The sequence below is a fragment of the Myodes glareolus genome, chromosome 8, assembly GCF_982192425.1.
Source record: "Myodes glareolus chromosome 8, mMyoGla1.1, whole genome shotgun sequence".
NCBI classification, from domain to species: domain Eukaryota; kingdom Metazoa; phylum Chordata; class Mammalia; order Rodentia; family Cricetidae; genus Myodes; species Myodes glareolus.
The window spans coordinates 108,098,373-108,166,153 of record NC_142033.1 but is presented as its reverse complement, the minus strand read 5'-3'; the positions used below and the strand labels follow the sequence as shown (position 1 = coordinate 108,166,153).

Here is a 67,781-nt window from a genome sequence, read left to right as displayed (position 1 = left end):
CCTAGGAACTGAATATCTACCTCCTGAAAAGGCAAATGCGGATGCCAAGATTCTGGAGTAATGATACTTACATCCGCACCTGTGTCCAGTAAGCCAGTAATAAATTTGCCATTTACACACACTCTTAGCTTTGGTCTTTGTTCATTTATAGAAGTCTGCCAGAATATTCGTTTACTTTGTCCTCTTATATTTCTTGATTCATTCACCACATTTAACTCATCCTTCAGGCCGTTATTGTTTTTAACAGCAGGCATGGGGCATTCTAATTTCCCTGAAGAGGCATGTTCTCTGCAGTGATCGGAAATGACTGGACCACATTTGCCATGGGGGCCTTCAAGAGGCCCCCTATTGAGTTTTCTGATGGCAACGGGTTGCCCTGTTTATCTCTTGTTGACCTACACTCATTCATCCAATGCCTGCCCTTTCCACATCTTCTACATAAACCTGAAGGCTGAGTCCTCCTATTCCTGTTATTCCTAGAAGAGGCATTATTCCTGGAATTCCATTGTCTGCAGTCCCTTTTCATGTGTCCCATTTTGCCACAATGAAAGCATTTTGTAATCTGATGTTTCCTTTTACCTTTGGAAATTGCTTTTTGCACCCATGTTTCATTGCCATAATCAAATGTATCAACATTCATTGTATGTAATACCCATTCATCCAAAGGTGCTGATCTGATCTTTAAAGGCCCCAGGATCCTTTTGCATTCTACGTTGGCATTCTCATAAGCCAAAGACTCAATTACTATATTTCTTGCTTCTGGATCAGGTATCCCTATTTGTACAGCCTTAGTTAGTCTTTGTAAAAAGTCACTAAAGGGTTCTCTCTGACCCTGTTTTACCCTGATATATGATTCTACTCTCTGACCTGAGTCTTGAACCCTGTCCCAGGCCCTTAGAGCTGCTGTGGCTCATATGGATAAAATGTTTTCATCGTAAAGAGCTTGTTCCTGAGGATCAGAGTAAAGTCCTTCCCCTAGAATTTGATCTAGAGAAACCTCAATTCCTTTCGCTGATTCTTGTTGTTGTAAAAGTCTGGCCTCTTGTTTGAATAGGCATTTGAAATGCCATAAAGGTCCGTTCTCAAGGACAGCTGACATGAGCTGGTTCCAATCTTGAGGGGTGGCCCTGCTGCTGAGAGCCCAGGATTTTAACATCTCTCTAACAAAGGATGAATGTAGTCCATAATTCACAATTGCTTGTTTAAATTCTTTCAGATCATTCATACGTATAGGCTCCCATGTATGTTCTTTAATGACCTTAGGGGTTTTGGAGCCAGTTATCTTTTCTGATGTTATTACTGGAAAGGCAGGTATAACTCTGTGTAGACTCAGAGTTTTTGGAGGTAAATATTGCCTTTCTACCTTTTGCTCCTGTTCATCAGAGTCTATGATTTACTCAATCTTGTTAAATCTGCTCACCACTGCCTTCTGTAAATCCTGAATCTCCTGTCCAGTATTATGCTCCAAAGCCTTCATTAACGATTCTAAGGCATGGAGCTTGTCCATCAGAGACACCATTTCCTCCCTGGACACTATCACCTTCATTGATAATTCTAAGGTGTGGAGCTTGTTCGTTAGAGATACCATATCCTCCTTGGACATAATCCTCATGGCATGTCCTGTGCCTTTTTGTATGGAAATCCTGTCAATTAATCTATCATACCCTTTTGATAAAGTCCAATTTTCACATTCAATGATTTTAATCCTCTCAGCTAATGTTTCAGCACTTACAGTCATGGACTGGAGGTTACGAGTCATTTTGGTTGTCCCCTCCTTGAGAGCTCCAAACTCTGATCTAGTCTCTTCCTTGAAAACTCCAAACTCTTTTTTGAGGAGGTTGGTGTCAGTCTGAATTGTCCTTAAGGTTTTAATCTCTGCCCTCAGCATAGTAGATTCAATCTGTAATGACTGAATCATCCTTATAAAATATCCAAACACCAGAAAAGCGACAAGTCCCAGAAGTAACCAAGTAAGAGGAATATCAGAAACCTCATGGAGGATATTCTCCATGGCGCAATTAAAAAGGCCATTGAATTTTTGGATAGTAATATTTTCTGACATGTTCAATCAAAAAAATTGTATTTATTTATTTGTTTTCAACTGAAAAGAAAAATCTTACCTATAATGACCCTTGCCTGCCAGTAAGTGGAGGGGGCACACCTAAATCCACATGGCAATGGCGCCGACCCGGAAAGATTCTGAAATATATATAAACTCAAATCCAAAGGTTACTTTCAGGCTAGCAGCGCAAGCCAAACTCAGCCGGGACTGCAGGGAATACACTGCCCAAGTGGGGGTAGAGCTGCCGCTTGCCCGAGTTCCGCAGCTTTTGCAGAAGCCGGAAAGTCCCCGGCCCGATTCTATTGAATGGAGCTGGATCCAGTGCAGGCTTTACTGTAAAGGCCGCCAGGTGCTGTGAATGCTCAGGCTGCTAGGCCCGCGCCATGAGGTGGGAAAAGGGCCCCACGTTGGGCGCCAAATGTAGCCGCAGGGCAATTGCTAATGAAAAGTTCCCAGACTATCTTGATACAAAATATACAGCTTTAATAAACAGAAGTAAGATTTACAACAGCTTACACCAGAATCCAAACGATCCATTCGGACACAGGAGCCAGGCAAAAAAGAGAGCTAGTGGAGCGCGCTTGCTAGGTTTATAGGCAGGCTTTTGCCTGAGGGCGGCATGTCCCAAAAACATAATGTGATTGGCTGAACTCCCGTATCAGCCCTTGCTACTGCTTCCTATATCTCTCTCTATATATATATATATATCCTGGGTCGTCAAAAACCTCTATTGATGTGGGAAGTCCTTCTGTATATGTGTTGCTTTTATTGGTTAATGAATAAAGAAACTGTTTTGGGCCTGGCAGGGCGGAATAGAGGTAGGTGGGGAAAACTAAACTGAATGCTGGGAGAAAGAAGGCAGAGTCGGAGATGCCATGTAGCCACCATTGGAAACAGGCATGCCGGAACCTTGCCAGTAAGCCACAGCCATGTGGCGATACACAGATTAATAGAACTGGGTTAAATTAAGATTTAAGAGTTAGTCAATAAGAAGCTAGAGCTAATAGGCCAAACAGTGATTTAAATAATATGGTTTCTGTGTGGTTATTTTGGGCCAAGCGACCAGGAACAAGTGAGCAGCTCCTAGAACACTCTGTGACTGATTCTGGTCAGCTTGTTGCTATCTCTGCCCTCTTGATTCAAGGTAAACTTTATTAACAATCTCAGGGTGGGACTGGAGAGAAGACTCGAGAGTTAAGAGAGCTAAGAGAAGTGGCTACTCTTCCAGAGCACCCAAGTTCAATTCCCAGCACCCGCATTGTGACTCACACCTGTCTGAAGCTCCAGTTCTGGGGAATCTGACACATTCACACCAGTGCACATAAAAGTAAAATAAATTATAAAAAAAATTCTCGGAGTATCAGAGTGAAAAAATGTCCCACAACATTTCTCTATTTTGACTAAAGTGTAAAGAAAGGTTTTAACTCTAAACATAATAAAAATATATACAATAAGAACAATTATCAGGTACAATTACATTCACAATGTCCAGTCCACTTGCGTTTGGCAATTTTGGAGAAAATACTCTGTCATCTATTCTGTCTTGGTGAAGTCAAAGCTTTATAACTAATTAACTTTTTATCATAACTTGCATTTCCAACCTAGACCTTAAAACATATTCTTTTATAAACAACTCTTATATCTCTTCTTATATGAAGCTCTTATATCTCTTCATCTTTATAAACTTTACATACCTTTTGTGGGTGTCTTTTCCAACTTTGGTAACAAGGAAAATTGTAACCATATCTATTCTTCAACCTCACCAAAGATCCCAGAAGGATATAACAAGTAAACAAGTAAATGAGTAAACAAGAAAATGCCGAACAAGTAATTTTCAAAACTATAGAAGTGACAGAGACAGCTACTTACCTGGACAGTTTCCCAAATTTCCTCTGCAATGTTGGAACATCCGTCTTCAACCTACAGGCCTAGAATATCTGACAGACTGTTCTGTGAAACAGGACTTTTTGAAGGACTGCCCACCTTCTTTTGGTAAAGTTTAGCAGCCTCTTTCCTTTGAGTCCTGCTTGTCCAGTCTGCACAGCAGGTTGCCAGCAGTCAGGGCGAGGGCACGTTCTAGCCCAGTAGCTAAGTTTTCCACAAATAAAAAAAAATCCCTAAGGACGCTCTTTAATGCCTAGCATCAGTTTGTGAAGTAAATTGTGCTGCCTGTCATGCAAAGCCTTGTGATATTAAAATAGTTTAAAGACCATGTTCTGTAGTCTCTGAAGTACTTGAAGGCCACCTAAAATATTCTACCTAAAATATTCTACCTAAAATATATGTTTGACCTTGAAAGCATACCTAACATGACTATAAATTTGATTGTTACAGGTGATTAACTACTAACCTGCATTCAATTATCTTAAATAATTTGTAATAATAGATTTCAAGTACTAGAACTTTAAATTACAGTTTTAAACAAGCTGCATAGTGTGCAATATTTTTTTTGATATTTAGTTTTTACAAGAGTAAAAACGTATATACAGTATATTGTAACAAAAAACCCTTAAATTTGTATCAATATATAAAAATTCATACCAACATAAAACATTTGAGATTAATAGTTGCTCTTTAGTTTAAAAGTAGATTCAATAATATACATTTTATCCAATCATTCCTATATCTCTCCCCCCTTTTAAATCTTCTTAGAGTGGCTGGAGAGATAACTCAGTGGTTAAGAGCATTGCCTGCTCTTCCAAAGGTCCTGAGTTCAATTCCCGGTAACCATATGGTGGCTCACAACCATCTGTAATGAGACCTGGTGCCCTCTTCTGGCCTGCAGACATACACACAGACAGAATATTATATTCATAATAAATAAATATTTAAAAATCTTCTTAGAAAGAGATTCTTCCTTTTTATTTAGTTTAAATCTATTTATTTATTTATTTATTTATTTATTTTTGGTTTTTCGAGACAGGATTTCTCTGTAGCTTTGGAGCCTGTCCTGGAACTCACTCTGTAGACCAGGCTGGCCTCGAACTCACAGAGATCCTCCTGCCTCTGCCTCCCGAATGCTGGGATGAAAGGCGTGTGCCACCACTGCCTGGTTTCATGTTTTTTAAAAAATCTAACCTCTTTTGTTTAGTTTTCTCCCTGACCATGAACAATAACAACTTTTAACCAACCCCCCAAATGATGTTAAACATCCACAATGCACCAACCAACCAAAACCCACCTGCACAACCTCTTGGGAATGTGAGCATTGTGCTCTTAAAATTACTTCCCACTGTCTGGAGGCAACAGCATCTATAGGGGACTCTGAGAAAATTGAGATAATATTTATTCCTTAAAATATAACCAAAGAACCATGAATTAGTAGCAACAGAATAGTTCCTTATTCTTGGTTTTTCTCCTGTCCCACACTAGGTAACTCTTCTGCCATGAGACGGAGACTGTGGATTTTCCTCTAACTCGCATGCTTGGGTTTAGCAAAGAATAGAACCATGCTCCAACTCCAAAGTCAGATTTAATTTTCAATTGAATTGGGACCACAAGAAGATCATTTGTCTTATATGTCTGTAGAGAACAGCAGAAACAAACAGTTGGAAAGATTTATGAAACTTTATCCTGTTGGAATTGTGAAATATCAATAGGTCAATTTAATCTTTGTCATGTACATTTTCTCTGGATGATTTGTCCTTTACCTTCCACTGTCTCATTTGTCCAGTTGTCTTCAGGTTCCTTAGTTGGATGCTTTTATTCTCCTGGAAAGACAAAAACAAAACTCTGCCCCAACCCTATGTAGTCTGAATTCTAACTGGTCTTAAAAATAAAACCCAGAGTCAGATATTGGGGGTGGAAGCTGAGAGATCAGAGAAGCAGAGCAGCCGGCCACCAGTTCTCACCTCTGTGACATCCTCAGATCGACAGGGTGTCCTGATTCTCCAAGTCCTCAGACTCTGAGCTCCTGTCTCTCCTTCCTTATGTTCCTCTCTCTGCCCAGCCATATTCCTTCCTGTTTCTACCTCCCTAGTGCTGGGAGTAAAAGCATGTGATCCCCCAGTGCTGGGATAAAAGATGTGAGCCACCACCACCAAGATGGTGCTCCTGCTTGTATGTTAACTGGATAAAATTGGTTTTCTGCCAGATGATGGTGGTGCATGCTTTAATCCCAGCACTTGAGAAGCAGAGGCAGGTGGATCTCTTTGAGTTTGAGGCCAGCCTGGTCTGCAGAGTGGATCCCAGGATGGCTAGGACTGTTACACAAAGAAATCATGTCTTGAAAAAAAAAAAGCAAACAAAAATAAATAAGTAAATAAAAATAAAGTTGGGAGCTGGGAGGTTGTGGCACACGGCTTTAATCCTTGCATTTGGGAGACTGAGGCAGGTGGATCTCTGTGAGTTCGAGGCCAGCCTGATCTACAAGAGCTAGTTCCAGGACAGGCTTCAAAGCTACAGAGAAACCTTGTCTAGGAAAAAAATATAGTTGGGTGCTGGAGAGATGGCTCAGGGGTTAGGAACACTGGCTGCTCTTCCAGGGAACCTGAGTTCACTTCCCAGCAACCACAGGGCAGCTCATAACTGTGACTCCAATTCCAGGAGGTCTGACACTTTAACACCAATGCAGATAAAATAAAATTAAATAAATTATAAAAAAGAAACGTTGGTTTTCTAATAATCTTGGATTGCTCCTCTCGTTTCCTCATGCAATGGTTCTGCTCTAGATCCTCTGTGTGTGAAAATCCTTCTTCGTTTCATCAGCAGTTCTTTCTCAGACAATTTTTCATACTTGGTGCAAATATCGAACTTTTTAAAAAAATGTATAAAGTATTCTGGCAAGTACACCTGCAGGCCAGAAGAGGGCACCAAATATCAATATAGATGTTTGTGAGCCACCATGTCATTGCTGGGAATTGAACACACACACACACACACACACACACACACACACACCCCAAAAACAAAAACAAAAACAAAAACAAAACAAAACAAAAACCAAAAACCAAAAAAATAAACCAGACGAACCTATTTCCCTCCTTAAGAATTCTCAGGTGTTGCTGGTGGTGACGGCACACGCCTTTAATCCCAGCACTCTGGAGGCAGAGGCAGGCGGATCTCTGTGAGTTCAAGGCCAGCCTGATCTACAAGAGCTAGTTCCAGGACAGGCTCCAAAAGCTACAGAGAAACCCAGTCTGGCGACAGCAGAGCTACGCAGGGGAATGGGAGGGATCGAGGCAGCAGCAGCAGTGGTAGCAGTTCTAGGTTGGGGGTGGGGGGCGGCGCAGGGAGGGCGGGATTGGGGGCGTGGTGCCCAGTCAGTCAGGCTAGCTTGGCAGGAACTGGGGTCGCAGCTCGCTGCCGCTGCACTGCACAGGCTTGGCCTAGGGCACCTGAGCAGCTTGCCCGCAGCCAGGGATTGAGGGTGTGTGGCCTCTGGGGCAGCAGTAGAAACCTGGCAGTTCAGGGAAAGCCTGCAACCCGCAGCGAGAGAGAACAAGCCGCCTGAAAAGCAGAGGGGGGCTGGGGAGAGGCGGGAGCAACCCACATGACGGGAGGGGAGGACATTGGTCCGGGGTCTAACTCCAGAGGCTACAAGCTGAAGGTGTGCAGCTGTCTTGTGATCTTCCTGCGTTGGGCACCAGATTATGAGTTTATCTAGATTTTTCGACCATTAATAAAAGCTTGGGGGCTGGAGAGATGGCTCAGTGGTTAAGAGCACTGACTGCTCTTCCAGAGGTCCTGAGTTCAATTCCCAGCAACCACATGGTGGCTCACAGCCATCTGTAATGAGATCTGGCACCCTCTTCTGGCAGGCGGGTATACATGGAGGCAGAATGTTGTATACATAATAAATAAATAAATCTTTAAAAATAAATAAATAAATAAAAATAAAATAAAAAAAATAAAAGCTTGGGAGTCAAATATTGGGGTAAGAACCTGCATGACCAGAGATGGTGCAGAGAAGCGACCAGAGACCTCCTGCTTCTCTCCTTCTCTGATTCCAAAGGGCCCAGGGATCTTCCTGTGTTTCTCTAGAAGTCCTGGGTCCTCCAAAACCTGTATGGAGAATTCTTACCCATAGGTGCTAACTCCGCCTCCTGATTCAAGGTAGACTTTATTAACAATCTCAGTGTCAGCACAAACAACATCCTGCCGCATATGTCCATGTGTTTGAAGAGAATTCTCAAATATAGCAGCAGTCACACTAACACCTCTACCCTGTCATGGTCTGCTGCCTACAGTCCTGCCAACACACGCACATGTGTGTACGTGTGGTGTGTGTGTGTGTGTGTGTGTGTGTGTGTGTGTGTGTGGTGTTTGCACCACCTGTATGCAGTATCTGCAGAGGCCAGAAGGGTGTGTCAGGTCCCCTGGAAGTGGAGTTACCCATGTTTATGCCTGTGTGGGTGCTGGGAACTGACCCCGTCCTGTGGGAGCTTAGTCAGAGCCTTAACCACTGCTCCTCTCTCCAGACCCTGCTTTTATTTCTATTTTTATTATCATTTTTTTCTTTTGATTTTTTTGAGACAGTTTCACTGTACCTTTAGAGGCTGTCCTGGAACTAGCTCTTGTAGACCAGGCTGGTCTTGAACTCACAGAGATCTGCCTGCCTCTACCTCCCGAGTGCTGGGATTAAAGGCGTGTGTCACCACTGCCTGGCTTTATTTCTATTTTTAAAATGTGTTGGTGTTTGACCCACACATGTGTCTGTGTGAGGTGTTCCATCCTAGGGAACTGGAGTTACAGGTAATTAATTGTGAGCTGCAACATTGGTGCTGGGAATCGAACCCAGGTCCCCTGTGGGAGTGGCCGGTGCTCTAGCCCCTGACCCATCTCTGTCCCTAACAGCTATGTTCTCCTTTCTCTCTCTCTCTCTCTCTCTCTCTCTCTCTCTTTTCTTTGTTTGTTTGTTTTGAGACAGGGTTTCTCTGTGTAACCCTGGCTGTTCTGGAACTCACTCTGTAGCCCAGGCTGATCTTGAACTCACAGATGTGCCTGTCTCCCAAGCACTGGGATTAAAGGCATGTACCACCATCGCCTGGCTATACACATTTTTAAATAAAATATTGTAAAGATAAAGACTATACTTTCAGGAATCATTTCTATAGTTTGTTAATTAAATACTTTTTTTTTTTTAAAGGAAGCAGTATCTCCTGGAAAAGAACTCCCACTCTAAGATCTGCCAGCTCAATATGGCCCTACAGGACTCACTCCCTGGCCTGTGCATGCTGTCCTGGCCCTAACCCCGGGCAGTGGCAGGGCTGGGCATTATCGCTGAGCAGCAGCTGTGGTGGAGACGGTGGCCACTAGAGCTTTCCTGCAGCCTTCCGCCTTGCTGAGTCAGGCCCTCTGGAGCACTGAGATCTGGGAGCCCCACGTTGTTTGTGAGCCTGGCCTTTAACAGATGGACCATCTGTCCGGTCTTCCTCCCCCTTTTAAAACTTGTTAGTTATTGATGTTTGTTGTTGTAATAGTTCAGCAGTGAGAGGCGACCTTGGCAGGTTGGAGCCAAGGGACGACCACAAAACCATGCCGTGCAACGGAGTTCATGTGGGAGGTTTATTGGGGGGTGCAGAGACCGTCTCTGGCGGGGGGGGGGGGGGGCTTGCTTGTTCTACAGGGATATCGCACACATACACATGTATAGGAATTGCTCTTGCTGAGGGCTGTAGAAGCTACAGTGTTGCCAACTGCAGCTGCTGAGGGTCCCGCTAGGTCCCTGAGAGCATGCGGTGTAAATGGCTGAATGCTAACAGCTGCTGTTTGATTATTTGAGTCGGTTTTTCTGTGTAGCCCTCCCTGGCTGTCCTGGAACTCAGAGATCTGCCTGCCTCTGCCTCCTGAGTGCTGGAACTAAAGGCTGTGCTATTATGAACCTCCTTTTGTCTAGGTTGTTTTCAGACAGTTCCACACTGTAGCCCAGGCTAAACTCTAACTTACACCAATCCTCCTGTCTCAGCTCCCCGAGTACTGGTGACAGTTGTGTGCTATCGTGCTTGCTTATTCTTAAATTCTCTTAACAATTTAAATGTCGTTTTATTGTCATGTGCGCTTGTACGTGCGCCATCTGGGAGTGGGGGAATTGTCACCCTTGGAGGATCAAAGGACTTGGGAGTCAGTTTTCTCCGTCTACCATGGCAGCAAGCCTCTATGCGTCTGACCCTTGTCCTTTGCGACCCGAGTCCTGCCTGTTGACACACGGACACAGGACTCACCTCAGCAGTGTACATACTGAACACCAGGTCCTGAAGGTTCCTCAGCAGCTGGGCATCGTGGATCCTTTGGGAGGCTGAGGCAGAAAGATCTTCAAGTCAATCTGGGCGCAAGAGCAAGTCACGTTCAAAACACAAACTACAGCAGAAAGGATGTCTCTGGGTAAAGACGCTCTCGCTAAACCTGCTCACCTGAGTTCAATCCCCAGGACCCACCAGATGTCAGAACTGAACCTCTCACCCAAGCTCGCCTCTGACCGTCACACAGGTGTGTGCCCTGGGGTTGGGGTGTGGTCAGGGTGAAACCCCTACCCTAGTCTTCCCAAAGCCTGAAGGTCCAACCCCAGCATAAATAAACTGAGAATTTTAATTCTCTTACTACTTGGGAGGTTGTGACAGGAAGTTCAGTAATTCAAGGCCATTCTCTGCTATGTAGTGAGTTTGAGGGTTTGAGGACCCCCACCTCCACCTGATACGTGAGGCTCTGTATCCAAAAAAAGCCAGTCTCGCACACCAGCGGCTGGGTTGCATCCGCAGCAATGACCAAAATCAGGGGGTGGGAATATGCAACCGTGTAGAATGGCTCACACCCGTGTAGAATGGCTCACACCCCAAGCTGTGGATCTGAGAAGCTAGAGGATCAAGATTTTCAGCCAGATGCTTGGTGTTTAAGAGCACTGACTCTTTTCTTTTTTAATATTTATTTATTTATTATGTATACAATATTCTGTCTGTGTGTATGTCTGCAGGCCAGAAGAGGGCACCAGTCCTCATTACAGATGGTTGTGAGCCACCATGTGGTTGCTGGGAATTGAACTCAGGACTCTTGGAAGAGCAGGCAATGCTCTTAACCACTGAGCCATCTCTCCAGCCCCTCTTCTTTTCTTTCTTTTTTGTTTTGTTTTTGTATTGTTTGGTTTGTTTTTTTGAGACAGGGTTTTTCTGTATAGCCCTGGCTGTCCTGGAACTCACCCTTTAGGCCAGGCTGGCCGAGAACTCACCCTGTAGGCCAGGCTGGCCTAGAACTCACTCTGTAGACCAGGCTGGCCTGGAACTGTGCCTGGGGTTCAGTTTCAGCACCCACATAGCTTTCCACAAACATCTGTAAACACAATTCCAGGGGATCTGCTACCCTCTTCTGACCTCCCAGGCACCAGTCAGACTCCTGTTTGGTCCCAGCCAGCTAGAAGCCAATCTAGGTGTGTTACATTGGCACACGCTCCTCTTTTGAGGGCTGGCAAGATGGCTTAGTGGGTAAAGATGCTTTCAGGCCACGGTGGCAACCTGAATTTGATCTCAGGGACCCACATGGTGGATGGACAGACTGATTGCTGATTGCCCTCTGACCTCTGCACATGGACACACACAATACACACAACCAAGACATAAAAAGTAACAGAATAAGAAACCCAAATGAGTGGGTTGCAGGTCAGGTCAAGGGGTCGAAGGTTTGGCGTGTGATCCAGGATCCAAGCAGGAGCATGGCTTTGTCGGGTCGCTGCTGCAGTCGTGGCTGGTGCTGCTGATGCTGGTGGTGCGGTGGCCAGCCTATACTTCCGCCAGGGCAAGACCTGCTACCGGCCCCTTCCCGAGGACCTGCAGGCCCAGCTATGGCTCAGGACCTTGGCCGCATGAGTGCCTGTCCCCATAGGACATCCCCAAGAGCTGGGACTGGAGAAATGTGGGTGGTGTCAACTATGTCAGTGTCACCAGGAACCAGCACATCCCACAGTACTGTGGCTCCTGCTGGGCCCATGGTAGTAGCAGTGCCATGGCAGACCCATCAACAACAAGACAAAAGGCACGTGGCCCTCCACCCTGCTTTCAGTGCAGGACTTCATCGACTGTGGCAATGACCTTCCAGTGTGCAACCTGCATATGCCCATAAGCATGGCATCCCCCATGAGACCTGCAACAACTTTAACCAGTGTGGGATCTGCACCGAATTCAGTGTCATCCCACCCAGAATTACACCCTCTGGAGGGTGGGTGACTACCTGTCGGGTAGGGGTAGGAAGAAGATGACGGCAGAGATCTGCACCAACGGTCCCATCAGCTGCGGGATAATGGTGACGGAGCACCAGGACCAGACATTTATCAGCCACATCATCTCTGTGACTGGCTGGGGCGTCAGCAGTGATGGGATTGAGTACGGGATTGTCCTTAATTCAAGGGGCGAACCCTGGTGTGAGAGGGGCTGGTGGGGATCAGCACCAACTAGGGAGGTGCAGGTGGCAGCTACAACCTGGTCATCGAGGAGGCCTGCACATATGGGGACCCCACTGTTTAAGTAGACATCTCTGGAGGCAACGTTGGAAGCCATGGCAGGGATGGGTGATTATCAACACCGGACACTGGATAGCTAGAAACAGTGCTTGTGGCCATGCGGAGCAGAGTGTGGGCTGCAGAATCCATCCCGAGAACAGAGCCCTGTCTTCAGCCACCTGGAGAAGACAGCTATGGTCTAGAACATTTCTGATTTCACCCTGGAAGCCTCGGGACGAGAGGACAATCCCAGATCGCCCAAGCGGTGAATAAAGGATCTAGCTTCATAAAAAAAAAAAAGAAAAGAAAAGAAAAAGAAAGAAAGAAAGAAAGAAAAGAAAAAAGAAACCCAAACGAGTATCCTCGAAGTTAGTTAAGGCTTCCGTACTACTTTTGGGGGGTGGGAGTCTCGGCTAAAATTGACAACAGAAAAGAGGAAGCACTGACCAGAAATTGGGTTGGTTTCTCCTGCAGGATTTGTTTTTCATAATCACAGTGCCTCAACTTGTAAGTACAAAATGGGCAGAGTCCTGTGGCCTGAGTTTTTCTTCTGTGACCGGGAGAGTCTGTATTAGAGCTCAAGAGGGCCACTGATGTGGGACTTACTCTTATATAGAACTGGGTAGGGAACCCAGGGTGGGGGGGAGGGATTCTGAAAAAGAGTTTCACCCTTGAGCCACTCCCTCCCTCAGTTCCTCTTTAGGGGATTCTAGGCGGGGCTCCACCCTGACCACGCCCCCAGCCCCTCACTGGGGATTCTGGGCAGGGCTCGATCCCTGAGCCTGCCACAGAGCAGTCTGAAGAAACTTGTTCCCTTCTGACAGAGGTGTCACTCAGTAGTACAGTTCTGTATATGAGACCCTGTGTTCAACCCCAGCACTAGGCATCACAGAACTGTGCAAGGAAGTGTGGTCTAAGAGTTAACCTTTTTTGTGTGTGTAGCTCTGTGAGTTTATGTTCACTATGTGGGTGCGGGTCACTGCTGTGGGTGCTGGTAACTGATCCTGTATCCTCTGCAAGAGCGTAAGTGCTCTCAACTGCTGAGTCATTTCTCTAGCCACAGGAAAGTGCACGTTTGTTTGGTCAATGTGAAAGGCAGCCCCACAAGAAGAAATGGACTGTTACTGACTTGGCATGGGGTGGAGGAAGTACGAGTCTGGACTCCATCCGAAGCTGTCCCCACTGACCAGCAGAGACCACCGACTTTCCTTCCCACACCTACACATCCCAAACACACCTAGTTCTGATTTTAGCCTGGAAGTGAAATATGACTGTTTAAGTCAAGGTGCTGTTCAAATAGGCTATATTTGACCAAGTTTAGTCTCAAAAGACACAGTAGTAGGCTAGCCTGGTCTACTGAATGAACTCCAGGACAGCTGGGGCTACACAGAGAAATCCTGCCTTGAAAAAAAAATGTTTATAAGTGTTTTGTCTGCATGCATGTCTGTGTACCACGTGGGTACAGGTGCCCACAAAGGTCAGAATCGGGGGTCAGATCTCCTAGAACTGGCGCTCCGGACAATCAACTGTGGGCTGCATATGAATACAGGTCCTCTGGAAGAGCCAGCGCTGCCCCTGGGCTTCTCTCTGCACTCACTCCTTCCCGTTTACGTAAGTGATCTTTATGTGGCTGAGTGTGCATACATGTCTGGGAGTGCTGGTGTCTGAGGCAGACAGAAGATGGAGCTCCGCTGGCAGGAGAGTGCTGACCTGATGTGGGTGCTGGGAACTGAACTCTGTCCCCTGCAGCAGCAGCAGGCACTCTCACTGGTGAGCCACCTCTTCAGTTTGATTTTAAAAAAATGTGTGTGTGTGCACACGTGTGCACAGGTACTCTTGGAAGCAAGACCACAAGGATGCTGGGTCACTGAAGGGACGCAGGGAATCAAACTTGAGTTTACATGAGCAGGAAGAACTCAGCCACGAAGTCATCTCTAAAGATGACTGAATTTTTGTTGGTTTTTGAGACAGGGTTTCTCTGTGTAGCCCTGGCAATCCTGGAATTCAGTCTGTAGACCAGGCTGGCCTGAAACTCACAGAGATCCACCTGCCTCTGCCTTCTGAGGACTGGGGTTAAAGGTGCAGTCACTACTGCCCAGCTTAGTTCCTGGATTTTATCTAGTCATTTAAAGTCGTGGAATTTTTTTCAGTACAGGATTATTTGGAACTCAGCAATCCTCTTACCTCAGCTTGGACATCACTGCCACAGACTTTTCCTGAATTCTGAAACACTGTAGTTTGTGCGCTCTCCCTCTCCCCCCAAAGTAGTGGAAGGTGGTGGAGCACACCTTTAATCCTTTATTCCCAACACTCTGGAGGCAGAGGCTGGCAGTCTCTGAGTTCCAGGACAGTCAGGACTACACAGAGAAATCCTGAGAGAGGGGATGGAGGGGAGGGGAGAGAGAGAGAGACAGGAAGGAGATGAAAATAAGAAAGAAAACAGGGAAAATCCTTCAAATTGGATCTATGAATTTTTAAATTTTTTTTCCATTTTTGCTTTAAAATTTTGCTTAAATTTGCCTTGAAATATTTCTCTAGTTTGGAATATCTTAACTTTTTAAATATTTAACTTAATTTTCTTATAAACTGTAAATTGTTTTCAAAACAACGAGTCCCAATCTAGAACGTAATTATCCGTTATTACAAGGTCATTAGATGATTCCGTCGGGTAGGGGGACGGGCGCCCAGGCAGCCGCGTATCTCAGCCTCAGACACCCTCGGGAGTTACCAATCAGTCACTCTGGGGGTGAGGTCCCGAGGGCGAAGCGACTGCGGTAGGAGACGGAGGAAGAGCGGATCACACCACCACCCCGCTGCAAGGCCTCTGGGTACCTGAGGCCTAGCCGTGGGGCCTGAGTGGGCGGGGCTTTGTGGCATCACCAAAGCTCCTCCCTCTTACGTCACAAAAGCTCGAGGCGGGCTCGTTAGAGTGCCAGCCAATAATCATTGGGACCAAGTCTGTCCATTTTCGTATATTGACCAATCAGAGTCTTGTAGGGGCGGGACACGTCTGCTTCTTCCTGTCTTGCCTGCCGCAGAATGACGCAAACACTCGAGGGCGGGATTCTCCGAGCGACAACTAATTATCAACGGAAAACTTCCGTCTGTTTTTCCATCTTCTCCATTCAGAGATCAGAGGAGGCGGGACGTAGTTGGTATTTCTCGGCGGCCGTCATGGCCCCACCCCGTTCATCCAACAGCGCACGCAGCCGCGTTCACGCCTGCGTGTAGGGGCGTGGCCTACGGTGACGACGCGTATAAATGCGGGCGTCAGCGCCGGCGCCATTTTGCGAACGGCGAGCAGCGGCGGCGGCGCGGAGATTGCTGCGGAGGTTTTGCTGGTTTCGGACCCCAGCGGCCGGATGGTGAAATCCTCCCTGCAGCGGATTCTCAACAGCCACTGCTTCGCCAGAGAGAAGGAAGGGGATAAACGCAGCGCCACGCTCCACGCCAGCCGCACCATGCCGCTTCTTAGTCAGTACAGCCGCGGCGGCTGCAGCAGCGAAAGGTGAGATCCCTGTACCCGCCACGGCGAACTCCCAGAAGCGGCGTCCGCGCAGGCCCTAGAGGGAAACGCGGTACGCGCTGGCCCGGAGCGGGGTCGGCCTCAGGGCGCCAGATAAGTCTCGGCAGCGCGAGATCCGCCCCTTTGTGGAGGCCACAATCGCGCCGGGGGTGGGACGGGGCGGGGCCAGAGGCGCGGGTCACGGATGCGGATTTGGGATTCGAGTGGGATTAGGGAGTCTCAGGTTGAGGACTAGGGATTGGTTTGGTTGGAGAATGGGGTGTGTCACTATTTGCCAGAAGATGGGTCAGATCTGGAGTTCGAATCGGATTCCGGGGTTTGCGAGCTGAGCCCAAGATTTGGGGAGGATCCGGGAAGGGGATTGGAGACTTGATTTTTTGAGATTTGCGTTTCGGATCTGATGTCAGGTGGTGGAGGATGTGGGGTTAGGTTGCGGGGACGTGGGTTGACAAGCCGTGTGTTCTCTAGAGGAGGGGCTATGTTCCGATGTGAAAGGTGTTTGCGGAAGACTCGAATTTGGGGTACTGTCGGGGAGGCACTGGAGTTAGATTTGACCCCAGGTCGAGGACTCATTTTGTGGTGGGAGAGTGTGGGATCTGGTCTGGGGTTTGGGGGAGGAACTTGTGTGGGTTTAGAGGGTCGCAGGTAGGGGAGAGGTTGGGATTAGACTTAGGGTTTAGGTTGGATTTGGTGTTTGCCTGTTGAGGATTCCGGTACTGTGGATGGACTTGGATCAGTTTTAGGAGAACCTTGAAAGTGGTCAGGTTTTGTGGGGCATGGAGTGGGTGATTGGGGTGGCAGCGGGTGGAAGAGCCTGGTTCTGGGCAGGGTGTGGATTCTGGATCCACTTAGCAGTTGATATGTGTGGGGGGGTCTCACCTAAAGGGTACAGGATGGGAACTAGTTTGGGAAGAATGGGGGTAGTGGAGGGAGGGCTTTGGGGTGACTGAGACCTGATATGGGCTGTGATATGGGCTATTGGGTGACAGAGGGAAGGGGAGGGGACTTGAGTGAGGTGGAGTTTAGGGACTGCTGGTAGTTGCAGTGGGGGCTGCAGAGGAGAGTGGGAGTTTAAGAAGCTCCAGGCCTGAGCTTCAGAAAGGAGCAAGTTGGCCTGGTATGTGGTGGGTTGCCTTGGCAGCATGGGGAGGGGAATGGCCCAGCTCCCTGCTGTGGACCACAGTGCTGAGATGACACAGCCTGAGGCCCTGATGGTTGCTCCAGAAGGGGCAGAGCCACAGAGGTGAGGATCAGTGAACTGAGACCAATGTCTTCAGTGGCTTTTTGAGTGGAAAGCCCTGGGGATCCCACCACTTCCTGCCACTTAGTAGGCACTGTCTCCTGCAGTTCTAGGGTCGCCCTCCATTGCTGTAGTAACCTGGGTCCGGGGCCTCGGTGGTGCTCCTGATGTCCCTCACCCACCCCTGAAGATCCCAGGTGGGCGAGGGAACAGTCAGCGGGATCACAGTCTTTCAGCTAGCGTCCTCTACTCTGTGAGTACCTGTGGGGAGCCCTGGTGCCTGCCTCTGCATGGTGAGCTGGCCATCCTGAAAGCCCTGCTTCCCCAGGACGAGCGGCTGAATGTGACAGAGGAGCCAACGTCTAACGACAAGACCAGGGTCCTGAGCATCCAGTCCACACTCACGGAGGCCAAGCAGGTCACCTGGAGGGCAGTGTGGAATGGTGGTGGCCTCTACATCGAGCTCCCGGCTGGGCCCCTGCCTGAGGGCAGCAAGGACAGGTGGGCCACTTTTCTCTGGGGCTATCGGGGATCTGGGGTCTGGGCCCAGGTGGCTAATGGCCACCTGCTCCCCTCAGTTTCACAGCTCTTCTGGAGTTCGCAGAGGAGCAGCTCCGGGCCGACCATGTTTTCATCTGCTTCCCCAAGAACCGTGAGGACAGAGGTGGGTGTTGCTGTGGGCTCCCCAGGGAGGGAAGCTCTGGCACCCCAGGCTCTGACCCTGTGTCCCCTACAGCCACCCTGCTCCGAACCTTCAGCTTTCTTGGCTTTGAGATTGTGAGACCCGGGCATCCCCTCGTCCCCAAGAGACCCGATGCTTGCTTCATGGTCTACACGCTGGAGAGAGAGGACCCAGGCGAGGAAGACTAGGTGCCAGCCCTGCCCAGTGTCCCTGTGCCCTCTCCCGGGTTTGTCCACATGTCGTGATTGTGCAGAATAAACACTCACTCCATTAGTGGGGTGCTTCTTCGAACTGAATGCTGTGTTTGTCACACTCAAGTGTTGGCTTTAATTCTAAATAAAGGTTTCTATTTTACTTTTTTTATTGATGTTTAAGGTGATCAGGTGCCCTGTGCTATAGCAGCCTCCTTTGAATCCTGGCAGAGATAGATAGTGTCACCTCCCTGGCTCAAATCCAATAAAGTGATCTCGCTCACTGTCTTGTGTCTGTGTCCTGCCCCCGGGCCTGGGTTGAGCTCCAGTCTACTGGGTGAATGTGGGTGGTGTTTGCACAGAACCAGGGAGGGCTCTGGGATTTTGAAGTCCTGCCCTCCAGGCACTACTAAGCCACCCCATAAGTGGGTGGTAGGGCTGGGGTGTCCTAGACAGTTGTGAAGCTGTGGGGTCTGACTGCTCCTCAGGCAACTGGCTAAAGGTGGCTACCGTGTTCTTTCAAAGGGCTGAAGTGTCTCCTGTCCACAGTGGAGTGTGAGGGACAGCCTGGGCCAGAGCTGCGTGTTCATCTGTCCCAGGGTGTACATGGGTACTCCTGCCACTAGGGTGGGGTTGGGGCTGGGTTGTAAATAGGACATAGGAGTTAAAAACGGCATTAGTGCAGCAGATGAATGTGGGTGGTGTTTGAGCAGGAAGCCCCTGGCCTCTGCTGTGTGAGCTCCTTGTCCTGATGTCCTGGTGTGTCTGGGAGACTAGCACAGGACTCAGCTGTGTGTCCAAGGAAGTGCCTGAGTTGAGACTATAGTGTTAGTTTAGGCCACTGAGTGCCTGCTGTGTGAAGGGTGCTCTCATGGGGCTCAACCTTGTGGGAGGGGGCAATGGATAGATGTTGGCCACAGTGGGGTCATGTCTAGAGTGTGTGTGGCAGGGTTGGGGGTTGGCAGTGGCTAGGTAGTCCCACATTCCAGCATCAACCATCTTTGAAATATCTTCCCCTCTTGGGCACATAGGGTACTGTGGGGTTATGCATGCTATTAGCTCACAGAAAAAGCTGCCTGCCTGCATGGAGACCTGATTCCCTGGCTGGCAACATAACTCCTTCATTCTGTTTTATTATTCAAGTAGGATCTTTCATACCCCAGGCCAGCCTTGAACTCCCTATATAGCCAAGGATGGCTTAGAATTTTATGGTCTTGCTGCTTGTCTCATGATTTCTGGGTTGACTGGCTTGTGCCACTGTCCTAGGTTTTGTTCTTTTTGTTTTGTTCTAGTAACAATGTGTGATTTACTTGGGGACCTAGGTAGATTCAGCTAATGACAGTGAGCCACCCTCATAGGGGTCCTGGGGTCATATGTCCCACACGACTGCCAAAAGCAGTTTCTTGAGCTTCCAGTGTAGTGATTGTTTGTACTTTGATAACTTGCTTGGATGAAGATCAGAGAGTCAAACAGCCCCACATCAGCCTTTACAGGCCGGGCAGTGGTGATACACCTTTAATCCCAGTGGCCACACTAATTTGCCATAGAAACCAGGCAGTAGTGGTGCACACCATTAATCCCAGCACTAGAGAAGAATATAAAATGGGAGGAGACAGCTCTCAGACAGGCACAGTCTCATTCTGAGGATTCCTGGAGGCAGGATCACCACTTCAGACTGAGAGGTTAGAGCCAGTGGCTGCCTGCTAGGCTTTTCTGATCTTCAGGTTGAGCCCCAATATCTGTCTCTGGGTTTTCGTTAATTGTGCTACATTCCAGGGTTTCAGGAACTCAGCTGCGAGAGCCACCAGTCATAGAGTCTGGTGTCAGGGTGGCCCACTCATTTGCCACCACCCACATCCTGAGGGAGGTGGGATGGGGTGAGTTGGGGTGTTACCAGTTGAGGACCTGATAGTCCAGGCCTTAGGGATGAGATCAGGCTCCAGGCTCCCTGTTTCCCTGAGCCAGCTGTCCCTGGCCTTAGCCTTCCTAGGAAACAGCAACAAGACCATCCCTGTCTTCCTACTGCCCAGAGGGCTGAGAGTTGTAAGCTGGCCTGGTTTACACAGCCACTCCGAAAAGCAAAAGGCAGTATCACACGAGTCTGACAGCCCCTTTCCCTTCGGGATCCCCTTCGGAGGGGAAACAGTCACACAACCACCACACTTTCATGATGTCTGTTCCCATAAAGGTGTGCTCACAGGTGTGCCAAGTAACTTTACTGAGGTAGACTGTTCATGTGTGTAGGGATTACCAGCAGGCAGAGCTGAGAGGCCTCCCCAGCAAGGCCGAGACTGAGACAGCATCTCACTGAAACTGGCTGCCGCAAAGCTCTTGCCTCTGCCTCTCAGGTACAAGGGTGAAAGGTGAATGCCACCATGCCTGACTACTTTTATTTTTTATATATATGCAAGAATGTACCACATATGTGGGGTTGCCTGAGGGGATTACAGGCATTGGATTCACTGGAGTTAGATGCCGTTGTAAGCCAGCCAACATGGGTGCTGGGCCAAACCCAGACCCTGTAAACCCATGCATGTTCTTAGCCACTGAGCTAAGTGACTATGAACTCAGGGTTTCACATGCTAGGCAACTGCTTGCCAATGACCTTGCCCTCAGCCCCTTCCTTTGGGGATTCTAGGCATGGCATCCACCCATGATCCAGGCCTATTTTCACTTTTATTTGGAAGCAGGATTTCACAACACACAAGTTGCCTCAGCCTCCCAAGGAGCTGGAATAACAGACTTGGACCACAAGTTGAGAACATGTTTTCTTTTTGTTTGAACTATAAAGTGCCCTGTGCAGGGTCTCTGGGTTGTGGTTTCTTCCTGGACCTGGGTAGACCCCCAGCGGGGCTGGCTGCTGAGGGTTGAGCTGCCAGGTGAGAGCACTTACTTCAGCAGCCCCCAGTGGATGACTAGAGTTACTCCTGCTGCTGTGGGGATTTGGGGACATTTCTTGGCAGAGCACGTGCACAGGTAGGGTGACTTATGAGGGAACTGAAGCCTTTTGCCAAAGGACCCCCTGAGATGGAGGTGACACCTGGACTCTAGTTCTGTGATCCCACCTTGATGGAGCTTAATGGCTGCTTGTTTTCCCTAGAAATAAGATGTGTCAGTCATCTTTCAGGACACTGGGATAATGTCCAGCCCAGAGGACGTCAGGAGGACACAGGTAGTAAGTGGTGAGACACATATAGGGCCTAGATCCCAAGACCTCAGCCCCCAAAGCTAGCGGGAGGCGGGGAGCTTGACAAGGGAAGAAAGGATGTGGGCAGCTGTTAGACAGGCCAGGCCCAGGGTGGGGCAGGGGCCTTCCCAGGGACACCCTCACCTCTAGCACCCTCGAGGACAGAAGCCAGGAATTGAGACCATGGAGTAGGGTAGGGGTAAGGGGGTGCAAAGATGAGCAAGCAGCTCTCCCAGCACGGGGGGGTGGGGGGGGGAGGCGGAAGATCCCAAGTTCAAGGTCACCCTCAGCCAGGCAGTGTGGTGCGTTTGAGAACAACCTGGGCTCCGTGAGATTCTGTTAAATAATAGATAAAGAATAAATTATAAAAAGACAGGCTAGGGCCTCAGAGCCAAGAACTGCGACAGACACTTCTCTTCAGGGGGAACTACAGACCTGCAGACGAGGCAGCACATCCTGGGGCCTTCTCCTCCGGTGGGGCCGCTTAGGAAGTTGTTGGTGCCTCTGTCCAACTACAGAGCTCAGAGTCCTCCGCCAGAGAACTCTCCCTGCCCTGTTCTGTTGGAGTGATATTTGTTTACAGTTTAGCAAATAAAACTTGCCTGCAGATCAGAATGTGGTGGCCTCGGAAGACAGAGGCAGAGGGATCTTTCTTAGCTCAAAGCCACCCTGGGTTACACAAGATTGAATCTGTCTAAAGGAGAAACAACTCATACAAAGATGATCCCAGCACTTGGGACCCCACGCCTTTAATCCCACCCAGCACTAGGTAGGTGAAGACGGGGTGTATGGCTGGGCTCAGTGCAGTCTGAGGACAGGTTCACCCTTGGGTCTGAGCATTGGTAGAGGTCAAAGGTCAGTGGCTGGCCTCACTGCTCCTCGGATCCTTCAGCTTTCACCTCCTAATATCTGACTCTGGGCTTTATTTATTAAGACTAATTAGAATTAGTTATACATTCTGCGTGCTGTGTGGCCAGGGGAAAATCACTGTCCATCTCTGTTCACAGTAAGTGTCTCCCATCTGTCTCCCACATCCTGCCACAGCCACCTACACTTTTCCAGTCATCCCAATAATTTTTATTTTGAAACTGTCTCCCTCTGCAGCCCACCTGCCTTTGAGCTCCTGAAGCTCCTGCTGAGGTGAGAGCTGTCCCACAGCTGTGGTGACACCATGTGTCTGAGGGGAGGTAGAATTAAGACTCCCTGCATGCTGGGTGAGCCCAGCACTGAGGTCCACAGTTTGTTACAGTACCTGAGGCTGACCCCGACCTCCTGATCCTCCTGCCTCGGCCTCCACCACCTCAGCCAGAGTCACCCAGCTTCCTAACCTTGAGGGAGGAACCCAGCCACTCTGTGTCTTACCTCCCTATGGGAATAATAATAATACAAATCTGACTTTTGTATTAAATCAGTTTGTTTTATTGGATTTCAGTTCAACGCAGTGGGTGAGGATAGAGGTTGGGAATGGGGAACCCCACTGTAACGTTCTGACACTTTGTGACCCCTAGCCCTGCCGGGAGTGTACCCCTCCTGTCTTTTAATGATTCTAAAGGCACTTGGATTGCGTTGGTTGTTGTTTTGAGGGCCCTCAGGGTTGCCATGGCAACAGGGGCTAAGAGGATACTCCAGGACCAAAGGGATCAGTCCTGTCCGGCTCAGGGATGGAGTCTGGAGATGCCATTCTGCCCAGTCCCTTGTGTCCTGTTGACCAGTTTGCATGTGATGCAGAGGTTAAGGAGGGAGGGCAGGACCAACCAAAGGGTCCCCATGTTCCCAGCCAACCTTGGTATGAGCTTTGATTGCATGAAGTTGTGTTTCTCTCTGGACTCTCTGGGCAAAGGCTGCAGGCTCAGATATGTTCTGTAAAGGAAGACACCGAGGGGCCCAGGAAACCACAGATGTCACAGCTGGGCAGGAGGAGAGCTGCTGTCTGCTGTCCCTAACTGAAGGGACAGAGGTGGATGCTGGGGGAGGAGCCTAGTTGGGATAGGCCACTGGGGCTGCCCTCTGAGCCCCGCTGCTCATGCTGCCCCGGTGACTGGGTGACTGCATCTGCAGAGCAGTGGGTATGGCTGACCTGTCTCGAGGATCTCCGAGGACCCAGCGTAGCCACTCTTGCAGGCAGATAGCTAATACAGCAAGGCAGGATGGAGGGACATGTAGGGGACATGGCTTCTCCAGGCAGGTAGAAGTTTCTGGTGGGGGATGAGGCCACTCAGCAGGGCCTGGGGCAGCCCCAGGTTGGCCATTGGCCAAGTAGCAGTGAACAGGAGCTGGGCCAGTGCACACTCTGTCCTCCCAGGGTCCCCACAGCCTTGGGCCCTGTGTGTGCCCAGTTTCGTCACGGTGAGCCGAAGAGGCACCCACTGTAGGCACTATGTCTGTCCAGTGTCCCCAGGGGCCTCCCACCATAGGCATCTGGGGAACCTGACTGCTGAGTAGGGGCTTTTGGGCCACAGCCTGCACCTGGATAGGGAACCTTGGACCCTGAGTGTCCCCAGCCACTTTGGGTCTCAGCCCAGGAGCCACAGCAGAGGGTGGAAAAGACAGGTTGAAACCATTAGAAAACAAGTCAGGAACTGCAAAAGGTATGTGATCTGCTCAAAAACAGTCCAATAGATGTCTACAAAAACCAAGGACGCTCCGCCTCCATGCTTACCCCCTGGAAAACAAATATGCATAGGTGGAAATTATCTGGGACTGGATGGAGGTTTGAGAGGTCCCCACCAGCCCACCGTGGGGCCAACTCAGATCATCTTCATATTGAACTTGCGCGCGCCGCCCTGGCCAGTCGCGGCTGCTGGACCGTCCACCTTACGGAAGGAATATTCCACGGAGAAGTTATTCTTGTGCTGCCCTCGGCCGCGGCTCCACACAAAAAGCAGCAGGAAGCAGAAGAGGACCACACCCAGGAAGGTGATGCACCCCATGGCGGTGGACACCAGGATGGTGGTGAGGTCCAGCGGGAACCGGACACCCACCTGGGTTTCATTGAGCCCATTGCCCTGGGTCCGGTTGGCGGCCGGCTGGACGGTCAAGGTGGCGAAATACGAGTCATTACCTCCGGCGTTGCTGGCCACGCACGTGTAGGTGCCACTGTCTTGGGGCCTCGTGTCCGCGACTGCCAGCGTGCCCCCAGGCAGCACGCGTGCGCGGCCCCGGCTGGCGGCCGTCACCGTGTGGTGCTGGGGCGTCACCCAGGCCACCGTGGGCATGGGCTCACCCTCCGCCCGGCACAGGAAGCGCACGTCGTCTCCCTCGGTGGCGGTTATGTGCTGCAACCGCCTCTCCCGGATCTTGGGCTTGCGACATACGAAGTACTCAAAGAGCACGGAATCAGGGAGGTTGTGCAGGGCATCGCCACGCACCTCGGCCGGGGTGGCGCAGGCGGGGAGCTTGCCGTCGAAGTTGAGGGTCTTCCGTCTCTGCACGATCCACAGCAGGCGACAGTCACAGGCCAGCGGGTTGCCGTCCACGCGCAGCGTCTCGAGCGTGTTCACGGAGTGGAACGTGTTCTCCTCCAGCGTGGACAGCAGGTTGTCCGAGAGGTTGAGCAGGCGGATCTGTCGCAGCCCCACGAAGGCCTGCGGCTCAATGACAGCCAGCAGGGCCCCGGCTAGGTGCAGCTCGCGCAGGCGCACCAGGTCCCGGAAGGAACCCCGTGGCACCGTGCTGATGGGGTTGTGCGACAGGTTGAGGCACGTGAGGTGGGCCTGCTGTCGCAGCGCAGCGGCTGGGACGGCCGTGATGTTGGTGTGCGTGATGGACAGCGACGTGAGGTTCAGCCCACGGAGGCTGCCCGGGGCCACCTCCTCCAGCAGCGGCCAGTTGTCGATCTCCAGATGCAAGAGGCCTGGAAGCTTCTGGAAGTTCTGGTCCTCCAGGGCGGCGATGGCCAGGTGGCGCAGGCGCAGAGCACCCAGGCCTCGCAGGTGGCCCAGCGACTCCGGGGACAGAGACGTGAGGTTGCAGCGCTCCAGGGTGAGCTCGGCCAGCCCCAGCAGCCCCGCGAAGGCCCTGCGGGAGATGAACACCAAGTCATTGTCGCCCACCTCCAGCCGCCGGAGGCTGCGCAGGTCCTGGAAGCTGAAATCCAACAGGATGACCAGCTTGTTCTCGCTGAGGTCCAGCAGCGTGAGGCTGTCCAGGTGCGTGAACACGCCGGGTGGGATAAGCTTTAGTTGGTTGCCACGGAGACGCAGTATGCGCAGACGGGACAGGTTGGCAAACGCCCCAGGCTCCACGTGTGCGATCACGTTGTGGTTGAGGTCCAACTCCTCCAGGTTGGGCAGCGAGGCCAAGTCCCCAGGGTTCAGGCAGCGGATGCGGTTGCGGTTGAGCTCCAGCAGACGTGTCTCGGCTGGGATGCCGTCGGGGATGGCAGTCAGCCGGCGGCGCCCACAGGCCACTGTGCGTGTGGATGCGGAGCATTCGCAGCGGGCAGGGCAGCCAGCGGCCAGAGGAGGCGCCGTGGGCAACAGTAGCAGTTGCAAGCCCAGCATAGGCAGCCAGCAGGTCATGGTGTAGGGTCTGGGCCTAGGGCCACGCCAGCATCGTCCAGGACACCTGGAATGGGAAGGGGGCAGTGTGACGTTATTATCCATGCATGGCACCTGGACACTTGTAATCCCAGCCAGACATGATCAGAGACACTGACCTGCGACTGCACAACGAGGAAATCTCCAGACGGATACCCACGGTAACAGTATGCATGACGGAAACCCACTGCCCACGCACCAAAGAGCAGAAACACAGCATGGGTCATCCACACTGGAGTGTTATTCAGCCATGGAAGGGAATAGGCTCTGACATACCCTGCAGCCTGCAGGCCCGTTGAGGACGCTGTGTTCAGTGAAAGACCAGCTCCCACAAGCCCACTCAGCAGGACCCCATGCCACACCCGGCACAAGGAGACGAGGTTGAAAACAATAACCTTTTTAGCTCAGATCTGCCTCCAACTCACCACATAGTTGAGGCTAACCTTGAAGACAAAGCAGAGCAAGGTGATATCTGAGCCTGAGAACCTAAGAAAGAAGGGAGACGGCAAGGACCTTGCCCAGGGCCTGGGGGTGTGTGTGGGGAAACCTAAGTATGCTAGGCCTAGTGGACACCCTGCGTTTGATGATCTGGAGTGTGGAACTGTGACAGAGGGCATCTCCCTCTGAGGACACCTAGTTGGTCACTCATGGTGACCCCTCATGGCTGTGGGAAAGGTACTCTAGGTGTAATGGCCAGGGCAAAGACCCTGACTCCAGGTGGGAATGCAGGGCCACAGTGGGTGGGATGCTGAGACTTCCTTTAGTGCCAGCCTGCCTAAACTGGACCAGGGTTCCCCCCGCCCCACACAGCCTGACTGTAGCCCAGACCCAGGGGTCGGAGTGGGGAAGGGACAGCTGGACCGGGGCTGCCTGGCCTCTGTTGCAACACAGCTTCCCATCTGCCAGGCAACTATTTATAGCACGTTAGCAGCTGAAGCCCCCAGGCAAGACCTCGCAGTCTGTGCCAGTCTTCCTGTCTTCTCAATGTTCCACAGAGCAGACTGGCAACCCTGGTGACTGAGTATGCCAGGCTTGTGAGGATAGAGACTGGAAGGCACAAGGAGAGCCCCGCCTAGAATCCCCCAGGGAGGGGCTGGGGGCGTGGTCAGGGTGGAGTCCCTACCTAGAATCATGCCTTCTCTTTCCTGCTGTCTTTCTGTGGTGTGTGTTCACACATGTGGAGCCCAGAGTGGGATGCAGTCCTAGGCATTCATTCTCCACTTTGTGTTTTGAGACTAGTTCCCTCAGTGGGATCCGAAGTCTGCTGACTAGATAGGTTGTCCAGCCACAAGCCCCCAGGATCCTCCTGCTTCTCAGCGCTGAGATGCAGAAGTGTGCCCTTGTGCCAGCTTCTCATGAGGGTGGTGGGGATCTGAGCTCAGATCTGATTTGTGCAGCCCAGGGTGGCCCGGAACCGTCTGTGTGGGTGGTCTTGAACACCTATACCCGTTATTTGTTTCTGCCTCCTGAATAGCTAGGCTCAATAAAGAACCTCCAGTTCTCATAGATGATGCTGTGGACTGACAGGTCCGGAGTCTCTGGTCACAGCCACTGAACCAGAGCCTCGCTGTGCGATCCCTGATGGCCCCTGCACCCTCTCTGCGCCTGGCTTCTCAAAGCCGCCAAATCCCTCCAGGGCACAGGCGAGGGCTCTCTATAATTACTCCACCACTCAGGGACAGCAGGGCTCTTGAGCCAGCCCGGCAGGGGCCACTCAAAGGACGACCTAGTTTTTCAACTCTAACCTCCCCGGCAGGCCTGGCCCTGTCATCTCCGCGGGCTGTGTTAGAAAAGCCGCGGGGGGCGGGGCGCCTGAGTGGCAGCTATCTGAAGCAACCGGCAGCTCTTCAGCCCGGACCCTGCTCCTTATTACTGGGTGCCTGAAGGAACTTACTGTCCTTTTCTGGACATTTGCGGAGGTAAGAGGGTGGAATTGCAGGTTTCGGAAGCCCCTTCCCATCTCATGACTCGCAAGTGAGGATGCTGGATGCCCCAGGCAATAGTAAACCCCCTCTGAGCCTCTGAAATCCTGAACATACTGTAGAGGCAGGAGGCTGCAATCTCTGGTCCCTGATGGTAGTGGGGAATTGGAATTCCAGAGTGGCTCCAGGTCCTGGGCCTCTGGGCTGAGGTCCCTGGGGTCCAGGGTACTGGGCAGTGGGTTGTGAGGTACACGGAGGATGCCATTGGATGGGCAGGTTTCTGTGTTCCTTCTGTTCTCCTCTGAAGGTTCACTAGCCCTCCAGAGCAGCGGGAGCATGGCTCTGGCAGGCCTTGCCCTTCCCCCATCCCCTCTGCCTTGCTAAACCCTTAGATTAAGTTCCCAAAGCTAGCTCCCAGATCTGCTCCCCGCCCTGAGGCTGAGGAGAGGCCCAGCTATCACAGTGCTGACAGCCAGCAGTCACCCTCCCCTCCCACCGAATCAGCAAGCCCAGTCAGTGCAGACCACCTCATCCTGTCTCCTGCCCTCCGTCCCTCAGGGGAAAAGAAATCTCCTTTGTGCTGCATTGGGCTTGGGGTCCTGAGCTGTCTGTGGCCTTGGAGAGGGCCACCACAGAACCGTCCAGGTCCTCGTTCCACTTGGAGGCCCTCACTTTCCGAGGACTAAACTACTATGTGGCTATTTTGTTCTCGCACTTGAGCCCCGGCAGGCCTCAGACCGTCAGCAATCCTCCCGACTCTGTCTCCCGCGCTGGCAAGAGAGAGGCAGTAGGATTGGCTCAGTAGTCATCTTTTGCCCTCCTGTGGGCGTCATCCGAACTCTCTCACGCTTTGGTGGCTCCAGCTGCCCTGGCTCCACTCTCTGATATAGGCAGAAAGGGAGGTGCTTTGTTCAACCATCACTCGCCTGTTATACCAGTGCCCCAAAAGCTGAGGCAGGAGGATTGTGAATTTCAGTACAAGCTGTAACTTAGTGCAACCCTCTCTCCAAATAAAAAAGGGGGACAGGGCTGGAGAGATAGCTCAGTGATTAGAGTTCCAGATGCTCGCTGAGTCTGGATCCCAGCACCTGTGTAGGGCTCACAACCCCCTGTAACTCTGTTCCCAGGGGATCGGACTCTCTTCGGTTTTCCTGGAACACTGCACACAAGTGGTTCAGACATCATACAGGCAACATCATACAGGCAACATACCATACATACAAAATAAACAAGTGTGGGGGAAAATTAGCCGAGTGTGACAATGTATTCCTTTAATCCCAGCACTTGGGAGGCAGAGGCAGGAAGATCTCTGTGAGTTCACGGCCAACCTGGCCTATAGAACGAGTTCCAACACAGCCAGAGCTACACAAAAAAACCCTTTCTCGACCGTAAGAGAGACATACAGAGATTTAATCTACATGGGAAGTAGAAAAAGAAGATCTCCTGAGTAAATTGGGAGCATGGGGACCTTGGGAGAGGGCTGAAGGGGAGGGGAGAGGCAGAGAGGTGAGCAGAGAAAAATGTAGAGCTCAATAAAAATCATTAAAAAATTTGTCTCAAAAACAAATAAACAAATTAAAAAATGTAAAACAGGAAAATAGGACTGGAGTGTGACTCAGGAATGGAGCCCCACCTAGAATCCCCAGTGAGGGCTGGGGGCGTGGTCACGGTGGAACCCCGCCTAGAGTCCCCAGTGAGGGTTGGGGGCGTGGTCAAGGTGGAGCCTCGCCTAGAATCTCCAGTGAGGGGCTGGGAGTGTAGTCGGGTTGGGGCACTGGTCTTGCATGTGAGGGATCCTGGGTTTCATTCCTAACACTGCAAAAATAAGGGATCAACGAAAAGGCAGTTTTGTCCCCAAAGGCCCCTCTGAGGCTCTGCACCAGACAATAGGAGCAGAAACTGCCTCATGTACCAGAATCTGGAATCTTCTGGCCTCTCTCTCACTCCTACCCCCATGGTAGAACCCTTGAGATAGCCCTCACTGGGCTTTAGCGGTCTGACAAGCCCCATATGGATACCCGCCCCCGCCCCCTCCCACTAAGGAAGAGCCCTACCTAAGGCTTCAAGGACATGACTCATTAATATGCGTGAGAAGCCACCGCTGCAGCCTTCGCAGGACCTGGGAGCCTGGGCGGGGGCTACAAGGGGTCCAGCCTGCCCAGCCACTGCCCTTCTAATCCTTAGTTCATGTCACGGTTTCCAATGGACTCCCAGGGCCTGTTAGTACATATAAAAACACCTCCAACTCAAACTCCATCACCCCCAAAGGGACTCCTAGCTCCATAAGCCATCACCTCTTCCCCTTCTTCAGTCCCTGGGTATCCACAAATCTTTGTCCTGTCTCTGAATTCTCCCGTTCTGAACACTTCCTATCACGGAGTCCCACACTTGATGGTCGACTGTGTCCTGTCCCTGTCACTCGCTGAGGGAGGGGCGTCGGAGGCTGCAGGGCCAGCGAAGGGCAGCACCGTGCGATCGGGTCACCCCTGTGCCCCGATTGCCCAGGTGGACTGAGGAACATTCCTGGGCAATAGGGAGCCACGGAGGAATGCAGAGCAAGAGAAGGCATGGTCAGAAGTACCAACTCAGAGTCCCTGACTGCCACACGTGTGTTCACATATGTGCACATACAGAGGTCTGCTCAGCCACATCCCTGTTCATCTCTCTTGAGCCTCAGTTCCCTATTTTCCTGGAGATCAAACAGAACCCCTGGGCTGGCTTTCTTCTAGAAGTTTCCACCAGGTGCTACCTAGGTTAGGAGATCTCCAACTCACTCCCTCATTCAGCAAACATTTAGTGGCTGCCTACTGTACGCCTGGTGCTGCTCTCAGTCTATGGAAATAGGACCATCCTGGGCCCTAGGATGGGTCACCTCCTGTGTAGCAGGGCCCTGCCAATGGGACTGTTCTGAATCCACTGTGACCTGGTGTCACCTCGAGATAGTCAGAGGAGGCAGGAAGGAAAACAGGAAGATTCTGTGACACTGGCTGGCAGAGGGAGGAAGGGGCCTCCTTTCTCTCTGGGTCTGAGGAGGACGTGCGTTCTGTGGCAGGTGGTGGCTTCTTCCAGCAGCCTGGGGTGGTGGGTTCTCACCCTGGAGGAGTAGTGGTGTGGCTGCCTGGCCCCCAGGCAGTTTCGGGTTACTGGAGGAGAGGCTCTCAACTGCCTGCCCTGGGGTCTGACATCTGCCTGAACCATGCTGTGGGGCCCCCGGGGCAGTCTGGGAAGCAGAGGCCTCTCCTGCCACCCCCTCCCAACTCTCTCTGGCTACAGATTCTGAGGAAATTTGACAAAGAAGTGTTCGGTCCGAGAGAAGACAAGGTGTGCTGTAAACCAGGGTTCCTTGTCCCCTCTCAGGCCACAAGACACTGAGGCCCATCCTGGGAAAGGATGAAGCTGTGTGCTGGGGGAGACAGGCTCCTGTCTGTCACCCCTGGGTCCCCTCGCCACAATAAGAGTATAGGGGTAAAGTGGAGTGAGGACAGGCTTGGTACACTCCCACAAGCACCCTCCTCTCTGAGTGCATTTTTGGGGACACTATCCCAGCCCCCCATCTCCAGGGCTGGTTCATTCTCCCGTCCTAGATCTAGGTCCTCCTGGGGCTTTTAATCCATGACAATTCATTAAAGCCCTAATTAACCTCCCATCTGCCATGGGTCCCTGTCCACCGTTTTGGGGGGCAGGGGGGCCTCCTGACCCAATTTCTTTAGTAGCCTGTGCCTGAGGGTAGGAGTGGACTCCCCACCACCCGCCGCAGCAGAAAAGTTGAGGAAGCTTCTAGACTGGCAAACACTTGAGCCCCTGGTATATACTATATCTGCTCACCGCTTGCCCTGAAAGCAGAAATGGCAGCATTTGGGGAGCGGGGAGGACACTGGGAGTCACCTGAGCCTGCTCTGATTTTACTGAAGCCAACTCCTCAGTGTTCTCAAGAATGACCGGAGAGGTGGTAGGCGGCTTGCCCGGGCTGCCCACCCCTCACGCTGAAGGTTGCTGGGAAGTTCTGCTAAAAACCTTCCTACCTGGTGAGTCGCTTGTGACTCATGAGTGCCTGGGAGTGACAGCCCTGTGGGTAGAGGCACAAAAACCTCGGGTTTAGGACCTTGTGTGCTCCCACCCTTTGAAGAGCGATCACAGCCTGGCTGCATCTGGGGGTGGATGGCAGCGGCCACCCCCACTCTACAGATGGAAACACTGAGGCCGGCCGCGCATGCGTGCTGCACGGGTGGGAGCTGATGACACCCATCGTGGTACTTGATCCTAGGGGGAAGTGGTTGCCCGGATAGAGTGTCAATTGTAGGAAGGAACAAGAGACAGAAGAACAATTAGGAGGCTAAGGGGGCGCCCACTAGGTCCCCCACGCAATTTTGGGTGCCTTCTTCCACTTTCCACACCTCATTGAGAGTCTGTGTGGAGGGGTCACCCATGGGGTCACCTGAGACCATCCAAACAGCTGCTGCAGCTCAGAGGGGTCAGGACTGAGCTTTAGGAACCCTCTGTTCCCAGTGGAGCCGCTCGGCCTTCTATCCTTCACCCCTTAACACCTGCCGTATAGCCTTTGCGGGCTGGATGCTTCCTCTGGGGAGCCCTCTCAGGTTGCCTTCGCTCTGACAGATCTGCTCTCGCTAAAAATCCCCACCGGGTTCCAAGTCCCAATCACCCCATCCCAGCCACCAACCGGCAGGCACCGGATGTCCCCTCCCCAGTGCCACTGGAAATAAGGGGGGTTCTCAGGCAAGGCCTGGGCTCTGAGTCCCCCCACAAGAAGCTGCGTGGCACCAATAGAGGTTCCCAAATGCATCAGACCCCCAAGTTCTGAGTTCTCCCCACTGGGAGGAGGGACACCTGTGTCTCAGGGACTCTGGCGTTGGGAGTCCTCACTCATGAGATGGAGTGGGAACATGCACCCGTGTCCAACTGGAACCCAAGCTCTGCTTCTCCCAACTTGTTGAATGGGGCCCAGTGCCCTCCCTGGCCAGGCCCCAGGACCCAGGGGACACCAGGCCTGGCCTCTGAGATGGGATGGACAGACGCCTCCACCACCCTGGCTGCTACCGGGACACAGGCCTGCAGAGTGTATATGCCGGGGTCTGCCTAGGAACCCAGTTCCTCCCCACGGGGACCTCAAATATGCGCGAGTCACGCGTGTAGACCCCCCAATTTATCTCGCGCCTGGCCCTGCATTGGCTGGCGGGGGATTGCAGGGCGCCGAGCCTTGACTCCATCCCGGGTGTCCCCCTGCCGCAGTGCGCATCCCCGGTCCGCGTCCCCCAGAGTGCTCCCCGAGATGCGCCCCTCAATCCCCTAGACTGCATTCCCGGAGGCGGGGACAACCCCGAAGTTTCCCGGGGGCGCAGAGCGGCTGGAGAGGAGCATGCGAGGGGAGTCCGGAGGGGGGGTCCCCGGACTGCAGCGGTGCCACTCACCTGGGCGGCTCCGCCTCGGACAGGGCGCGGGGGCCGCTCTGAGCAGCCACGAGCCGCCGCCACCGCCGCCACCGCCGCCACCGCCGCCACCGCCGCCTCCCGGGCACTGCCGTGCGCGTTCCCGCCGCGCATCCCCGTGCGCATGGCTAGGGCGCGCGCGAACTGCAAAGGGGGCGCGCGACACGTGTTGGAGCAGGTCGGGGGCAGATGGGGACGCAGCCCCCAGGCACTCCGCGTGCCTGGCACCTCCTGGTCCTAGGAGCCCCCGCAGACACTGAGTTCCCGGAAATGCTTGGGGGCTCCCCAGATAAGGCAGGTTATCCCGCTGGAACCTTCTGGAAACTGCCAACTCCTCCACTGTTCCCTCCCTCTCAGGCCAGTCCTCCACTATCTACACTGCACTGCACACCTGACCGATTTGTCAAGCCTCATCCCTGAGTGGCCTTGTCCCCCGGGGAGTTTCAGAGCCTGTCATGGCTCCCCATTGTGCCCCTGCCCGCCTTCTTCCATATGCTACCCAGAGCTATGGCTGCCACCATCTCCCCTACTTTCCAGAGCCTTTCCCTGCGCCTGGGACCGTGCTGTGCACCTGGCGTAGGTAGATGGACGCATACATTACATAGGGGAACATGAAGAGAACCCCAGATAAGAGGGAGAGTCAGAGAGACAGCACAGAAGGTAGAGCACTGGCTGCTCTCTCAGAGGACAGGGGTTTTATTCCCAGCACCCGCAGGGAAGCTCACAACCAGCTGTAATTCCAGCTCCAGGGACCCACGCCCCCTTCTGGTCTGTGGATTCCTGTAAGCACACTTGCAGAGTTAAAAATAAGATAAATCTGTCAAAACGGGGATGAGGAGCGTGCGTGTCCCTGCCGGATGAGTGGTCCCTGCCCAATGAGAGGCCTTATTGCGCCAGCAGTGGTCAGCTGGAACCAGGGGCTCCCCGTGTGACAGGGGAGAAGGAGGCTGGCAGTCCCCCAGAGCAGAGGCCCAGTGGGCATCCATCCTGAGGAGGGGCTGGCTGCTTCTGACTCAGCTGTCTTTGTCCCCAGTGAGGGGTGACCTGAGGGAGCCAGGGTGCATGTCCACCCCAACCCCCATCTTGTCTGCCCTCTGTGTCCTCCAGCAGTTAGTGGCAGCCTGGCGTTGGCCACCTGTGACTCCTGCAGGCTCCTTTCCCAGACTGTCATCTTGGCCTGAGGCCCAGAAACTGCATCCTGGGAGACCATGGACCAGGTCCCTCCCCAAGCCACCGGTGAGAAGCTCCTTTTCAAGCCATGCGAAGGTCTAGAAAAAAAAAGTGACACCCCAATATTTTTGGATTTAGGCCCCAACTCTGCACCAGGTCTGCCCTATTTTGTGTACTGATGTGCTGTGTGACTCCAGACAGGTTACCTCCTTCTCTGAGTCCCCAAGGTTGTGATAACCTGATTCTGGGGACTCCTGGGGGAGGGGTTTGTTGAGTGTCTACTGTGTACAAAGCTACACGGCATACTGGACTTTCCATGGATGGGAAGAGCTAGTGCCAAAGCCAGTTGTGGATCCATGTGGGGTCAAGGCCACGCCGACTGCCTGGGCCCCATTCAAGCTCCTTCCCAGCTTGTCTGAGTTTAGGGTTAGCAGTCAAATCTGAGGATCTGGGAGCTCCCATGTCTAGTGCTGTAGACCGCAGCTCTAATGACTGGGGGACCCCAGGGTGCGGGGGGCTCTATCCAGCTTCCTTTCATTGCTCTGGAGTTGAGAGGGAGCAGGGACAGCTCATGGCAGATGGGACCGATTCCCAACTCAGGACCTTTGCACATGCTGATCTCCTGCCTAGCAGGGAGCCTTCCTCAGCTGTCTGCCCCGCCCGCCCCTGCTTCCTCCTGACTCACATCCCCACCCGGCTGCCTTCTGTCCCCGTTCTCAGCCTCCCTGCAATTTCCTAAGATATCCTATAATTTACTCATTCATCCTATTTATGTCTGCTCTTCCCCCTTTACCCTGCAGCGCGGCCTCCGTGCATGCACCCAGCAGCCAATAGGCTCGTCTTGAACTAGCGACATAGGATGGGGTGGTCTGAGGAGGAGAGTGTGGGGTTTCTGAAGACCAGGGCATTCTCTGCCCTCACCCCCGAGCCGGTGTGCCACTTTCTGCCCTGTGTAGGAGTCGGCTGAGGACAGAGATGCGCTTGAGCCTTGTGTGCTGCCGATGAGGTCTGTGGTGCTGATGGGCTGTTCGCTGCCCTCTCTGAGCTCAGCGTCCCTGCAGGTTCCCCCACCCCCACCCCAAGTCCTCACACCCGCCTCTGATGGGAGGCTGTGTGGGAGAGCTGCTGGAGGGTCACAGCCTTCCAAGCAGTGGGCCTGTGAGCACCTGGTTGCCAAGGTTACGACCACCTGTGGATGGGACGTTACCATGGAGATGGGCCACCTGGGTGGCAAGGGCGGCTCCTGCTGATGGAGGAGCGTGGGTGTGGCTAGGAGTGTAAGTGACTGCCTGGGAGGGGCGGGAATGCTCAATTCAGTGTGGCCTGGGGACAGCGTGGGGATCCCATGATGAACTTGGTGGGAACCCCGAAGCACAGCAATGCGTTTTGAAATAAACGCCTCAGGTCTCTTCCTTTCTGGGTTATGACTGACACAGTCGTGTGGCACCTTCCAAGCCGGTGAGGGCAGCTGTACCCCCAGCTCCTGACTAGGGGCCTCCCTAGTATCTAGGGGGTGACTTGTCAATTACTAACGTGTGAAGTCATGGGTTCTAGGTGTCTTGAGCCTCACCCCAGATTGGCAGGCTTCGCTGTGCATCCTCAGGCCAGTGACAACCCTCTCTGAGCCCTAATACCTCTGTCTGCAGATTGTGAATCACATTAATGGCCCCTGCGGTCTTGAGCACCCGTGTGGTGTTTACACGGCTGCCTGTGATCAACAACAAACATTTGGACAGTTACAGGAGGTGGTGACATCAGAAAAGGCACGGTCACTCCCTGGAGGGGAGTTCTAAACAGAGAGGATTTCAGTCCAGCTTGCCTGGGATTGTGGGAGGACGTCGTACTCCTTGGTAAGGGGGACTCCTGCTCCCAGAGGGCACTAGAAATCATCTAGAAATGGCCTCTTGTTCCAGGTCAGCCAGGACTACATAGGGACCCTGTCTCAAAGCACAAAAGAAAGAAAAGAAGGAAGAAAGGTGGCCTCTTGGCTCTAGAGGGACTACCAAGCGTTTAGAGTACTGAATGCTCCCACAGGGGCCCCGGGAGACAGACATGTAGGTAGCACACCCTTATATACAAAGAAAAGAAAAGGCGACGTGGTCTCTACGGCCACGGGATAGCTCAGCAGGTGAAGACGCTTGCGCTCAAGCATGAGGACCCGAGTTCAAGTCCCCAGAGTTCAAAAGCTAGGACATACACACACACACACACACACACACACACATTTTCTTTTTGAGACAGAGTTTCCCTGTGTAGCCCTGGCTGTCCTGGAACTTGCTCTGTAGACCAGGCTAGCCTCAAACTCGGAGATCCACCTACCTCTCCCTCCAGAGTGCTGGGATTAAAGGTGTGTACCACCACCAACCAGCATCAGGTTTTTAAAAACTATATTTCCATACATTTAAAAAATTTAAAAACATAACTGACTCTTTTTTAAAAAATATTTTTTTCTTAAGATTTGTTCATTTATTTTATATAGTGCTCTGCCTTCATGTCTGCCTGCACACCAGAAGAGGGCACCAGATCTCATTACAGATGGTTGTGAGCCACCATGTAGGTGCTGGGAACTGAACTCAGATCCTCTGGAAGAGCAGTCAGTGCTCTTTATCGCTGAGCCATCTCTCCAGCCCTCATACATTTATTTTATGTATGGGTTGTGCACCCTTGGCACATGCAGAGGTCAGAGGTCAACTTGTGGACGTCCCAGGGCAGAACTCGGTCCGTCGGGCTGGGTGGCCAGGGCAGAACTCAGTCCATCAGGCTGGGTGGCAAGTGCCTTCATCGGTGCCATCTCCCTGGCCAGGACAACTCCTAATACTAGCCATGTTTGAACAGGATCTATCTATGTAGTTCAAACCAGCCTGCAGCTTGTCATCCTCCTGCCTCAGCGCTGGAACTCCAGGATGGGTTCATTAGGCCTGGCAACCCGTGAATAAAGTGTTGTTTTTTTTTTTTTTTTTTTTTTAACCTGAGACTGTTTCACGATAGACCTCGGCCTGCTGTGATCTGAGGAGCCAGGACCACAGGCTTGCGGGAATCCCTTTCTGCATCCCTCCACACCGGGCTGGGATCAGTGAGAAGTGAAGGCTGTCTGCTCAGGTGGGAGGGGCTGCCGTCTCTGACTTCCGTCTCCACCACATCTTCATCCAGTGGGACCTGCAGCCTCAGAAACTAGTTGGAAAATATTCCTTCTGCCTCTGGTTTCTGGAAGGATTGGGGGCATGAATTCCCGGGAAGCTTCCAGATAGATTCGATTTCTGTGGCTTACGGAGCTGGGGATGAACTTGGGCTTGGAACTGTGAGCACTTAGGTGCCACCTCTGAGCCCCGCTGGGGATTCTAGGCGGGGCTCGGGCTGACCACGCCCCCTCCCCGCTGTCACTTCTGTGTGAGTAGATTCTGCATCTCTTGGAGGGTGGAGGTAGGGGTGAGTGGTATGGCTGAATCACAGGCCTATTTTTGACAGCTGAAGCCAGGGAGGCACTGGGTAGAAGGGGGAGTATGGATCTGTCTGGGGCTTTGTTTGATTCTAAGTTCCCCAAGTGGTTGTGGATCTGGTTTCTGGCACTGTGCTCATGTCCAGATCATAGGACAACTTGTGTGAGTTGGTTCTGTCCTTTCACCGTGTGGGTCCTGGGATGGGACTCACGCCACCAGGGTTGGCAGCAAGTGCCACAAACCACTGAGCCATCTGGCAAGCCCATGTTTTGTATTTGCTGCATAACCCAGACTGGCCTCTGTGACCCCACAGTCAGGTTCACGGGCGTGTTCCCCCCACTGCTGTCCTCTCAATAGGCACCTGCATCTCCTTCTGCCTTTGCACTCTGCTCTGTCCCCTTGGGTTCACAGTCACATTGCTGCCTCACATGGGGATGTTGGTGGCCAGATGGCTTTGGGGCCTGGAAGATTTGTGTCCGCGCTGCTCAGGGTCAACCCTGCTGGATATGGGAGCGAGCAAGCATTCAGGACCAGAGTCTGCGCGTTCGCCCACTAGACTAGAGACTTTATTGTGGGAGAGCCCTGGGTCTCCTCCTTTCTAATAGGGACAGCTAGAGAGCCCATGGGGAGCAGATTACTGGGTCCCCCCCGGAAGAGCTGCGGAGAGACCTGGGAGCTTCAGGCCTTGACGCGGGGCTGGATTCCCTGGGCGTCTGAACTCACTCTCTTCGCGGGGATGGGGGGCGGGGCTCTCCAGCCGCCACCAGCCCCTGGATCGATCCTGTAGGAATCCTCCTCTCTCAGTCACGTTGGCTCAGGCCTCGGCTGTCCAGTGGTCTGAGCCGAGAGCAGCAGTCTCAGGAGCAGGTTGGTTGGGACTGGGTGACTAAATGTCCCACTCTAAGCAGAGTCATCCCGGTACCCCTTTGGCTGTCTGGGATGAACCTGTCACGTGAGAGAGATGTTTCTTTTCCCTGGTCCCCACATCCTTGATCCCCCAACCCGTCCCCTTGAAGCCAAGGACAACCTTGAACTGATCCTCCTGCCTCCACGCCCCCAGTGCAGCAACGACAGGACTGCACCAGCACACGCTGTTTTTGTGGGGACGGGACGTCGGCAAGCACTCTGCCTTCCAGCTACAGCAACAGGCCCTTTCCATTGTGGCCCCATGAGGATGGGGTGGTTAGAAAAGGGCTCGATGCCACAGAGGAGAGGGAGGACAGACAGGGATGGGTATCTGAGCAACCTGTGTGACCCTGTGGAACTTCCTTCCCCTCTCAGTCTCGGCTGTACCGTCAAAATGCAGAACTGGGACTAAAGCAAAGGGTGGAGGAGGTGGGGGAGGGGCAGAGCTGCTGTTGACCTCAGTACCCAGAGGATCTGGCCCACTTTCCGAAGCTTCTCGAAGCTGCCAGGAGGTGGTGTCTCAGGGGTGTCCTGCCGATCTGGGGTCAAGCTGTGACCTGTCGGTTCCCCATCCGCAGGGTCTCCAGGGAAGGTGTCCCAGAGAGGGGCCTCCTGGCACAAGACACGCGGCCTCTCTTTGAAGACCTGGAAGCCGAGGGCCGTGGTGAGCACGGGCACGTGCAACAGGCCGGGTCCTTGCGCCGATGGCCGGAGCCCCCGGCCGCAGCCCCCAGAGCTGCGCTGGCCCAGGCTGGGAAGCTGGAATCGCGGGATCTGGGCCGGGGTGAGGGGCCGGCCGGTCGGCATGGTGAGTAGCGGTGGAGGGGCAGGAGGCGGGGATCCTGTGTCAGGGTGGCTGGTGGCCTGGTTCCTCCTGCTGTCTCCGCCCCCTCAACCTCTTCATCTCTCTATTGCTGTCTCTCCCCGTCCATGACTGCCTTTCTCCCCTCTGACTCCTAGTGAAATATTAAATCTTCAGTGTAATATTAAGGAAAGACATTAAATATTAATTTTCTCCTTTTTAAAATATTAAAACACCCAGAGTTGGATTTGATTCCCCAAATCCTTAGACCATTTTCTCCCATGCCAAGGTGGTAAGGGACTCTACGGACATAGTCAGCCTTTTGACTTTCTGACAGGACATGCTTGTCTACAAAACTCGCAGTCACCCAGACGCAAAACAGCGTTTAAAATAAAAATCAGGGGCAGCGGTGGCGCACACCTTTGATCCCAGCACTCAGGAGGCAGAGGCAGGTGCTTTTCTGTGAGTAGAGGCCAGCCTGGGCTACAGAGTGAGTTCCAGGATAGGCAGGGCAACACAGAGAAATCCTGTCTCGAAAAACAAAAACAAAAGCAAAAATAAATCAAAATACTCAACATAAATAGGATTCTTCTATACATACTGTGTACATGAATCTTCACTCTGCAATTGTTCCAGGGCTGTGTCAGCAAGTTTCTGTGATGTTACACTGTGTAACAAACATCCTCAAACAAAGTAACATGAAGCCCCTTGTTAGTTCAGGTGAGTGCGTGGAAAATCTCACCTAGGCTGTCCACTGGGTTGTTCTTCCTTTTTGTTTGTTTGTTTTTTTTTTCCCGGTCAGGGTTTCTCTGTGTAGCTTTAAAGCCTGTCCTAGCCTCAGACTCACAGAGAACCTCCTGCTGTGTCTCCTGAGTGCTGAGATTAAAGGCCTGCGCCGCCACCACCCGGCATGTGCTTTCGAGTGCCACGGCATGTGTCTGGAGGTCAGAGGGCAACTTGCAGTCGTTTTCTCCCTCTGGAGGTTCTGGGAACCAAGCTGAGATCTCTAGGCTTGAAGGCAAGGGCCTCTCCTGGCCCCTCCCTCTCACTGGCTCTGTTTTTGTGCAGTTGGGGCGAGTCTTGCTCATAAGTGTGGGCAGGGTTAACGGGAGGGGCGGGGCTTCGAAGTGTGGGCGGGACTCATAGTTATGAACCACCTCTCCATGCCTCAGCCTTGCTAGCCCCAAGGTAGTAGCCTGCACTTCCCTGTCTCCAGGCAACAGGTGCTAGGCCAGGCCCCCACCCCAGGGCCGCAGATTACTGGCCCACCGGCAGCAGGGGGGCTCTCTGAGTTCCTCTGCCAGTTAGACTGTTTCCAGCGTGAAGTGCACCATATTTTTGTGGTGTAGAGCAGTCAGGACACAGGTACCGCTTGCTGGATGAGGTCTGTAACGGAAAGTAGCCTGGAAACTAGTGGGGGACACCCCACTTTGTGCATTCTCACGAACTGGGTCAATCACTCTCAGGTGAAGTGACTGATGGCATGTAAGTTTCTGAGAGCTAACTCTAGGGCCAGCGCACACCTGCTGTCTGTGGCCAGGCAGGGGTAGGGGAGTGGGCTTCCTCTCCCCAGTGCCATGTGGAGCACACGTGGCTGTTTCAAGGCCTCCTGTCAGGGACAAGACTTGCTGACTTTGGGGGAGCTTAGGGGAAGGCCAGCAGCACTGACTGCTTCCAGAGGAACTACGCAGGGCTGGCTGGCTCGTTTTTACCACTGAGAAGTGGGACCATGGCTGACTCTGGCCTTGGGTCACATCTTCAGGGAGCCAGGCTCCTGCTGCCTGGCTCCCCAAACTTAAGAATGGCTGATTGTCTCTGGGGACTGTGACATGGGCTCCAGCTCGGTTGCTGAGAAGGGACTAGGAGGGCTGAGGGCTAATTTATGGTTGCCTTATGCCAGCTGCAGGTCAGTCTGCTGGCCTGCCCTGATCCCTTCCAGGGCCCTGGGCTTGCTGCCAATCACTGGGCTCTGCAGCTGCTCCTCCATCTCCCCATGTGCCTCTTGTGTCAGGTCCTCTTGCTATAGCCCAGCGGGGGCAGAGAGGCTGTGAGATGAGGCTGGCCTGGCGGAGGTGACCTCAGGCACCCAGGCTTCTCCAGTCCCTTTGCTGGTCTTGGGTCGTGCTGTGTTGTGCCCTGTACACGGTCCTCCACCCAACCCTGGCTTCTCAGAAGACCAAAGTGACAAAGCGGAAGGGGTAGGAGACGTGGATGCTCAAGTTGGCAATTTTATTAAAAAAACAAAATAAAAAAACAGAAACCAAAACACCAAACGGAAGCTCACACAGGAAGGGAGGGCCCAGGGTGAGGTTGCCTTCCGCCTGCTAAGCATCCTGCTGCTGGACGAACGGGTTGGGGATGGCCTCCATGCCATCCTGTGGGCAGATAAGCACCACCGAGGTGCCACGGCACACCACGAGCCCCAGCTGCCGTGTGTCCTCCGTCAACTTGTACTGGTCATCGGGGTCTGGGGGGGACAGGCAAGAGGAACTGAAGGGGTGTCCTTCCACCTACTGCGCCATAACCAGGACCTCAGAGGGGCTGTCCCGTCTCTCACAGCTCTCTTTTAGGGACAGACAGTAGTCGGGCGCTCGGGTCTCAGAGCTCACCGTGGACATGGATACCTGAGATTCTACAAGAACCCTAAAGGGCAGATGATCACCCCATAAACACCAAGGGGTGGTCTGCAGAGGACTCAAATGCCCCGGAGAGGGTGGACAGGAGGTGGGGACAGAGAGCTGGGGAGGGGGCTCTGTGAGCACTGCAGGCATTCTGGAGTAAGTTGAGATCTTATGGGCCCTGGAGCCACTGACACAGGCTAACATTCCGGACTCCCCAGGAGGGCTGAAGGGAATGGGGTCATCGTGGCAGGCTTTGACCTCTTTGGTGATCAGGGAGGGACGGAAACCCTAGGTCACCACCTGCTGCAACGTGACCCCACAGGTGTGGGTAGGAGCAGGGCCTGGTGACACCCCTGCAGCGACCACAGGTGTGGGTAGGAGCAGGGCCTGGTGGCACCCCTGCAGCGACCACAGGTGTGGGTAGGAGCAGGGCCTGGTGCGCCCCTGCAGCAAACACGGCAGCTCACCTCGCATGTACTCGATGGTTCCATCCAGCACCAGGTTGAGCAGTGGGTCAAACCCTTTCAGGATCCCGCTGGCTTGAGAAGTATGTGGAGGAGAGAGATGGGGAGGATGCTGTCACTTTCCTCCACGGCAGACCCAGGCATGGGGACACTTCAATGACAGCTGCCACTACAGAATTCATGGGAAGATGTGTCCCTGTGTGGTGGCCTGGTGACTGTGATTCCAACTCTCTTCTTTACAGTGTGGAAGGAGCCACAGATAGTGAGTTCGTGGCGGGTCAAGTGTCAATATTTATTTATTTCACTTTTTTTTGAGAGGGTCTCATTTGCCCAGGCTTCAGACTCACTAGGTAGCCTAAAAACAGCCCTGAACTCCTAGCGTTGGAATAGTAGACTCGCACACCCACACCTGGTCCACATGGTGTTGGCAGTGAAACCCAGGGCTACATGACAACTAAACAGCGCTCTACCAGCTCAGCTACAGCCTCCGTCCCGGCCGATTGTCAGGAAGACAGGGCCTTGGCTACACAGCTCAGACTGGCCTGGAACTTTCGATGCCCCTGCTACTGGAAACCTCCTGGATACCTGCTTACCTCCAGGCTCTTGAAAGGACTCCTTCCTCTTTCTACAAGGATCACCAATGATGGTCTGGGTGCTACCCCACCTGGCTCTTTCCCTGGGACAGTTTCCCAACTTGCAATTGGGGCATACTGGTACCTCTCAATGTTACAGGATGGCCCAAGCTTAGTCCTCGTTAAGAGTTAAAATGTCTGCCCTGTGTGGCTTCCCTTGCTTGCCAACACCCTGATTCTGTCTTAGGGGCCTGCTGTACCTACTCACCTTCCCGGCCACCCTGGAACTTCACTCGGATGGTCTTGTCAATGTACTTAGACAAGTCCAAGATGCTTTCTTTCTTCTTTTTCTCTTTGTCCTGCTGGAGAGTGGCGGGGTTCAAGAGTGAGGCCCAATCTTCCCACATCTCTGTTGCCTGGACCTGGCACCCAGGGTTTCCTTTCCACCACCCGACTGCTTCCATAGCCACGTATGCACCTTTATTTCCATGTCCCATTCCCCCTAACTGAATTCCACATCCCTGAGTCTCCATCTCTGTCTCTATCCCCATGTCCCCCCACGTCTGCATTCACATGTCGCCCAGTCTGTTTTCCCCCCATATCCCCCGTCAGCAGCCCCTTAACGCTCGGTCTGTTATCCCCATGTTCCATGTCTGCATCCCATGTCCCCGTCAGCATCCTCGTGTTGCCAGGTATGTATCCCCATGTCGCCCAGTCTGTAGTCCCACGTAATTCCCATCCCTCCGCGTCCTTGTCCCCCTATCCGTCTTCGGGCGTCCGCCGCCCTCTCATTGGTCCTTCTGTGTTCCCCGGTTCTCGCTTCCACAATCTCTCGCGCCCGAAGCCCTGCTCTCCCCGCGATCCAGCCACACGCACCGCCATCTTGCCGCCGCGCGCCGCTCTGCGCAGGCACCGCCCCGCCCCTTACCGCGAGGGGACAGTCCGCGCACGCGCAGGGTCGGCGCCTGCGCGTCGCCGGGCCCCGAAGGCGTTGCCTGGAAACCTTCCGCTTAGAGCTGCGGTGGAACCGGCGGACATGGCGGCGGCGCGGCTGGCCGCGGCCCTGCTGCTGCTCGCGGCCCAGGTGAGCGCTGCGGCGGGTCGGCTCGACCGCGCCACTCGCGACCGTGACCTTGCTGTCGTCCCCTCGTTCTCGCCACCGCACACTTCCGGTCGGGCTCCGCCCGCCCTGCTCCCCGGGGCCCCAACCGCCGCCGCCGTCCCCTGCCAACCTCAGTTTCCCCTTCTGCAGAATGGGGCGAGTCCCCGCGCTCCTCCTCCGGTGCTTGCAGCCCTGCGCCCCGGCTTCTGCTCCTTGACCTTGGGCAGAAGGGGGGGTCCCCACCTCTGGGTCAGTGCAAAACGCGGGGTACCTGTGGGGGACCTCAGGATGTGCGCTGGATGCGCCCCGGCCTGGCGCCCAGGCAGGAACCTGGCTTTGGGTGTGCTTTGCTTTCTGAGATGCGGTGGCATGCTGGCCTTGAACTCACTGTGTAGCCCAGGCTGGCCTCCAACTCGCTCTGCAGCCCAGGCTGGTCACCAGTTCGCTCTGCGGTGCTGGCTGTTCTCTGACATTGCCGTGTTGCCCAGGCTGGTCACCAGTTCGCTCTGCGGTGCTGGCTGTTCTCTGACTTTGCCGTGTTGCCCAGGCTGGCCCTGAACACCCTACGTGGCTCTGGCTAGCCAGGAACTCAGTATCCCAAGCGCTAGGATGACAGCTCTGTGTCACACACCTGGCTTGTTGTTAGATTCCTTGTCGTGTTTGTCTCTCTGGCATCAGCCTCCAGTCCCCGTGGATCCTGGAGGGCTTCAGCGTCAGGCACACGAGGCAGTTACTGGGTTCTACAGGGGACGGGCCTGCAGGGTAGCCTGTGCTACTGTCCTAAGTGCACATTGCTCTGTACTATATGTTTGTTCTTCTTCTCTCATGGATTCTGGGGACTGGGCTGTTTCTTTAAGTTCTTTTTTTTTTTTTTTTTTTTTTTTAGATTACAAAATTTTATGACAGGTTTTCCCTTATAGCCCAGGCTAGCTTTGAGCTTGTAACTGCCTCAGCCTCCCCAGCTCTCCTGACATGCCCTTCCGTGATTGGCTAAGAAGTCAAAGCATTCCTCAGGCCTGTGGTTCCTAGCTGCTCCACCATGGGGCCCACATCTCCCTTTGGCCAGCTCTTGGCTGGACATGCGCTTTGGAAAGTTTGTCAGGGCTTGCTGCATCCTGCCAGCGGTCCAGGACTCTGTGCCGTGTTTACCTGGTGTCAGACCAGCCCAGACATAAATCATTTCTTGTACCAGAGTGGAGGCGTGGGAACAAATGAAGACACAATTCCAATTCACACAGTAACGGGAGGGAGTTTCAGAGATAATTCAGATCCTGAAATCACCTGCGTTTATTTTCCAAACAGCTTTTATATCAAGGTAAACTGAGCAGGAAGCTTAACAAAAACTTCATTGGTGATTGCTTTCTGGTGGGGGGTGACTAGGTCACCTCTTTGTCTGTGCCTTCATCAAGTAGACTGAAAAACACCTCTTCCCCAGGCAAGGGACAGAAGGACTTTAGCATATCCTGTCCACTCGCTCAGAAGGCCTCAGGTTGTTTACTGTAAAGAGCCAGGCAGCCACCTCTTGTGTGGAAGGCACAATTGTGTTGTGTAGCGCCAGGCATTGTATGGGCCTGCGTAATTTGGCTCCATAACTGTGCAACTGGCCTGGCTCTGGAAATAACCCTCTTTGGGCAGCTGATGCCCGCTGCAGCTTTTCTACTTTTTCCTGTTTTGTCTTTTTTTTTTTTTAATATTTATTTATTTGCTTATTGTGTATACAGTATTCTTTCTTCAGTCCAGAAGAGGGCACCAGGCCTCATTACAGATAGTTGTGAGCCACCATGTGGTTGCTGGGAATTGAACTCAGGACCTTTGGAAGAGCAGGCAATGCTCTTAACCTCTGAGCCATCTCTCCAGCCCCTCCTGTCTTGTCTTTGACATCACGACTGAACCTGCCTTGGCCGGCCTTGCCTTTCTTTCTGATCTGTTCTCCCCGATGGTGCTGGCCAGGCTGTGAGAAATGGTGTTTTCCCTGGGGATGAGCAGCAGCTGTCACCTGTGGAGTGCTTCCCCCAGGGAGCTGTTTAGACAAAAGTGTGAGGCCAGGTTTCCTCTTAAGGTTGGAGACTGAGCAGAAGGGCCTGGGTGGCAGTGAAGCTGTGGGCTGGGCACTTTATCTGGGCAGGCAATGGCTGTCACCTGGACTTTATCCTGCTTAAGAGCAGCTGTCTCTGCCGTTCCCACATCTGGGAGGTGGCATTCTTGACTGGGTCACAACAGCTTGTTCCGGATGCCAGTAGTGAAGCTGGCTCTCTGAGCAGGAGGTGGCTTGGTGGCAGGCTTGGACCCTCTGCTGTTTTGTGACTCTGACTCAAAGACCGAATGTCCCCAGTTATACCCTCTCTCCATTACCAGGAGAGGAGTATGCAGAGGGACTACATGGCACTGTGGCAGGCCTCTGGTGTCCCTGAGCCCCACTGCCCATCTCCCCGTCAGGCCTCTGGTGTCCCCGAGGCCCCCATTGTTCTACTTCTCGCTGTCTTGGTTGCCCACCACTCTGAGGTAGGCTCATGGTGCCCAGATGTCTCTAAATAAACTTGCTGTCGGGACTTCTGCACTCAGGTGTTGCTGGGACTCGGAGCCTTAGGAACTGGTTGTTAGGAGAGCCTGGCCTGTTCTGGTCTTGGCCTGTGCTGATGGAGTAGAAAGGCTGCCATGTGTGCCGTGGAGCGGATGACCGTGAATGCGCCTTTGTGGTCATAATGACCGCTGTGAGGAGAGGCAGTTCTCTCGATCTCCGGTTTTCACAAAAGCCACTCTCACAGATAGCCCATCCCGAGCCCACAGAACAGGGCTCTGCTGCGGGGACAGAGAGGAGCCATGGCTGCCACACAGGAATGGACTTACTGTGTGCCGATGCGGCTTTCTAAGCACAGATGACAGGAGGAGTCCAGACTCTGCTGCTCTCTGCCCCTTCCCTCCCCTGAGCTGGACACACCCAACAGCCTGGAGAGGCAGAGATGATATTGTGGGGACCATGGGTGGGCAGTTGGTGCCAAGGACTCAGTTCTCCTGAGTTGACAACACTGGCCCCAGCAGTGCTGGCTTTGAAACAAGTCCTACGGCTGCCTGCCCTCTGTCCAGGGCCTCCAGGAGCTTCCCCATGCTGCTACCTAGAGGTCAGGGCTTCTTGCAGGGTGTAGGCTGAGTTAAAAGGGGGCAGGCCAGGTCTGTGTGAGACCCAAGCATCTTAATACGGACCCTGCCGGTCCTGCTGCAGACTGCTGTCCATCCATGTCTTCAAGCCAGCGTGGCTCCTTGCCTGTTTCCACGGCAGGTCCTCTGGTGACATCCAGTCTCTCCCTGAGGAGTCTGCCACCAGGAGGAGTGAGTTCTGAGAGCCCAGATGCTGAGTGACTTGTGGGGAGATAGAAACCAAATCTCTGTGCCCCAGATAGCTCACCCACACGACAGAAATGACTCCACCCAGGTTGAGCGTAGTGAAGCAGTGGACTTGTGGGGAGCCCTTAGGACTGTGGGGAGCCCTTAGGACTGTGGGGGGGCTCATCACTGAGAAGCCGACTCTTGACAGGCTTGGCACGCTGGGCTGGCTGTCTGCCCCCAGCAAATGCTGTGTGTGGCCTTGGCAGCGGGTCTGTGAGCTTACACTTCCTGAATTTAGGAAAGTTACTGAGGCAGAGTTCTGAGCCTCAGACACCCGAAGACCCTCCACTCTTTCCTCTTCCGTGACACACCCTGAGCCCTAGGAGCAAAATGTGGTGTCTTCTCCAGTGAAGGCTGACCATTGGTCCATGTGCCACAGCTGTGGTCAGCTCTCCTCAGGAGCCTGGCTGGTTTCCCTCTGTGACTGACAGGGCCTGCAGCCGCCATGATCCTTAGATGGAAGCACAGATGTGTAGAAGGCGTCTTAACGGGCACTCCGCAGACATTCCCCCAAACCGCAGTGTGCACAGAGCCCTGACTGCATCCCGTCTCTAGCACCGTAAAGCCAGGTGTATGCCTGTTGTCCCAGCACTCAGGAGGTGGATCAGAAGTTCAGGGCCATCCTCAGCTACAAAGAATCTGATGTCAGCCTGGGCGCCATGAGACCCAGCCTACAATAGCAGCTGTGTCCCTGCTGCAGACTGTGATCTCCCAGCACATGTAGGCAGCTTCCAGCCAACCTGAAGTAGTTGTTGACACCTGTGAGAGTCCTGTCATTGCTGTGCCAGTGGCTTGGCCCCCATGGCCTGTTGCAGTGGGGTACACAGGGCCCCGTTATCCCAGCAGGTCTGTGGGAGGTAAGTCTTCCCCTCAGCCATCCCAGTGACTTCCCTGACCGTGGCCGCCAGCTCCGCCCCAGACTGATTTCTCTGTCCTCTGCAGCTGGTTTGTAGCGTCGCTGGCATCAAGGACCCGCTGTGGCGTGAGAGCGGCCACAGGGGTGATACACTTTATTGTTGCTTTTTCAGATCTGTGGGACTCTGTCAGACTCTGAAAGGTTAGCATTATGTGATGAAACTCCTTTTTAAAAAAATTTATGATTTATTTATCTTTATTTTATGTGCATTGGTATGAAGGTGTCAGATCCCCTGGAACTGGATTTTCAGACAGTTGTGAGCTGCCATGTGGGTGCTGGGAATTGAACCTGGGTCCTCTAGAAGAGCAGTCAGTGCTCTTAACCACTGAGCCATTTCTCCGGCCCCCTGAAACTCCTTTTTTAGACATTCCTGTTGTGTTTGGGTGTGTGTGTTTGCACGCACATGCTGTGACTCATGTGGAGTCTCTTCTCCCCTACCCTGTGGGTCTAGGGCTGGAGCTCACTCTCCCAGCTGGCTTGGGTGGCTAGAAGGAAGCAACAGGAAACACTGGCCAGGCCCAAGCCCAGAGCTGGCGGTGCCTCCCTGAGGGTGCGACAGCGTGGATGGGACAGCCTGTGCAGTCCTCTACCCAGTTGTTTCCTTCCATGAGCCTCTTTCTCTTCATTCCTGGTGCTGCCGCTGTGAGACTGCCGGGCCAGCCTGGACCCACTCAGGCCCCGTGGCGGGACACCCTGTGTAGACCAGGCTGGCCACTACCTCAAGTGCTGGGTTTAAGGGCATGTTCCACCATGCCTGGCCCCGCATGCTCTGTGAAGGGTGGACCTGGGGTGTCGTCACTCATCTTTTCCCAGCCCCGCCCCTCCACTGTCCGCTTCCCACGAGTTTGCGTCTTTGGAGTCCCGAAAGCACTCATTAGCACAGGCTCTCCCCTTCCCCACTCCTGCCCTACTCAGGGCAGCGGCCTCCTTCTGGACAGACAGCTGACTGCGGCCCACTTTGATCCCATGCCCTGTGCTGCTCTTACGGCCGTGCACCCTTAACTCCAGGGGTGGTGTTGAGGGCATACCTAGCTCTACTGCAGCCCAGAGAGATGGCCTGCTTCCTGGGGCCCTGTGCATCCCCGATAGCAAGCCCCCAGGGACAGGTGGAGGTGATCCTTATAGGTGCTGTTCACTGGAAGCTGGGGAGCTGACGGGAGCCAGGAGAGGCTGCAGGGCACCTGTGTGTAAACAGAGGTTTCCTGTCCCCTAGCTGCTTCTAAAGAATCACTCAGAGGCAATTAGTTACAAATGCCTGACTGAACAGCTCAGGTCTATTACTAACTAGCTCTTGTTACTAACCTACGTTTTAGTTACAAATGCCTGACTGAACAGCTCAGGTCTATTACTAACTAGCTCTTGTTACTAACCTACATTTTAGTTACAAATGCCTGACTGAACAGCTCAGGTCTATTACTAACTAGCTCTTGTTACTAACCTACGTTTTAGTTACAAATGCCTGACTGAACAGCTCAGGTCTATTACTAACTAGCTCTTGTTACTAACCTACGTTTCCACGGGTTTCGTGCCTTTACCAATGCTCTACTGCGTCTGTTCCTCTGGTGACTGAGTTTGATTTTGCCTTATCCTGCCTTGCCCTTTTATTATTAACCAGCAGGAGCAATACATACTCCCAGTGCACAGAAAGACCGCCCCACGGCACTGTACATACATACTATATACACATACTATACATACATACTATACGTGTCAATACATACTCCCAGTGCACAGAAAGACCGCCCCACGGCACTGTACATACATACTGTACATACATACTGTACATACGTACTATACATACATACTATATATACATACTATACGTGTCAATACATACTCCCAGTGCACAGAAAGACCGCCCCCACAGCGCTATGAAGTGCTTCGGCCGCATGGCTGGCTCTGGAATTGGCCACCTCCCTGTGGCTCCCCCTTCAGAGGTCCCTTCCGTAGAAGAGTTCTGTGACCTGGGGACATGGCCAGCATCAGGAGGACAGAAGGGAGGGAGCTCACCCTTCTTTCAGACAGGGAGTCTATAGCCCAGACTGGCTTCCAGCTCATGGCTATCCTCCTGCCTCGGTCTCCTGAGTGCAGGATAACAGGCCTGCACCCCAGCATGCCTTGCTCAGGAAGGTGCCCAGTCCTTGTCTGCCCTCCTCACCGGTGTCCTCACCAAGACTAGGGCATGGGCACCCCTTTCTGAGGTGTGCTTGTCCCCTCTGCCCTGGGGGTCCTGACCCTGTCTTGTCACTTCAGGTGGCCTGTGAGTTTGGCCTGTTGCACGTGGTCTCCCAGAGCGGTGGCATCCGGGGCAGGGACTATTGCATCCTCTACAACTCGCAGTGGGCCCACCTGCCGCGTGACCTCAGCAAAGTGGTGAGTGGTGCGCTGGGCTGCATGTGCCTGTGACCTGCAGTCTTCCTCCTGCTACTCACCTGGAGCCCCCAGCCTGGGTTCTCCTGAGGGCTGTGGGGAGCCTGGTGAGGCAGGGCCCCCCCATGTCTTCTTGTGCCCCATGCTAGTCCCAGGGAGATGCCTGTCCTCCGAGTGGGCCCCTACGCCCTTTCACATCTACACTTAATGGTGTGTGCACGAACTTCTGTGTACTTTGTGTGTGTGTGTGTGTGTGTGTGTGTGTGTGAGTGGCCCCAGCCTCTAGGCCCAAAGTCATGCTCGCAGTGGGTCAGCATGCCTTTTCCCCCGGTGTTCCCGCATGCCCACCGTGGTTCAGCATGCCATTTCAGCCTTGAGTGATGCTCATGCCATTGTGACCAGCACTGAGGCCAGGATACTTGCTAGGCCTTTGGAGGCTATGCATTGTGTGCGATGAGGGCTCTGTCAGGCCCAGGTACCTAGCTTTGCATGTTGTGTAGCCGTGTCCCCTCACAGGGTCCTCTAAGTCGCCTTCTGGGCCCCCTCCCGAGCTGGGTAGGACAGGCCTGGCTATCCTGGTGTGGTTGCCTGTAGGGATAGTGAGCGTGTGCTCCTTCCTGTTTTCTGTGGAACTGGTGGTGCTGATGCCATTCCCTGCTGCAGTCTCTTCTGAAGCTTCGAGACTTAAGCTCAACCCAGCTGTGTTCCTACCTTGACCTTCCTGTGGAAGACCTCACCAACCAGATTGCGCTGGTGGCCCGGGGCAACTGTACCTTCTACGAGAAAGTGCGGCTGGCTCAGGGCAGTGGGGCGCATGCACTGCTGATTGTCAGCAAGGAGAAGCTGGTAGGGTGCCCGAGTCCCCGTCACCTGTGGGGTGGTGGTACAGTATCCGGGAGCCTAGCACTGAGTCCCAGAGGCCTCGCTTGTGAGTTGTGATCTGGCCAGTTGCTAATGGGTTGAGGACCCTGAGAGTGGCCACCGTGCTGGGCCAGTTCAGAGGAGCCTCCAGACCCTGCCCTCCTTCCGGACCCCTGAGTCCCAGGGCTTGATGCCTGGCACTGCCAACCTGAACTCCGGGCCTTACTGCTCTCCTGCGTACACGCTCTGGTGCAGAGCTGGGCACAAGGGATTCAGGGAAGAGGATTGGCATTGTCCTGCCAGAGGGCCTTGTGATCTGTGTCTCTTGTCCGCTGCAGGTCCCTCCAGGAGGCAACAAGACACAATATGAGGAGATAAGCATCCCTGTGGCCCTGCTTAGTCACAGGGACCTGCAAGACATCTTCAGGGTAGGTACCAGGGCATGGCAGGGTGAGTGGGGCTTAGAGTCTGCGACCTGGGTCCTAGGAGTAGGTGCTGTCGGTTCAGGGTCTTGGTTCTAAGTATTGGTTCAAGATGGGGTCCTTGGTGAAGCTGGGGCATAGTGCCCTCCACGCCCTGAGCCCACTCTCCTCTTGGGGACAGCGCTTCGGCCGTGCGGTGATGGTAGCACTATATGCACCGAGCGAGCCAGTGATGGACTACAACATGGTCATCATCTTCATCATGGCCGTGGGCACTGTCGCCCTCGGTGGCTACTGGGCCGGCAGCCGTGACGTAAAGAAGTGAGTGCTGCTGACTATAGGCACTGTGGGTGGGGTGGAGCCGCTGGGATCCAGACCCTGGGTGACCGCAGCGTTTTCTAAGAAGGTACATGAAGCATAAGCGAGATGATGGGCCTGAAAAGCAGGAGGACGAGGCGGTGGACGTGACGCCCGTCATGATCTGCGTGTTTGTCGTCATGTGCTGCGTCATGCTGGTGCTGCTCTACTACTTCTACGACCATCTGGGTGCGTTGCCTGCCCACCCGCCAGAGCCCCGCCAGAGCCCCGCCAGAGCCCCGCCCCCATAGCTGCTCTCCTGACTTCTTCCCCTTCCTGCCCCACCCTGCCTCGTCCCACAGTCTATGTGATCATCGGCATCTTCTGCTTGGCCTCCTCCACCGGTCTCTACAGCTGCTTGGCACCCTGTGTGCGCAAGCTGCCCTTCTGCACCTGCAGGTGAGCCCTCCCATCCCTCTCTTGCCCTGTACCACCTGCTGGCACATTCAGAGAGACTGCAGATGCCCCCTAAGAGCTCACCATGCGGGCGCGCTGTGCGGCGCGCTGTGCCTCTTCCTGTCCAGCTGAGCCAGGGAGTGAGGCGACTGCGAAGGGCAGGTGGAAGGGGAGGTGGCAACACCGCAGCCCCAAGGGTCTCCCCGCCCCTGGGGTCCCAGGGGACTGACTGCTGCTCAGAGCCTCGTGGGCCACAGTAACAGGATGGAGACCCTTTGGGGACTGCCATCCTGAAACCAGAGGGGCCTGGCCGGTCAGAAGGAAAGCCAGCCACAGTCAGGGTCTCTGCTCAGGGATAGGAGAGGCTGGCAGGCACAAGCCAGGAGCCATGGCTCAGGGTGGTGTGGGAAGGAGAGACGCTGACGGGTGGTCCCCTCCAGGATCCCCGACAACAACCTGCCGTACTTCCACAAGCGCCCCCAGGCCCGCATGCTGCTGCTGGCACTCTTCTGTGTCGCTGTCACCGTAGTGTGGGGCGTCTTCCGCAATGAGGACCAGTAAGTGCTACCGTGTTCCAGGCCCTGCCTCTGCTGTCCTTGGGTGCCCCCGCTGCCCCTCTGGAGGGCTGCACACCGCAGCTGCCACCTGCCCGTGTCCCATTTCATTTAGGCCTGGCCCAGAGCCCATACCCTGATTGGAATCTAGATAAGGGTGCCGTCCATCCTCCGTTCAGCTCCTAGGCAGGGCAAGGGGGCATGCTGGACAAGAGCCACTATTTGTCACCCACTGTCCTGGTGTGGGCTTAGGTAGCACCTGATACCTGGGTGCCACTTGCTGTCTGCCCCCATGGTGATGGGAGGCCCCATTTTCTCCTGTGCTAAATTCCCACGGGGTTCTTATGCATGTACACTCCCCTTTAAGGCAGAGGCCTGGCGCCGTGGCCCAGAGCATAGCCTGCCTGTCCCCACCTGGCTCCTAGTCAGCACTGGCCCCAATCTGACACAGCCCAGGCCTCTCCCCGGGCATCCGGGCACTCCTGGCTTCCATGCAGCTTGGTGCTCAGGCAGACATCACATGGGAAGGAGCAGGTACTCAGCCGTGTGCATGAGAGACGGGGGCTCTGATGGCAGAGTCAAGCCCCACCCAGACCTGGCCTGTCCCTGCTATCCCCTTGCGTCCCCCATGATGACGGCAGTGGTGTGGGGAACAGTGCTCCTGCTCTCCTGACTGCACAGCCCGACCGTGCAGCCCTGACTCGGTACAGGAATCATTCCTCTGCCTCGCACCCACATGGAGTCCCATACCACATCTGTTTGGGACCTTGCTTCTGGGCCCTGCTACCGCTTGGTGACGCTGCCACTTCTGGGGTCTGAGGCCCATTGTGGGCAGGGTGGGTGCAGCTCGTGGTTTGATGGCAGGCCCGCGGGGGCCACCTGGTGTAGGATGAGGTGGGCAGAGCTCCGAGTTGTTGACCACTTTTCTCCCAGGTGGGCCTGGGTCCTTCAGGACGTCCTGGGCATCGTCTTCTGCCTGTACATGCTGAAGACCATCCGCCTGCCCACCTTCAAGGTGAGGCTGCCCGGGAGCATGGCAGGCAGTCCCGGGTAGAGGTCTGAGGATTGGGTGCAGAGGCGTGGGTCCAGGGTGCTGGGCTCTGAGCACAGGTCACGGGAGCAGCCCCGGGCTTTTGCAGGCCTGCACACTGCTGCTGCTGGTGCTCTTCATCTACGATGTCTTCTTCGTCTTCATCACCCCCTTTCTGACCAAGGTAGGCCCCCTCTGCCCTCCCAGCTGCCCACCCCGTCCCCCACCCTGGCTAACAAGCCTGTCTTGTGCAGAGTGGGAACAGCATCATGGTGGAGGTGGCCACTGGGCCCTCGAACTCATCCACTCACGAGAAGGTATGCTGCTCCCCATGTGGACACAGACTAAGAAAGAGCCCAGCAGAGGTGGTGGCTGTTGGCCCCTAGCATAAGCCCTGCTTTCTCCCCAGCTGCCCATGGTACTGAAGGTGCCCAGGCTGAACACCTCACCACTTTCCCTGTGTGACCGACCCTTCTCCCTCCTGGGCTTTGGAGACATCTTGGTGCCAGGTGTGGACTGAGCACATGGGGTGGGGCTGTGGGACATAGTGCCCATGCCTGGAGTTCAGGAGGGGTTTGGGAGCACAGGACCTCCTGGGTGGTGCATGGCTGTATGACCACGCCTGCCAAGTGCGCGCACACACACACACACACACACACACACACACACACACACACACGCTGTATTGGGTGATATGCATCCTTGCTGTCCCCATCCACCCACCGTGGCAGGACCCTCCAGGTCCTTATTAACCCTCTGGCCATCCTGTCACACTGGTCTCCCATAGCCACGCATAACTTTGGTGACTCTGTACCCCCAGGGCTGCTGGTGGCTTACTGCCACAGGTTCGACATCCAGGTGCAGTCTTCCAGGATCTACTTCGTGGCCTGTACCATTGGTAGGTGAAGCGCTGCTGTCCTGTCCTCCTCTGCCGTTTGTCTGTCACCACAGACCCCCAGTGCCATGTGCCTCTGCTCCCATGATGGTTTTAAATGCCACTCAGTAGGGCTGGGCATGAGTAGTCGGGTGCCTGACATGTGCTTGACCCAGGTTCCCTGGGCTAGTGGTGGCACCTTCCCACACGGCTCCTGCGGCCTCCTGTCTTCCTCCCCGACCTGCACAGCCCTGTGACTCTCTCTTTCTGTGCCTCATGTTGCTCAGCTGGCCTGAAGTTTGCAATCCTCCTGCCTCTGCTACCACCGTTCATGCTTGCCTGAACCCTGTCCTTGGTCCCCTCCGTCGTTCACAGTGGCCTTGCCACACTGTCTGACACTGTGTTCCTGCAGCCTATGGCCTGGGTCTCCTGGTGACATTCGTGGCGCTTGTCCTCATGCAGCGTGGCCAGCCCGCGCTGCTCTACCTGGTCCCCTGCACATTGATGACCAGCTGCACCGTGGCACTGTGGCGCCGGGAACTGGGTGCCTTCTGGACAGGCAGCGGCTTTGCGGTGAATACCGGTTTGCTATGACTGCGGTGATAACCCCTAAGGCCACCAGGTCAAGTTGAGTCCAACCTCCCGTGCCCCTACTGAGCCCCTGGCCCGGGGCCATTGCTTCTGGAAGATCACACTTTGGGCTTGTGGTTCCCCGTGGACACTCCTGCTGCCTTGCCAAAGCCCTCCCCCGCATGGCCCTGTTCCAGCCAGAGAGGGTGGAGGGGTACAGTGCAGGACTGTAAGGGAATGAGAGGTGCCTCAGTGGATGATGCGTGGCTCCCCAAGAGGAGCCTTGCTTCAAGACTGCATCTTCCTGTGGGCCCTGTGTCCCAGGACTTCCTTGGTGTCACTGAGGCAGTGCTGGGGTTGGCAGGGATCTGCCCAGGGCCAGCTTTCTGCTCAGAGATCTCTAGGGTCTCAGGGCCACCGGTTCCCTTAGGGTAGATTTGGCCATAGAAGCTGGTGAGCTTGCTCTTGGGCTCTAGAGGAGCATCAGGGAGGGCCCGAGGTGCAGAAGGAGAGCAGGGGTCCCACACACCCGCTCCTAGGACTTGCTGCCCTGGGCCTTGGAGACCTGGGCTCCTGCAGCCTGTGTGCTGGGTGGTGCTGGTGCTGGGTGGTGCTGGTGCTGGGTGGTGTTGGTGCTGGGTGGTGCTGGTGCTGGGTGGTGCTGGTCCGTGCTGGTGCTGGTGCTACATGCTCTAAGTACCCTGTATCTGTATTGGGTTCCACCCCATTGGGGTCTGCTACCCACTTGTCCAGCCTCACAGCTTCCTCCTCTCTACAGAAGGATGTACCTCAGACCTCATGGGCTCCAGCTGAGGGGCCTGCACCTCCGATGGACTCAGATGCCCCCCTCTCCCAGCAGCCTGCAGGTGAAGACCTAGCCAAGAGACCCCTGCCCACTGAGGAAGCAGGCCTGCCTGAGGAGGCAGGAGTTGCAGACTCTGCTGGGGATCGTCATAGTCCCATGGCTAGCACTTCCAGCCCCACAGATGGGGACCAGGTCCAGCCCAGCTCTGTGTTACAGCCAGGGACTTCGGCCTAGGAAAAGGAGGCGCACGAGCTGGGCCCTTGCAGCCTTCCATGCCATACAGATGCAGGCCACCAGGGACATGCAGGGAACAGAGACAACTGCCACCCTCCTGGGCGGCAGACCTGCGCTGTGCCCTCCCTAACATGGTGCTCAGCCCTCTGAGGCCTCGCGCTTGTCTTCCCCACCACAGCTGCGCCCCGGAGCCCAGCTCTGCTTCGCACCAGGCTGTGGGCTTTGCCTGCCACCCACTCCATGCAAGGCTAAGGCTGCGCCTTCCACAGGGCAGGGCTCTGCGGGCAGGAGCGACATCCTTGTCATGCAGGTTCCTGTGTTGGGAGCAGCCATGAGGCCTAGATGTAGACACCCCAAGGGCCTAGGCCAGCACGAGGAGTCCACACCCCATCAGGAGGTCCATGCCGAGATGGAGTCGAGAACACTGCTCTTCGCTCCAAGCCAGTAAATGGCTCTCGCCCCAGGTTCTGCAGTTTGTGGCATAGAGGGGTCTGGCCAGGCACAGATGCTCCACATCCCCAGCAAATAGCCCTCAGTTCAGGCGTGCAAGTCTTCCATGCCACGGCCCCTGCGCCTGCCCCGACAGTGGCTTCTGGACCAGGCATTTGTCCTCTACCTCACCAGCCAGGCTCTGGGCCCCACCACGGTCTGCCTGCAGGGGGCGACCACACATGCTGCATGTCAAGATGGAGCCTGGGACCTGTGTCCACTCACTTGCATTGAAAGGGTGACAGGCAGCGCACCTGGGCAGTCCTCCTGGAGCTTTGGGAAGGGACAGAGGGAGGGAGGGAGGGAGGGAGGGAGGGAGGAAGGGGAAGAAGGAGGGAGGAGGACTCCCAAGGCACCCCTGTCCTACCAGAGTGCACAGAGATGTGAACATGGGGGCCCAGCCACCTGCTTCTGCCACTTGGACTGCGCCTTAACTTAAGCCATTTTGTACTGGGTTTCCAAACAGTTCTTCCATCTCTGAGTTGGTCAGAGGGGCTTTGGGCAGTGCCACCTGAGGGACCTGGCTTTAGGTTGTCAGGGGATTAAACAGCTTTTCATACTCACGTTGGCCTCCTATTCTGTGAGGTCTGACCTGGACACTTGAGTGCTCTGCTTTAGATTTCCGAGCGGCGTTGGGTCCTGACAGAGGTATGGGGTGGCCAGAACCCATGGGTCCAACTCTCCTCACTCCTCGTGTCCATGATGCCCTGGTTCCCTTTGCAGGAAGGGCGTGCCTTAGCTGTGTGGTCCCCAACCTCCTAGTGAGCTGCCCTGCCCAGATGCACAGTCCCGGCTGGGCTGGTGGCACATGCAAAGGCAGGAGCATCTCTGAGTTCAGGGCCAGCCTGGTGTTAGAGTGAGCTTGTCTTAAAGAAAAAATACACAGAAAGAAGGACGCAGTCCTGGAGGCTGGAGTTAGGAGTCCTCCCAGCGCTCCCTGGGGGTCTGGGTGGGTTGCCAGCACGTGTGTGGCTCAGCATGGCCTGTAAGCTGTTCTGGAGGAGCCCACACACAGACATGCACACACAATTTAAATATTTTTTATTCATTCATTTAAGTACTTTTTTTCATTTATTTTTTGGGGGGACTTCTTTGTGTAACAGCCATGGCTGTTCTGGAACTTACTTTGTAGATCAGGCTGGCCTTGAACTCACTTGGGATCTGCCTTTGGAGTGCTGGGATTAAAGACTGATGTCACAAAGTCTGGCCATAATTAAAATCTTTTTTTAAAAGATTTATTTATTTATTATGTATGCAACATTCTGCCTCCATGTATGCCTGCATGCCAGAGGAGGATGCCAGATCTCATTACAGATGGTTGTGAGCCACCATGTGGTTGCTGGGAATTGAACTCAGGACCTTTGGAAGAGCAGCCAGTGCTCTTAACCTCTGAGCCATCTCTCCAGCCCCCATAATTAAAATCTTTAACAAAAGAAGAAGCAGCAGCCCAAGTTGAAGCTTTGGGGCTTGGGACATGAAGCTCATGGTAGCAAGAGCTAGATTGTGCTGGGTGTTGCAAAATCCAAGGACTGGGCCGCACCGCGTGCAGAGTTCTCTCCCATGTACAAAGCCCTGGGACCCATTGCCAGCACTGAAGGAATAGGATGTGTTGGCACACCTGCCATGCCCGCACTCAGGAGGGGCAGGAGCTGGTGCCCATCCCAGCTACATGTTCCCTGTGAGTTCGAGGTTCACCTGGGTGACAAGACTACTTCAGAAACCAAACAAAGTAGATTTAGGTTCTTTGGGCCCCTCCACTTGGAGGGGGCACACGTGCCACAGTGTACACACAGGAGCTGGTTGAGGTCAGATTCAGGCATGGTGGCAAGCATCTTTGCAGCATTTGGATTTAACCTTACCTTCCGTCCATGTTGAGGATGGAGTGTGTGCCATTTCGCTCAGCTCTCAGCCTCCCCCCACCCCCTGCAGGCAATGCACCTGCAGAAAGTCACCCCTGAGGTGCAGGCTGAACCAGGGGCGGTGATCTGAGGTGCCCCTGTCCTCATGTCTGCCCCAGGGTTAACAGCAGTATCAGCAGTTAACAGCCTGGAAATACTGTTGCTGCCCAGAGACAAGTTCGGGCATTGAGGTGGGCTGCAAGCCTGTGGGTGGATGACAGCTGGATGTGATCGCCCACCTACATCCTCTACACTGTTGAACGGTGGCAAGGCTAGTGGGAGCCTGGGGAGGGAGGAGGAGGCAGGGCTGAGGAGCTAGTTCCCTATCTTGAGTGCTAGGTACAAAGAACAAAATGGTGACCAAGGAATGTCCTCACTGAGACAGTCAGACCACACATGTTGGCCCCATTCTTCCTCATCAGCCAGATGCATAACTACCATCTATACCTACATGCAGGTATCATTCAACCCTCCAGTCTCTGCTCCAGAGACTTCAGTTCTACATTGGAGATGTCATCGGCTCTGAATTGAGGGACTGGAGTGTTAGGGCAGGCTGTCTGGAGGAGGTGACCATTGGAGTGAGGTCCTTGAAGTGTAAGGGACCCAGGAGGAGAGTCTGTGAATGCTGGGTGCCCAGCTAGAAAGATGGGTGTCAGCAGCCTTAAGGCCAGTGGGAGTCAGGGTGCTTGCTTCCCCCTGACAGGGTCTAGTGGGCTGTAAGAAATCAAGGTGGTGGGTTCTAGAATGAGGAGTGTAGTCATAGGGTAGCGCACACAATCCCTGAGAAGTGAGCAGACCCTTCTCTGCAGATGGGAGGCCCTCGAGATGGTCAGGTTTGGAGACCAGCTTAAAACCCGTGCTCTGGAGGGTTACACCTGCCCTACCTGGAAAGAGCAGTGCCGCTGTGCCAGGGGGTGGGTCATCAGGAGCCCTGCCCAGTACACACTGCATCTCATCCATCTGCTGGACCTTTCTGTAGGGTGAGGCCAGAGCCAGGGGGCACAAGTTGAGCAGGGGTTACGTCAGGTGAGGCTTCGAGGATGCCCCTGCTCCAGCCCTGGTTTGCAGCCACTCCTTCCAAATAAACCACAAGATAAGGCACAGACATGCTGTCACCAATCACTCGGGAAATGGTCCCAGGCAGGGGAGATGCCTAGTAGTCAAGGCACTCATGCTGTGTAAGTGCAAAGACCAGAGTTCACAGCCCACAGAAATGCTGTGCACATGGCTGCCTTCCTGTACTTCCAGCCTGGGAGGGAATCCCAGCGCACAGGTCAGAGACAGATAGGCAGAGACATGGCTGAGGGTTAAGAGCGCTTTCTGCTCTTGCAGAGGGCCTGTGTTCAGTGCCCAGTGCCTGTGGTGGGAGGCTCAGGGCTGCTTCTAACTTCAGCTTCTTGTGTAATGTGATGCCTCTGGCCACCATGGGTACTGACACAGAACCACAGAAAAACCTGGGCATGGTGGACCATGCCTTTAATCCCAGCACAGGGAATCAGGCAGGCGGATCTCTGGGAGTTCAAGGCCAGCCTGGTCTACAGGTGAGTTCCAGGACAGCCACAGCTACATAATGAGACTCTATCTCAAACAAGCAAGCAAACAAACAAAAAACCAATTTAAAGTACTGGTTTGGCAGAGAGCTGACTGCCTGCAGGAAACCGTAGGTTCTAGCTTTGGTGTCTGTCCTGTGCCTGTCACAGGCAGCAGGATCAGGAGTCCAAGGTCATTCTTGGCTATAAAGTGAGTTTGAAGACCCCTGGGGCTGTGTGAGATCCTATCAGAAGAGAAGAGAGGGAGGGAGGGACAAACTCACACAGACCAGGAATCACAAGTATACACTCAGTTCCTAGAGGCTCAGGCCCACTTCCTCGGTCTGTCTTACCCTGCCCAGGAGCCTAGCTGTCCACAGAGCTGCTGTCATCACATACAGCCCCCTCCAGTTGATCAGGGACCCTCCCTTGTGGTCAGGTCCCCCTCTTGATTCCAGGTACCCTCCCTGCAGATGTGGGCAGGGCCCATCTCCAGTCGCTGACCTCAGGAGAGGGGGCTTGGGGTGTGTGGCCATTTGAGAGGGCGGTGCCCTGCTCGGGTGACTCCCACCTGTGGTAAGCCCCACCCCTCCCTGTCTGCCCAGCTCAGCCCTGGCTCCCAGGTGTCTGGGTGTCTCCCGCAGCTTCAGCTCCGCTAGGCTGTACGGCTGGAACTCGGTGAGCCGGGGTCTCCTCAGGGCTCAGATTTCCCTTGGGAAGATGGGATATGCAGTTTGAAAAGTTCTGGGGGGTGAGGGTGCACCATCTGGAGGGGTGCATTGTAAGGGGCTGAAAGTCTGGGGTACCCTGTGAAGACTCCCCTGGTGTGCAGGCAATCCAGCTTGGGAACTGCCCTGGGCAGAGTGAGAAGAGCCGGGGCTAAGCAAATGGAGCTTAGTTAGGTGTCTCAATTAGGGTGCATTGCTATGGCTGGGTAGAGGATTGGGGACCCCACCCTTCCTCTCCCACTCCAGCTTCCCAGTCTTTTTCTCCATGATAGAACTGGGAAGTGCTGGGTGTTCAAAGTCCTCCTGGTGGGCAGGAAGAGTGCAGGGTGGTGGTGGTGCTGTCTTAAATCCAAGCACTTGGGAGGCAGAGGCAGGCGGATCTCTGTGAGTTCGAGGCCAGCCTGGTCTACAGAGTGAGTTCTGGAACAGCCAGGGCAACAGAGTGAGGTCCTATGTTGAGAGAGGGAGGTGGCGGGTGTGTAGGTATGTGTGTGCAAGGACGCTGCAGTCATAGGTGTGACACTGAAGGGTCCTATGTGCCCCAAGCAGGGTCTTTCATGTTTGGGTTGTTGTGTGACGGAGGACCATACAGGGACGATGGCTGTTTGGGGATCAGTGGTTCGCAGTGGATCTGGCCAGAAATCACTTGTGGGGGCCTGACAAATGCTGTGCTCCAGGGTCCCTGATGGTTTGGGGTCTCTCATTCCCTTTCCCCATCACCCAAGTTACACTGAGGCTCCGAGACCCCGCCTGGGTAGATCTGTGCTTCAGGGCTTACCCAGCCCGACCAGACTCGAAGGAAGGACGGCTGAGGGCACCCAAGTGCCACACGCCACCCCAGACTGGCACCTGCCATGCCCATGCCATGTCATGTGGCCCAGACTGACTGAGGGTGTGCACTGGAGGCTCTCTGCGGCTCCGTGAGTGTTCCTGTGTGTGGCTGTGACAGCTTCCGTGGTCAGGTGAGATCTGTATGTTGTGCTGACATGTGGTTATGTGTGGTGTTTCTCATGTGTCCACGGGGACTGACTGCATCAGTGGCCGTGGATCGCAGGGCACAGCCGTGTGGGGCTTTGGTGGCTGAGTGTCATGGTACTGTAGTGATGTGTGACTGCTGAGGCCTGTGAGGGCCGTTGGCTCCTGGTCACCCACAGGGCACACGTCACAAGGTGTGGTGACCCATGGAGGACACACGCTTGTGTCTTCAGCTAGAAGTGTGGGAGTCTGCTCAGGGCTGACCCGGGGAAGATACAGAGAGATACAGAGAGACCCTGGGACAGACAGACACAGAGACAGACAGAAATAGAGGCAGAGAGGAACAGAGAGAAAGAACTGAAATGGAGTGACAATCTTTCTCACTAATGTCCCCAGGAGGACAGCGAGCCCCTGCTGTACGTAGGTCTGTGTGAACACCTTCCCTGAGAGCCCTGGGCGATTCTCAGCTTCCTGCGCCTCCCACACCGTCAGTGGCTTCTCTTTCTTCCCAGCACATTACAGTCCTGAAAGCGCTCCAGAGGTCTCATCAATGGTCTTTTTCCCCAAACATCTCTTCCCTTGCGAGGCTAACAAAAACGCTGGAGACAAAAAGAGAGATAGAAAAGGAACAAGCTTATTGCGTTTCTTTTATGCTTGCTGAGTGATTTACTTCATGATTGGGGCCAGGATGGGGGTGGAGCTGGAAGGGCAGGGCAGGATAAGAGGGCTGGCTGCCTGACCTGTCAGCCCAACTCCTCAAGGTAAAAGTTAGAACAGGGCTGGAAGTGTGCTCAGAGCCTCCACTTAAAATCCCAGTGAGGGACTAGGGGTCTGGTCAGGATGGAGCACAGTATAATAAAAATGCAGCACAAATAATAAAAACCAAGAAACAGGTATCAGGGTTCAAGCTGAAGATCAGAATAGCAAAGTGGCCAGTGGGCTCTTACCCTACCTTGGGCCGAAAGGGGCGGCGGCCCTTTGTCCATGACCTGTCTCCTCCTGTCTCATGTTCCTCTCTAGTGCTGGGATTAAAGGTGTGCACCACTGCCCAGCCTCTACAGCTGATTAGTGTGGCTGCTTTGCACCCTGATCTTCAGGCAAGCTTTATTTATTAAAACACAATATACCACCACTAAAGAGCCCTGCCTAGAATCCCCCAGTGAGGGGTTGGAGGCGTGGTCAGGGAGGAGCTCCACCTCGAATCCTAGTGAAGGGCTGGGGGCGTGGTCAGGGTGGAGCCCCGCCTAGAATCCCCCCCGTGAGGGGTTGGGGGCGTGGTCAGGGTGGAGCCCCACCCAGAATCCTCCAGCACGCTTTAGGAAACCTCCCTGTTGCCACAGACTGCTGCATAGGGTACTGGAGTTTGGAGTGACTACCCATGCCCCTCATTCCTACTGGATCTGCTGTGTTAATGACTGAGCAATGCCCAGGCCTAGCCTGCGGCTCCTTCTTTGTTGCTTACTCTACTCTGTCTATGCAGAACTGACACTGCCAAGTATCAGGGTGGCATTGAGGACAAGCTGGCTGGAAACTGAGACTCCCCTGGCATGCCCAGGAGTCTGGAAACACTCACAGCCCTGTCCACAGCCCTCCCACTTTGCACATTCTGGGAACCCCAGATTCATTCCTGACCCCTACTCAGCGATTCAGGTAGGTGAAGAAAAGGCCAACCGGATGATGTCCTGGCTTGACTTAGAGAGTCAGACTGGCCCGGCTCCGTGAGCCTGGGTAGCTAGCGGTGAATGACAGCCTACTCTCTTGTTTAATTCTTTTTGAGAAAGGGTCTCATATGTGAGATCAGGTTGGCCTCCTTGTAGCTGAGAATGATCCCTTTATCCTCTGCCTCCAGTATAGGGAAAACATGTACCCCATGCCTTGTGGGGTGCTGGGAATGGAACCCTGGCTTCCTGTGTGCAAGAGGAGTACTGAGCACACTGCGCCCCAGGTCTTACACAGCCCTAGCAGGCCCCCAACTCACGATCCTCCACCTGCTAAAGCGTGGGCCAGTGTGTCTGGGGTGTTCCACGTCTCCCTGAGCTGCTGACCAGGGCTTCCCTCCTCACTCCTTTTTTTTTTTTGGTTTTTCGAGACAGGGTTTCTCTGTAGTTTTGGAGCCTGTCCTGGAACTAGCTCTTGTAGACCAGGCTGGTCTCGAACTCACAGAGAGCCTCCTGCCTCTGCCTCCCGAGTGCTGGGATTAAAGGCGTGGCCACCACCACCCGGCTGCTCTGCTCCTTACTCTTAATCAGCTATCAGCTGTCTCACCACCCACTCCACCTTTCATTTCCCGCCCCACGCGTAGTCTTCAAAAAGCAGTGAGAGTGAAAACTCATTCTAGAGCACATTTTTGGAGCCTGAGAATCTTCCAGCACCGACTATCTTGCAACCTTCTCTGAAGCTAGAACACCAGCTTAGCAGAGAAGACCCGTCTCTGCATCCCGAGGGGCAAACGTCTGGCCACCGTCAGGATGCTGTTTGCTGCTCCTCAGCTCTGCCAATGTATTTATTTATTTTACTTATACATGCGTGGCGTAAGCGTGCCATGGTGCGCGTGTGCAGGTCAGGGGGCAGCTCTGGGTACGTGGCTCTCTCCTGGGGGTGGAACTCAGGCTTCAGGCTTGGCCACAAGTGCCCTTACCCACTGAGCCATCTTGTTGGCCCCAAATGTGTGCCACCATGTCCAGTAAATATATATAACATAGAACTGTTTTACAAGGTGAGACGGCACACATCTTTAATCCCGGTGGCACTCAGGAAGCAGAAGCAGGATCTCTGAGTTCTAGGACAGCCAGGGCTACACAGAGAAACCCCATCTCAACAACAACAAAAGCCTTGTCGAGCCAGGTGCGCTGGCACACACCTTCCACCTGGCTCTTCCACTCCACTTCCAATGGGGCAGGGATGCTCCCTCTCAGAGCCTCAGGAAGTCCCCAAATCCCTTCCATCAAAGCAGGTATGGGACTCACACCCCTTGACTTTCTGCCCCTCCTCCAATGCGGGGTCACCCTCCTGCCTCGCTCTAAGGACTTCATGGTGAAAGTAGATCTCTAATGACCCAGGGTGGTTCCCAGCTAAGTTACCAACCCAGAACTATGGGCAGAGATCTTTTTCCCCACATGAGGTGATATATTCACAGACTCTGGAGACTGGGGCACAGCCAGTGCGGGCATCTTCGAGGTCACAGCCCCCTGAGACCCCTAAAAATGCCATTCAAGGGCCCACATGGGCAGGGTTTGCCGGGACCTTCTGGCTTTTCTAATCTTCTCTGGTTCAAGCAGAGGTGAGCCTAGCTGGGTTTTTACTCCCTCTGTGCCAAGTCTCGCGGCTTCTGGGAGGCCATTTCCGTGCCCTCTGAAAGGCCCTGGCTGGATTTGGCCACAGCAGTCACACTGTTGGAGCCTCACAAAAAATGTGAGGCCCGGGGCAGCTTTGGTGCGAGCTGTGCCCGCTTGCTGCTCTGGGCCTTCCTTAGCCATCGATATCCACTCCTGGCACTCCGGGATGGAAACAAGCCAGGCGTGCCCCACAGTGGGGTGACTGTTGGCTGCACGGTCCCGGGCCTTATGTCACCTCCTGCCACTCCATCTCTTCAGAGTGCAGTCTCTGGTGCCTGTGGGTCTGCCCCTTGTCCCCTTTTCTGCATTTTAAAAATCGTTTTGCATTTTGAGATGAGGGTCTCATGTAACTGAAGCTACCTCTAAACTTGCTTTGTGGCTGAGGCCGACCTAGAACTCCCAATCTTCTTGCCTCTGTCTTCAGAGTGCCGGGATTAATATGTGTGCCGCCACGACTGACTTTTACATTTTTTATTTTGTTTTGATTCTATGTTTGTTTATCTGTGTGTGTCTGTGTGGGAGCGTGCCACTGAGGCCATGTGTTTATCCGTGTGTGTGTGTGTCTGTGTGGGAGCGTGCCACTGAGGCCGTGTGTTTAGTGTCTGTGTGGGAGCGTGCTACTGAGGCTGTGTGGTCAAAGGAAAATGTACAGCAGTGGCCGCCACCGTGTGGGTTCCAGGATGGAACACGTCAGTCTTGACGACAGCCCCTCACCCACCAAGCCACCCTACCAGCTACAGCGTTTGTAATCTGCAGTGATGGCACAGCCTTTAATCCCGCACTCGGGAGGCAGGGTCTGTGAGTTCAAGGCCAGCCTGGTCTACAGAGTGAGTTCCAGCACAGCCAGGGCTACACAGAGAAGCCCTGTCTTGAAAAACAAAACAAACAAACAAACAAACAAAAAATTAAGTTTTCTTTATTTCCCTCATTCTTAGTGACAGTGCCTCTCTTGGTGGCTCATGCTGGGAACTTAGCCTGGAACTCGCTGAGGACCCAAGGATGACTTTGAATTTCTTGTTGGTGATCTCCTTCATCCAAGTACAGGGATACAGATGTGTGTCGCCATGTCTGGGTAGTGTTGTTTGAAAGGGGTATCTCATGTTAGCCTTGAGCTTGCTATGTAGCCCAGGCTAGCCTTGAATTTACAGCAATCCCCGCTGCCTCAGCTTCCTGTGTGATGGGATGACAGATGTGTACCACGTCACCCGGCTTTGTGGAGCTCTCTTGGTAGCCTGGTCTCCCTGGCCCAGGTATCCCAAGGTTCACAGAGTTTGATCTACTCCTTTCTGGGTTGTGTGATTTGTAGCCAGGGTGACCCCGGGGTAATTACCACGAAGAGACAGTGCTGAATGGCGCCTCTGTGCTCAGTGCTCAATAGCAGCAAGTCCTCTGTGAGCGGGGCCACTGCGGCAGGACTGTGTGGAGGCTGTGGGGACAGGACAGGTGAGCACAGCGTGTGGGTGTGTCCGTGTGTGTGCGCGTGCATGTGTGTGCGTGCATGAGTGTGCGAACATGTGTGACTGTGTTAGTGTACGCATGTGTATGTGTTAGTGTATGTGTGCTTGCAAGCATATGTGCCTATGTTTGTGCATGCACGTGCATGCATGTGTACATGTGTGTCTGTGCATGTGCGTGCATGTGTGTCCATGCATGTGCATGCATGTGTACATGTGTGTTTGTGCTTGTGCAGGTGTGTATGTGTGTGCATGTGCACACGTGAATGCATGGGTGTTAGGATCACCAACGCTTTCTCCAGTAATCCAAG

General features: G+C 53.9%; 5 protein-coding genes and 2 pseudogenes across 10 annotated transcripts; 4 read left to right on the top strand and 3 right to left on the bottom strand.

Annotated features, from left to right (window-relative positions):
• The first annotated feature begins 2,445 nt into the window (after positions 1 to 2,445).
• Positions 2,446 to 13,102, top strand: LOC125417262 (cathepsin Z pseudogene; annotated as a pseudogene).
• On the top strand, positions 9,087 to 9,215 carry LOC125417630 (small nucleolar RNA U3; annotated as a pseudogene).
• Positions 13,103 to 15,756: 2,654 nt separating the features above from the next.
• On the top strand, positions 15,757 to 18,287 carry Oaz1 (ornithine decarboxylase antizyme 1). Its single transcript, XM_087909367.1, is given in 6 exon segments — positions 15,757 to 15,993; positions 17,359 to 17,416; positions 17,418 to 17,504; positions 17,580 to 17,752; positions 17,830 to 17,915; positions 17,988 to 18,287. Coding segments are annotated over 6 exon segments (684 nt in total). The 5' UTR covers positions 15,757 to 15,847; the 3' UTR covers positions 18,122 to 18,287.
• A 4,420-nt stretch (positions 18,288 to 22,707) lies between these two features.
• Lingo3 (leucine rich repeat and Ig domain containing 3) lies at positions 22,708 to 33,293 on the bottom strand. Its single transcript, XM_048460664.3, has 2 exons — positions 33,198 to 33,293; positions 22,708 to 25,877 (listed from the first exon to the last, which is right to left on the bottom strand). The coding sequence occupies exon 2, from the start codon at positions 25,829 to 25,831 to the stop codon at positions 24,059 to 24,061; it is 1,773 nt and encodes a 590-aa protein (XP_048316621.3). The 5' UTR covers positions 25,832 to 25,877; positions 33,198 to 33,293; the 3' UTR covers positions 22,708 to 24,058.
• A 5,067-nt stretch (positions 33,294 to 38,360) lies between these two features.
• On the bottom strand, positions 38,361 to 40,549 carry LOC146894021 (uncharacterized). 2 transcript variants are annotated; one of them, XM_085692477.2, is made up of 2 exons: positions 39,186 to 40,549; positions 38,361 to 38,767 (listed from the first exon to the last, which is right to left on the bottom strand). In XM_085692477.2, exons 1-2 carry the CDS (start codon positions 39,533 to 39,535, stop codon positions 38,680 to 38,682), a joined length of 438 nt encoding a protein of 145 aa, XP_085548603.2. In that variant the 5' UTR covers positions 39,536 to 40,549; the 3' UTR covers positions 38,361 to 38,679. The 2 variants fall into 2 exon arrangements, with proteins under 2 accessions (XP_085548603.2, XP_085548604.2); XM_085692478.2 differs by having other exon boundaries at positions 39,194 to 40,549.
• Positions 40,550 to 41,742: 1,193 nt separating this feature from the next.
• Lsm7 (LSM7 homolog, U6 small nuclear RNA and mRNA degradation associated) lies at positions 41,743 to 44,146 on the bottom strand. 3 transcript variants are annotated; one of them, XM_085692475.1, is made up of 4 exons: positions 44,064 to 44,146; positions 43,456 to 43,549; positions 42,619 to 42,690; positions 41,743 to 41,997 (listed from the first exon to the last, which is right to left on the bottom strand). In XM_085692475.1, exons 1-4 carry the CDS (start codon positions 44,067 to 44,069, stop codon positions 41,855 to 41,857), a joined length of 315 nt encoding a protein of 104 aa, XP_085548601.1. In that variant the 5' UTR covers positions 44,070 to 44,146; the 3' UTR covers positions 41,743 to 41,854. The 3 variants fall into 3 exon arrangements, with proteins under 3 accessions (XP_085548601.1, XP_085548602.1, XP_085548600.2); XM_085692476.1 differs by having other exon boundaries at positions 43,456 to 43,546; positions 44,064 to 44,129; XM_085692474.2 differs by lacking the exon at positions 44,064 to 44,146 and having other exon boundaries at positions 43,456 to 43,744.
• On the top strand, positions 44,134 to 58,114 carry Sppl2b (signal peptide peptidase like 2B). Of its 3 annotated transcripts, none has more exons than XM_087909364.1 (15): positions 44,134 to 44,271; positions 50,843 to 50,962; positions 51,623 to 51,805; positions 52,159 to 52,248; positions 52,424 to 52,563; positions 52,649 to 52,788; positions 52,902 to 52,998; positions 53,436 to 53,552; positions 54,483 to 54,564; positions 54,689 to 54,763; positions 54,834 to 54,896; positions 54,989 to 55,088; positions 55,400 to 55,477; positions 55,866 to 56,026; positions 56,802 to 58,114. In XM_087909364.1, exons 1-15 carry the CDS (start codon positions 44,224 to 44,226, stop codon positions 57,060 to 57,062), a joined length of 1,755 nt encoding a protein of 584 aa, XP_087765490.1. In that variant the 5' UTR covers positions 44,134 to 44,223; the 3' UTR covers positions 57,063 to 58,114. The 3 variants fall into 3 exon arrangements, with proteins under 3 accessions (XP_087765490.1, XP_087765489.1, XP_087765491.1); XM_087909363.1 differs by having other exon boundaries at positions 52,646 to 52,788; XM_087909365.1 differs by having other exon boundaries at positions 52,646 to 52,788; positions 55,866 to 56,080; positions 56,802 to 56,942.
• The last annotated feature ends 9,667 nt before the right edge of the window (positions 58,115 to 67,781 follow it).

Coding starts and splice junctions, on each gene's coding strand:
- Sppl2b (XM_087909363.1), top strand. CDS start 44,224: ATGGCGGCGGCGCGGCTGGCCGCGGCCCTGCTGCTGCTCGCGGCCCAG. Junction 52,999..53,435: donor CTGCCCTTCTGCACCTGCAG/GTGAGCCCTCCC, acceptor GGTCCCCTCCAG/GATCCCCGACAACAACCTGC. Junction 54,565..54,688: donor TCCGCCTGCCCACCTTCAAG/GTGAGGCTGCCC, acceptor GGGCTTTTGCAG/GCCTGCACACTGCTGCTGCT.
- Lsm7 (XM_085692474.2), bottom strand. CDS start 43,738: ATGGGGATAGAGACAGAGATGGAGACTCAGGGATGTGGAATTCAGTTA. Junction 42,691..43,455: donor GTTCCAGGGTGGCCGGGAAG/GTGAGTAGGTAC, acceptor ATACTTCTCAAG/CCAGCGGGATCCTGAAAGGG. Junction 41,998..42,618: donor AACCATCGAGTACATGCGAG/GTGAGCTGCCGT, acceptor TGTCCCCCCCAG/ACCCCGATGACCAGTACAAG.
- LOC146894021 (XM_085692477.2), bottom strand. CDS start 39,535: ATGCCGACCGGCCGGCCCCTCACCCCGGCCCAGATCCCGCGATTCCAG. Junction 38,768..39,185: donor CAGATCCTCTGGGTACTGAG/GTCAACAGCAGC, acceptor CTCACGTGACAG/GTTCATCCCAGACAGCCAAA.
- Lingo3 (XM_048460664.3), bottom strand. CDS start 25,831: ATGACCTGCTGGCTGCCTATGCTGGGCTTGCAACTGCTACTGTTGCCC.